The sequence below is a fragment of the Rhinolophus ferrumequinum genome, chromosome 15 (assembly GCF_004115265.2).
Source record: "Rhinolophus ferrumequinum isolate MPI-CBG mRhiFer1 chromosome 15, mRhiFer1_v1.p, whole genome shotgun sequence".
NCBI classification, from domain to species: Eukaryota; Metazoa; Chordata; class Mammalia; order Chiroptera; family Rhinolophidae; genus Rhinolophus; species Rhinolophus ferrumequinum.
The window spans coordinates 5263453-5335541 of NC_046298.1; the positions used below are offsets into that span (position 1 = coordinate 5263453).

The following is a 72089-nucleotide window of genomic DNA, read 5'->3' on the forward strand; positions in this document are numbered from 1 at the left end:
TGGCACTGAGATCTGGGTATGTGAGTACGGTCGCGGCGCAGAGAAGGAGACGTTTCCTTACTTTGGAAAATCCAGCAGAGCCACCAGAAGCATTCTAGATGCAGGTAACTTGTGAACTAGGACTCTTAATCTTAAAGTTCTCTACTAGGGAGGTTATCTGAAAGGTGTGTGTTTAGAACCAGTGGATTATCCAGGAGCAGACAGATTCCACATTTGTGGCTAAGAATACATAATTCTTATGTGCAGAAAAAAAGGTATCAGAGCAGGAGTGTTTTTTGAAGAGCCTCAGACTTTAATTATATGCACCGTCATCCTAGAAGGAAAAAAATAGACAAGCTGAGTGTTTTTCCCCTCACAGTGCTAAAGCCAGATGCTGCAATGAATACACGCCCCAGGAATGTGGGAGGTAGAATCAGGTTCCACGCCAGCTGGGTTGAGACTACAGCATCATTTCATTATTGCACCAACACAGCTTCATGCCTCCCTCCCCACTCGGGATTGCTGCAGTCCAGTGGGTACAGCACACATCAGCCTGGGCACACGCCTGGTGAGGCCTGCACATGGGGGGTACACATAGCCTTGGGCCCTGGGTGGCAGGTTACAGGTGAACAGCACGGTCATGAATGACATTGGGGCCCAGCTTGGGCAGTTTCCTTTGGAGGAACGAGGTGGGGGGAACTGCAGCTGTGCAGACTGGCCATTCAGGATCGTTGGATCCCCTTTTTTGCTCTCAATTTAATCCCACCTATCATCGCTTACAGAAAAATCCACATATCCAATCACCGAAGCGTTACCCCTCCCCAGATCAAGCACCCTGAAAATCCTTCCTTTCAGGAGTGCTGCATCCTTTTTAACTTGGACCGACTTCTTTCTTGACACCTTCAGTACCACACCCTCTTCCTCTGCACCTGCTCTCCTGCACCCCCGGGAAACAAGGGTCTCCTTTGGAGCCTACCCTTGCCTGCATTGCTGTATCTGTCTGCCGACTGGTCTCCCTGCTTCTGCCCTTCACCCTCGACCTGAGCTCATTAAAACAAAAGTCAGACCAGCTCCTGCTCTGATCTCAACTCTCCAGAATTTCCCATGTGGCGCAGGGTGAAAGTTAAGGTCTCATGCTGGCCTGGCCCACTCCTGTGTTTTTCCTCGCCCCCGGCCCCCGTGCCCCTCACACCCCCATTCTCTGCACTCCAGCCACACTACTTCTTGGCCATTCCTTGACAATGCCAGGCACACTGCTGCTTCCAGAACTTTGCACCTGCTCCTTTTAAGGGAACATTCTTTCCTAGATGGTGGCAGGGCTGGCTTCCTCATTTCCTACAAGTCTTTGTTCAAATGTCACCTCAGGGAGGGAGTCCTGCCTGTAACAATCCACCTAACATAGCAGTCCCCAACCATTCTCTTCTCCCCTGCCCTACTGAATATTTTCTTCTCAGCATGTACTACTTGGTGTACATTTGTTTCTTCCTTCCCCTAGAATGGCAGCAGGAGAGCGGGGGCCATGCTCCCTTCAGTGTCCTCAGCGTCTAGTTGGTGCCTAGCACATAGTAGGTGCTCAACTATTTGCTGAATGAATGGCGAATTCACCCTTCTTAAGGGGGGCAGAAAATAGAAGTCAGGGCAGATTATAATAATAAATCACCTTTTCCCTGACAACGTTAGTGTCTCCTTCCTAAGGGAGGAAATTTTCCTGGGACACAGGACCATGGGATTCCAGAGGCAGCACAAAGGTCTCAATGAAGAACACTGGACCCCTTTTCTCTATGTGTGTGTTTTTCAAATCCTGCAGCAATCATTTGCCATCAATAACAGCAGACAGCTCACACAGGAGAGCACAGGATTTGTAGTTCAGATGGATGAGTTGAAAGATGATTAAAGTAATCCCTTTTATCTTATCAAAAAGAGTTTTTGGGTGACCGGAGTGACAGCCCCAGATTGAATGTTCGGTTGTACCTGGAGTTTCCGCTCCTGAGAGAGAAGGGCATCCGTGAACGGCAGACTCTCACCTCACCCACTGGTGGAAACACTGCTGCCTCTGGGCAACCATGGAGACGGCACCAGTATAGTACCCCTGCCTGCCGGCCTCCTGGTCCAGGTAGCCCAGGGTTTAGAGCTCTTTCTGAATGTGCCTCTTCACAGGAGGGGTGGGAAATGGTTGCAGCCTTGGGAGGCTGGATGAACAGCTGGAAGTTGCCATTTTTGGAGGTGGGGAAGCAGAGGGATTGCAGTGGAGCAGGACTCCCAGGAATTCTCTTTAGGCTGTGTGGCGTGGAGACGCCGAGTGGACAGTAGGACGTAAACACTGACTTTGGTGAGGCTGGAAGTCGGAGGTAGCCTGTGGTACCATTTGGGAAGCACGGGGCAGGGTCTAATAGACCATGACCGGCACTGCTGAGGTTTGCTGAGTCTTGACTAGGTGTTACTACTCTAAGTTATAGGCCTGTACCAGGCTACCAGAAGTTTCCCTGCTCATGGCAGGGAGAACTCCGTTCAATTCGCAGAGCTCCTTTCGTGTGCAATAAGAGAACTATACTGGACCGTTTAGAATCACAGTGACCATCCTGCTTAAAACCCTTCAGAGGGTTCCCACTGTTCTTGGGTTGAGGACCAGTACCTGGCCAGGCTCACGGGACCCGACCCGACTGGCCCTTTTGTGCCCATACTTTCTGTGCTCTGCCTCTTTCAGTTCCTTAACATGTCACGCAGATTCCCGTCCCCTTTGTCTGGAGTGCTGCCCCTCACTCCCCATCGCCAGTCTTCTTTCCCACCTCATCTCAAAGGTGACTTCCTCAAACAGGACTTCCCTGGGTGCCCCCACCCTCCCTTTTCTGTGTGCTCAGAGCCGTTCTCCTGAGGATCACTCTAACCTTGGTAATTAAGTGACTTCGTAATTAGTCCTTTCAGGTCTGTCTTCCTTGCCAGAGGCCAAGAGTGGCCTCTCTTGTAGCTGCTGTGTTTCTTGGTGACCTGCCCCATAAGGCAATCATCAGTCATCATCAGTCGTGTGAACCCAGAGCCAGGGTGAGGGGAACAGGCTGTGGGGGTAGGCCGAGGTGATCAAGTGAGGCCCGGGGCCATCAGCAAAGACCCTTCAAAGAGGGTGGACTTTGGCTGGGCCTTAAATGAAGAAGGATTTGGAAGGCAGAGAGGATGGGCATTTCGGCTGGAGAATCTGTTTAAACAGAGGTGGAAAGAGCCCTGGCTTGAAATCAGGAGACGCAGGGTCTCAGCTCATCTCCTGGGTGAGTGGGGACAAATTGTTTTCCTTCCCTGGGCCTTCATCTCCCATCTGTAAAATGAGAGGCTGCCTTATTGAGGGCTGCAAATAAAAGCACCATAACACTATTCTGGGTCCCATGGGTCTCAAAGCTTCCCCGTGGAACTTGGCTACAGCTTCAGAATTGTTTTCAACACAATGTTCTAGGCAGCCATTACCAATTGATAAGAGATAGTAATGGAGATAAGCTCTGTTTATCAGGCCTGGCTTGGAAGACTCTCTTGGATGAAACCAGGCCCTGACACTGTCCATTCAGGGAACGAGTGACAGGAGGGCTGAGCAAGGGATCTGATCACTGGTGGTGGGGAAGAACGCATTGCTGAAGGAGTGCTCAGCAGCGCTAAACGCCACCATCACCAAGAACAGGAAAATGTCCTAGTCCAGGGATGGCAAACTCAAATGCCTCAGGGGCCAGGAGATAATGTAAATGAGAGCAGTGTGCCTAGAGGAACGGGTGAGGAGTGTGGCAAACGGGAGAAAGGCAGAGTGCTTGCCCTGTCCAAAGGATTCATAGTCATCCTCTCCCACTCCACTTCCACTTCCTCTCCTCCACCCCCCCGCCCCCCCCACACTGTACAGTCAGGTGAAAACCTCCTTCAGGCTGAATTTTTCTCTCAGACAACCAGATGGTGACCTCTGAGTCCCCCAACTTTATTGGAGAATCTAGATGGAGAAGGGGAACAGCGTTGCCTAAGGCCACACTGCGAGCTAGGCCTGTTGGTTCCCATTTTATTGCTTTCTGTGCAGTGTGGTCATGGAGCTCGGGAAACAGGATAAAGGATGGACTAAGGGGGGACAAGAGCAGATTGAGGCTTAGGTTTTCCAAAGACGTCCATTTCATTCTGGGTGCTTATGGCAAGGGAGATGGGTGACCTGTTTACCAGCACTGTTAGTAATCACTCGTGTGACTTCTTTTATGTACTCACTGGTTTAAATTCCCCAGATCTGCAGAAATAATCACTTTCCACTGGGGAAATTTTCCCTCTCATGATTAAACACACACACACACACACACACACACACACCTCTTCCTTCCTCAGTATTAATCACCTTCTCCTATAATTGGTACTTAAAATGTCAAAGGAGAAGGAATTAATTAACAGGAGTATCCAGTGCAGCAAAGCATGCTGCAAGCTCTGAGACTGATTATAAAAAGCACTTCCTTAAATATTTTGAGCACTTGTGGGAATCACAAACCTCCCTTCTAATTGAAAGATCCTTAACTATACCCCAAGTCCTGGCTGGTGGCCAGGGGTGCAAAGCTGAGTGAGGCGTCATGTGGAAATCCCTTCACCACCGTAGGGAGACCTCCCTCCAACCTGGGATAGGTGGCCAACACAGGTTCAGAAACAGCAAGTGTCCCAGGCCCAATTTGAGAGAGAGAGAGGAAGAGATTTAACACGACTGAGCTCCTGCTGTGCGTCAGGAACTTTCCACGCGCTATTTCTCAGCAATCTTTGTAAGACAGGTGATAGGATTATCTCCATTTTACAGATAAGGAAATTGAGGCCGAAGGTGTGGTTGTCAGTTTCACACGTCAAGCGGGGTCCCATTGAAAGCACAAAGGATTCAAACTTAGGTCTGATTCTAAAGCTATGCTTTTTCACGGAATCCTGATATCCAGTTCCCAGCTCGCATCTCGACTGCTTGCCACCTCTGCCCCAAACTCAGTCTACGGGAGTTTTGACAGCTAAGCCTTGAGCCCAGACCCGGGCACGGCAGGTGGAGCAGGGAGAAGCAAGGCGCCCCGCCCCGCCCTGGTGTCAGCCAACGGTAACGCGGCATCCACAGTCACTCGCCCAATCAGCCAGAGCTCCCGCCCTCATCCTCCGCTTCTGCTCCCCTTCCCTTCGCTTTCCCTTTGGCTCCACCGAGCTTGACAGAGCGGAAAGTCCCTACGGTCCGCTCTGAGCCGGCAGCCATTGGAGGAAGGTCTGTCACAGTGCAGCCCAATCAGAGCGTGCGCAGGAACGCAGCTCGGGCTGTGATTGGTTAGTGCGGCCGTCGCCCCCACCGCCCCCGCTCCCTTTCTCTCCCCCGGGCGGATCGGAGGCGGGGCAGGTGGGGGCGGGCCCAGGTAGCAGGTTCGGTTGCGCGGGGGCCGCGCGTCGGAGGTAAATATTAGGGCGGTGGGTGCGGGGCACTGGGGCCGGCCCGGGACTGGGGCTAGCAGGCGAGGGGAAGGGGCGACGCCCCGCCGCCCGAGGTGAGTGAGAGAGCGGGCGGCCGAACCGGCGAGCGGTGGGCCGCCGGGTCTCCTCGGGCGCCCCTCCCCGACCTCAGGGTGCCTAGAGTCGCCGCCGTGGCCGTCGGGCCCTCCGGGCCGGCCCGTTACTTGTCCGGGCTCCGAGCGGATCAGGCCCGCGGGGTGCTGAGCCCGCTGACGTCAGCCCGGGTTTCCCCAAGCTCGGGGCTTCCCCCTCAACCCCCCCGGTCCCCGGGCCCTCTCGAGAGGGCTCCTGAGTGATGGGAGCGCGGTCGCCGCCGTCGGGACCTCCGGAGAAGAGAGGACGTGGGGTGGGAGCAGCGCAGGAAACCGTCTCCCCCTTCGGCCCCGCATTTACGTATGGGGAAACTGAGGCACGGGCCGCTGGCCTAATCCCGACCTCCCGGGTTGGCATCGAGACCCCCGGGCTGTAATATCTCACATCTGGGCGGTGGGGCGTATCGATGGATCGGTTCTGGGGTGTTTGTGGCTCCCGTCCAGGAAGAGCAGTTGGGGTTCAGGCCTCGTTAATGGCGTGTTCTGCTTTTTCTTTCAGTTTACCTCTTTCCAGGGTGAGGATGATTTTCACACAACCCGGAGTCCTTTAGTTGAAAGGTGCGCTCTGTTGAAACAAGGTATTCTTTCTTTTCCTTCTTTTTGTTTTTCCTTATCATCGTATTAAAGATCTGCGGAGACATCCTCAAGTCTTGAAGGAAGATAGTGTTCCTGAGTTTGCTTCTCAGTTGGGTCAGCTGCCCGGTTATTCACGTCCTTGGCATCTTTTCTATTCCACCCCGTGGCATTAGCGTGTTTTAGAGTGGTTGTCATCTTCCAGCCACCGAGCCTGTCAGTCTCCCAGTCCCCACCTTCCCTGCTCCCCTCCTGTCCCCGGTCTCCCTGGACAGCTGTATCCTTAGCTCAGCTAAGGGGCATTCCCTACCTTGCTTTTGGATTCAGGCTAATAGGGATCTTACTAAGATTGTTCTTTTGCAGTCATTGACTCCGAGAGAAAAATCCAGGCCGCGAGAGAGGGTGTTCATTCATGTTTTGGTTTTCTGCACGCCCCCTCATATCCCAAGCAGGCTGAATGGCCCTAAGAATTTAGCTGCCAGTTCCCCACTGGGTAGTGGGTGGATTTGAACTAGAACACTATTAGGAGAAAATGATTTGCTGGAAATTCTTGAGGAAATTCGTGTACTTTGAATGTTGGTAACACCCAGAACATTCTCTAATGTTCTGCTGCCACATTTTGTAGCATTCTTGGGAAGAAGCCTTCCTTTGGATGGTAGCATTTGTGAGGAGCTGGGAAGACCAGGACATTTGTTATGTAAAACAAACATTCTGGAGCAATGATTGCTTGCCTAATACTGTGATTTTGTTTGATTTGAGGAAGTCTTTTAACACAAGAAGAGAGAAAGGCGTAATTATCCTATTCATCAAACTATTAGTATTTTGTTGCTGACCGTCACACTATGATCTTAAATTTGTTGAGGTTCTTTTTATTGGTTATACAGAATTTATAGGCGAATCTATAAATTGTGAGAATCTAGGAAGCCAGTTTCAAATGAACCTCAAACAAGTTGTTTTCATAATTGTGAAATTTTCCTTATTTGTCTCTTCTTATGTGTGTAACAATGAAGTGGTGTAAAAATGGACCATAACTTTGTTGTGAATTAGAATGATTATTTTTCAGGAATTAGGTAAAAATCATTAAATACTCTCAACTCTTGAGTCTTTTACTCTTCTCCTTTTTCTTCTTTTAACCTGGAGAAAGCTTTTGATCACAAAACAGTTAGGATGAGGAAATGGAATTTTGGTTTTCACTGTTGTCACCTGAGTTAATTAAGTCATTCATTTCTTAGGTCCCGAATGCCTGCCATTTGATAGGCCCTGGTTTGGGCACCAGAAACATAAAGATGAAGGACTTGGGGAATTCAGTCTGGTAGTGTAGTGGCCAGGTTTCACTCTAGTGAGATAGCAGAGAGTCTTGTTCTTTTGCCATGGATATGCAGGTGTGAGAGCCAGACATTTTCTTAACCTTGTAAATCGCCTCCCCCCCCGCCCCCTTTTTTTTTGGAGGGACTGCATGCTTGTGTGCTTGGATCACAAGTTAATCCGTGAGGAAAATTAAAGCTGTCTCTCTTCTGGTCATGGAATCTCAGAATTTCTATTCTTTTGCAGTCTAGGAATATAACAACTTGTTCTTTTAGAGAGAGAGAGAGAGAGAGAGAGAGAGAGAGTCTTTCTTAAAATGGTAATTATTCTAACTATTCAGAAACGTTTGGGAAAAGTCCCATTGTCTTCTTCCTTTGGTATTCAAGCTGACTTTGCTACCTCTTTGCATTTATAATTAGGGGCAGGATTTTAGTATTGTAGTTTTTATTCTGATTTAGCTAGCCTCCTGTGTTCTTTAGAGCAAGGTCGGATATCTCAGGAGATGCAAACTGTTCTTGAGTTAGGTCTGTTTTGTTTTCTTTAGTGAAGTTCTTTGAACAACATAAACCTGATAACTTGAGAATGAAAATGACAGTATCTTCTAGATAAATTTACCATTGTCAATTTTAAATAGCTGCAAAGTGCCATTTATTTGTGTTATATATTGTCTTTTAGAATGTGGTAATTCTGACCGTTAATATTTTCTTATAAAACTGATTTCATCAGCTTTTTGCATAGAAAGGAAACTGATAAGTAATTGTGTCCTCTAACCCTCATCTTAGTTTAATGGCTTTATTTCATACAATTAAATTCTCCTTTACTTAGCATCCAGACCATCAACAAGCTCAGGTAACCAGGTACATTTTCAGAACTTTTGACCCGGAACTGCTCCTCATCTCAAATGTTGTCCAAAACAAGGCCTCCCGTTCAGTATGATTTTAGGGTTAAATGTATTCCTGTATTCCAGTGCTTTGGTAATCTTCATTTAGTACTTACAGTAATTATCACGATATTCATAATCACTCAGTTTTCCAGCCTGCATTAAGGACGATGGTATTCAGATGAATCATTTGTGATATATTAGTGTTCAAAGTGAAGTGCACTATTAGAGGCAATTTTTAAGCAATTAGACCTAAAAGGTAGTAAGAGAACACTGATGAGGGTAGTCACTGTGTTTTATATCTTCTGTGTTTTTCAGTGTCTACCTGTGCTGAGTGCATAAAAATACTAAACAAACCGATACCTTCTTGATTGATAAAGAACTCATTGGTAATGTGATTTAAATCTTTCCCAGATAGTCTTGAGTCAGTTTTTACTGCTAGGGGTTCTTAAGACGTAATTTAGCTGTTGTGCATATCCCAGTGAAAGAAGAATGTTGGCATTATATTCTTTCGAAAGGGACAGAAAGTCTCTTATTAACATATTTCTGCTGTAATGCCATTATATTGAGGTATTGATGACCATTATCTGTATCCTTTTGTATGCCTCTAAGAGCCATCAAGATCCCCATTCAGTGTTCTCTGTCAGTTGCCATGAAGAGAATCAATTTTTAATACAATAGTTCCAAACGTATTCTTTCTTAATGTATTCTTTCTAAAAGGGGAAGACCATGCCCTTTTTATTTTTGGATAATGCTTTTTAAATATTTTATAGCTTTTGCTTTGGCTGTTCTAATTGTCTCACATGACAATTATCGTGTCTAAGCTTACTCTCTCACTTGTGCTAATGCAAGTTAGCGAAAAACCACTGCTCCTTGTGTAGTTTACTGTAAAATACGGTTCTTGATCACCATTGTTAAATTGCCCTTAACCTTTCTTTACCAAAGCAGTTATATCAAATTTTACTGTGGACTATCTCTTACATGATTTGCAGAAAGCACTCTTGTAACCAAAACATGTAAAATATAGTGTCTTAATGCATTCATATAGTAATTTAGTTTTGTCTTGGTAATATTTCATTAGTGCTGATGGTTTCATTTTAAATTGTGGCATGAATTATTAAGCTAGAGATCAATAGAATAGGCATTGTTGGCGTATAATAATTATTAAGATTAAAGAAAGTTCTTCATTTTAATATTGGAAGGTATAATTTTTAGGAATTAAAAAATAATTTCTTTTCAAAATAGAATTGCCATACTTACACATTTTGGTGGGGGCCAAAAATATTTCAAAACAGTTAAGGAGAACGAAACAACTATTCACTTTTTCAAAAGTTGCTTTTTGACCATCTCAACCTTCTGGAAGCAACCAAATATTATTTTTGCATATGTCTGTACACTGAAGCCTGTGCACTTTACTCCTTAAAAGACCTGTTCAGAATTTATGTATCCCTTTTTTGTTATTGTTGTTTTGTTTGTTTTTAAACACACACACATATTTCATCAGATGGCTTCCCAGAACTCATTAGAAGCAGTAATTTGAAAAGCAACAAGGCCATAAAAGGAGTCAATGTATATACTGCAGGAAACCACAGAAAATGGCTGGTGGCAAGGGAAAACTGGAGTCTGTCAACCTTTAGAAAGCAGACACAGGAACTCAGACAGCGCAGTCTAAAGCCTTTTAATGAAGTGACAAACACTTTTGACTATTGAGAGTCACACATAATAATTTATATTCATATTGATAATTCAGTGATCAAGAAAACATATAGCTATTTCCTTGCTGAAAAATTTAAAAAGAATTTTAGTCAGAAATAGCAAACACTTGGTTTTGGTACTTGTAAAGGAATAGGGGCACATTGAGTGTTTGGGCGGCTGTTTGGGTAACCCTCAGTTGGGGGTTTTGTTTCTGTGGTGCCAAGATCAGGGTTTCACAGGTGTCTTATGTAAGTGGCAAATAGAAATTGATCCTATTCCTGCTGAAGGAGACAGTGCCCTCAAGTGGAATTACGACAAACGCATTAAAAAAAAGCAAAAGGCGAAAGAGAACCACTTTGGACCTTGTCTGCTCCTGCGCTCACTAAACGTTGCACAGATGTTTCAACAGTGTGGTTTTGAAGGGGTGCCCCTCTCTCTACCCTGTCTTGGGGAAATCTCCACGTCTCACTCTGGCTCCTAGAAGGACAGGCTTTTAAAAACTTATCATTATAGAATACCTCATTATCTTACAACGCATCTTAAAGGAAAAGTTAGTCTGTGTGTAGATTTGCCAGATTATTTATTCAATCATTAACTTAAATGATTAAACTTAAAATTCAGTTCTTTAGTTTTAGGAGTATTTACTCTTTAATTGCAAGAGCAAAACAGATAAATATGAGTGCTGTCAACTGTGGCTGTTACCCAGGGTGATGGAAATGGATCCCTCTCCAAGAAGCGTGGGATAAGTATCGTGTTTAGAAACCAAGTAGCCACATTCATGTGACAGAGAATAGATAGGAACAGTTGTTTTCAGTGAGTTAATTCATTAAAATAATGAATTAAAGTCTCAATTTGAATTAATGAGATTGTCTAGTTTTTAATTACCAAAGTAGGGTGGAGAAGGCCATTTTAATTGTGAAAGATTAGTATTCATGAACAATTTTAAATGAACATTTGAAACTGAAAATCATCTTTTGTATATTCTTTTCTAGTATACATAGTTAAATTGTGATAGAAGAGCATTTTGTATTTGATAGTATACTGCGATTATATTTCCTTGTTAAGCAGTACAAGTTCTGACTACAGAATTGATTTTTTCAGATATCTTTAATATAATCAGATTTACCAGATCTGATATTTGTGATTGTGATAAATTAAATGATAGCTATGGTTAATATGATTGACATTTGCCTAAGGATGAAATATACAAGATTAAGGAAATGAAACTGAGTCAGAGATAAAATGTTCCATTATCAAAATATGGCACACAGATAAATGAATTGTGGTTGAAGTTTCAGAATGTGATCTTATGATATTTTATTGATAAAAGATGTTTAACATAATAGTTATGATGGATAACTTTTTACTTAAACTCCATGTACAGACAGAAATAATAGCCTTTGATTTATGTGGTTTTTTGGTCCAAATACAGCAGCTTATCTGTTTAAGTTAGGCAGGATCTATTAAAAATGCTACTTTTTAAAGTTTAAAAATGTCAGAATATGCCCGGGGTGCCAAAAAAATGGACAAGAGGACACTTTGGTCAACGTTGCTCAAGCAGTAGTTTGCCGTAATCAGAAGTGCCTGGACGCTGATGGGAACCACTTTGAGCACCTCTTGTCATTGCAGAAGTCAAACGTGACTTGTATTCATCTTTTGTTATCAGTATATATTAAGTATTACAATTTTAATACAGTTTTCCTTGCTTAAAATGTATATACATTTTTTTGGCACCCTCTGTATACATGCGATTATCTTTTCCTAGAATTTTGTTTTACAAACTTCAGTGCCTTGAAAACAAATATTATATTGTCTTTGAAGATACTTTATAATTGGATCTCCTTAATTAAGTATGTAAAATTATAGTAGGTACAAGTAATATATGTCTTTTAACCTTTGTAGATATTCTTGGAAGTGTGTGTGTGTTTACTAGCGGAATGTGATTTTAAAAATTTTAGCTCGTGTAGAATGAAGAATGAAGAGTAAAGTTTCTTTTTGCTTGTCCTCCAGGCATTCCGATTTGCTGTCTTTTTACAGCATGGGCACCAAATTGCTAAAAACGTGCTTTGGGACTGCCAGTGAATTGATCTTTTGCAGTTTTACTACAAACTCTGTAGTTCCCTTTTTTTTGAGTTAATATTTTGGAGTTAATATCACAATGAGTTCAGGCTTATGGAGCCAAGAAAAAGTGACTTCACCGTACTGGGAAGAGCGGATTTTTTATTTACTTCTTCAAGAATGTAGTGTTACGGACAAACAAACCCAAAAGCTCCTTAAAGTACCAAAGGGAAGTATAGGGCAGTATATCCAAGACCGTTCTGTGGGCCATTCGAGGATTCCTTCTGCAAAAGGCAAGAAAAATCAGATCGGATTAAAAATTCTAGAGCAGCCGTACGCAGTTCTGTTTGTTGATGAAAAGGATGTGGTAGAAATAAGTGAAAAATTCACAGAGTTACTTTTGGCAATTACCAATTGCGAAGAGAGGTTTGGCCTGTTTAAAGACAGGAGCAGACTAAGCAAAGGCCTCCACATAGATGTGGGCTGCCCGGTGAAAGTGCAGCTGAGATCTGGGGAAGAGAAGTTTCCCGGAGTCGTGCGCTTCAGGGGACCCTTGTTAGCGGAGAGGACAGTGTCCGGGATCTTCTTCGGAGTAGAGTTACTGGTAAGTTTGCTAAAACCATTGTGTATGTGTTGCTAAAACTGTGTGTATGTGTATGCATGCACACACATAGTTTTTTCCCCTTTAAATACCAAATGTGTTCCCAGGCATCTTCTGTGGTTTTTAATATTCATAATCTTTAGGATTGACTACTTTCTAGTAATAAATTGAGATGATACAAAGACGATGCTTTGACAACTTTAAAAAAACTACTTCCCACAGTGGGAAATAAAAACTGCGTGCAATTATTAAAGATTTTCATACCTGAGAAATGTTAACATTGTCTGTATTAAAAACGAACGCTACCGATTATTAACTAATTAATCACTTCACAGAACTGTTCATTATCTCGCGACGTGATCATCGGTGGCTTTCTCAGTTTTTCTATTAATGTGTGCTACTAAGTGATGGCATAGGGATCTAAGATTTTTTTCTTAATAAGTTGCAGCAATTTCAACTTGCTGGTGATTGTCCCTGATGATATATGTGAAAGTCATCTGGGAATTTATTTCTACTGAAAAGGGAACCAAGAACTCGTGATATGTTTTCAAAATTAATGTTGATTCTCGAGAACTTAAATGCCAGTTACATTTTGACATTCTTGCAAATAGACTTTCAGGACTTGTTTGCTTCTTGATTTAATTTTCTAAAGCAATGATTTTAACGCAGTTGGAGATTTGAATCCCAGCTATGTCAGTTAGTAGCTGGGCTACTGGGTTACTTACTGAAGCTACTTCTCGGATTGGGCTTCCTCATCTGTAAAATACTGATCCTAGTACACAGGTTGCAGGGTTTTTGTGTTACATTGATTCAGGATTTAGCATGGTGGCTGGCATATAGTATGCGCTCAATAAATGGTGCTAACATTACTGTTATTTTAAAGTAACATTTTCTTTTTATGACAAAATTATTGTTAAAATGACAATGTAGAATCCAGCCCTTTCTTACAGTGGAATTATGATTTGAAATTATCAAGTCATTTTATTTCCACATCAAATACAGCGTCTTCCTTATTTTTTTTAAATACCCTAAATCCAAAAGCAGCTGCTGATAATTATATTTCTTATGTGTCATTTAGAATTTTTTCAGTGATTTCCCTGAAATCCCCAGAGTGGATCTTTTTTTCTTATGGATCATCTTTCTATTTATCTATTTTCTACCTATTTATCGAACTTTTTCTTCCTTCTTTTAAAAACTAGGAAGAAGGTCGGGGCCAAGGTTTCACTGATGGAATATACCAAGGGAAACAACTGTTTCAGTGTGATGAAGATTGTGGAGTATTTGTTGCGTTGGACAAGCTGGAAATCATAGAAGACGATGACAACGGATTGGAAAGTGACTATGCAGGTCCAGTGGACACGGGCCAGGTTGAACTTCCCCCTCTGGAAATAAACTCCAGAGTTTCTCTGAAGGTTGGAGAAACTATAGAATCTGGAACAGTTATATTCTGTGATGTTTTGCCGGGAAAAGAAAGCTTAGGATATTTTGTTGGTGTGGACATGGTAAGAAACTTTGGATTACATTATCTTTGTGAATATATCTATAGTTTTATGACCAATTTAGGTAGAAGTAAACACTTTGGATATTTAAAACGGACTAATTTGGAGTAATTTAAAGAACATGTTCTGATTTATCCTTGTTAAAGGAACACTGATGTTGGGGCATGAGGCTACATAGAGAATTACATTACTTCTTTTTTCCTGTTTGAATAAACTGGAGTAATGTTTCCCATCTTTAAATTTGCTGTATGATAGCTGACCAATAGAAAAAAAAAAAAAGCAACACACCCAAATATATTACATAATGTCTTATTTTTCTTTACTTTGAAAAGGTTTTTTTTTTGTCATCTGTGTTTCTTTTTTTGTAATATTTTGCAAAATTGTATTGGCTGATCTGATTTTAATGAGTAGTATAAAAATCATTTACAGAAAATACCTGCATAGAGGAAAAGCATATTGTTTTAGCGGAAAAGACAATTGAGTATTTTCTTAGGCTGTAACTCACTCAAAAAATTTTTTTTATTGTGCTGAAATATATGTAACATAAAACTTAAAATTTTAACCATTTAAAAAAACAAATTAGGGATTTTTATTTTTATTTTTTAAAAACTTTTGTTTATTTTAAGTGTGTTTTTCCAGTACCCATCAGCTCCAAGTCAAGTAGCTGTTTCAGTCTAGTTGTGGAGGGCGCAGCTCACAGGCCCATGTGGATCAAATCGGCAACCTTGTTGTAAAGAGCACCGCACTCTAACCAACTGAGCTAACCAGCCGCCCCCTTTTTAACCATTTTTAAGTTTACTGTTCATTGGCATTAAGTACATTCACATTGATGTACAACCATCATTACCATCCATCTCCAGAACTTTTTCATCTTCCAAAATGAAACTCAGTCCCCATTAAACACTAACTGCCATCGCTCAGTCTCCTCAGCTAATATTATGTTGACAACCACTATTCTACTTTCTGTCTCTGTGAATATGCCTGGTCTAAGTACCTCATATAAGTGGAATCATACAGTATTTGTCCTTTTGTTTGTTTCACTCATTTGTAATGTTACCTTACACTCATATTTGTTAATAATGGGTACATTCCAATTTGGGAAGTTGAATGAGACCTATGGGACTAAGAGAAGGAGAAGAAAAAGGCTGAGAACAGTTTTTATCATAGATTGAAAATATAGACAAGAGTTTGTTAGGTATAAAGAAGGAAATTCATGCAGAATTATTAAACACTAGAATGAGTTAGGAGAGGATGTGAAAAATAAGACTCTTGTACTCACGATGTTTGTGGTGATTATTTTTATCTATTCAGGTATGCTTTTCGGTAGGGTATGAATGTTCTGGCATAAATTTCTCTTACTTGGTTCTTGGAATTTCTAGAAAATTCTATGTGATACCCATCAGTTCAACAAATGTTACTATGTTGTTTAGACAAACATTTACTGAATATTTACCACGTGAAAAGTTAGAGCCAAAGTCAAGCCTGTGCTTCTGTCAGGAGGGCTAACAATTGCACACACCTTCAAATCCTTGTTCTTTCATCTTCAGTGTTAAGTTAGAGGAGAGATTGTGGGCTGGGTGCAGGGAAGGTTGGAGAAAGAGGGCCACTGGTCACTGGGGTTAGTCTCCCTGGCTTCCGGTCATTTGAGCCTCAAATTGGGCAGAAGCCAGATGGGCCTTCCTCTCCTTCGATGGCTGTCTAGGGATCACCTTGTTTACTCGGCTCAGGCTGCCTAGAGCTTTGCTCCACCAGCTTTTCCCGCTGCCTCTCTGTCCTCCAGTTGGCTTGTGCACGCGTTCATTCCAACCCCCTCTCGTGCGATCCTTGAAAGGAAAGTTCCGGCAAATGCAATATTCTTCATCTCCTCTTATTTCCAGTGGCATTTAGCGTGGTGTTCACTTTGGTGCTCAAGGTAATTGTCTGACTGCCCATGTCTTCATCTAGTCCACGGGCAGTACTGAGCTAGTTGGTGCTACCTTGGAATAGGAACTAATTAAATGTGAAAGTCTCTGTTTCGGAAGGAATTCCTACGTACCTGTAAAATGACAGAAGAACAATTAGGAATAGACTATGTACAGAAAGGCATATGGGAGTTCAAATTGAATATTTAAGTGCTCAGGGAATGTAAAGGAGTGTTTGGAGCAAGCTGGGGTTAATTAGGGGCAGATATCTGGGTAGAAGAGTATATTAAAAAATCTCCTCCTGCAGGTGGGTGTTATTATATAGGCTAGTATTTGTTACCCAGGAAAGCGTGACAAATACTTTGGACTCCTTGCTCGTCTGTGGATTTACAATAGCTTGATTATTCTTGTCTCTTTTTTAAAAAACCAAAAAAAAAAAAAAACCCAACCACAAATGAACAAACAAAATATCTTATTATTGTGGCAGTTATTCCTGATATATTTACCAGTGTAAAATGTTTTGGAGGACCCTTTCATGGGAAATGCAGACTTTAACATTGATGTTTTATTGAGGAGTGTTTTAAAGTTTATTCTATTACTTAATTTCTAGGATAATCCTATTGGCAACTGGGACGGAAGATTTGATGGAGTACAGCTTTGTAGTTTTGCAAGTGTTGAAAGTACAATTCTCTTGCATATCAATGATATCATCCCAGGTATGTTTTCTTTGTGTTTTACGTATTAATTAGGCAGAGTTTGAAAGACCCTGTTTTGTTATGAGGATATAAATATAAGCCTCAAGGTGTGTTTTTGGAACTTGACTTTTATATTATGGGATTGTTATTAAATAGAATAATATCCTTTCTTACCCCACAAATGAAAACAATACTTAACAGATTTTTATTTCCAAAAGTATGTGAGTATGGTGTGGCTCTTACATATATAATTCACTTTTTCATCACCTGTCCATTCTAAGTGGGGGAATAAAAGGCCTTTCTGATAATTGGAGGATTCAGAAAATAGAATACACGTAAACTGCTATCAGTTTGAGTGAAAGCATGGTTTAAACTAGAAGCTTTTAAACAGAAGTGGTCATTTAATATAACCTAACATACAGTGGAGGGGATTCTTACCGGATGCCCTATAAGAGCCTTTGGTTTTGAGACTGTGTAATTGATCAGGATTCATGACACTGTGGTCAGAAACAGATCACTCAACTTTACATCTTAAAAAAAAAAAATCTTAAGCCTCCTTTCGTTTTACCTCAAACAAGTAGTGATACCTGATGGCAGCTGTCAACTAATTGATAAATTCCTACTGATAGCTACAATAGCACCTTCCCCTGCTCTTAGCAGAATTCTAGTTATAGGCTAGTTTATTGGTAATGCGTTAATCATAAAACTAACAGGCAATCAGAGGTGGTGTTTCTTACCCAGCATCATGCAACCCTGAATCAAATGTCAGAAAGCCTGCGTTCAGTAGCCAGAATGTACCGATCCCTGAATTAGATGACCTGCACTTTTTTTATATTCTTGACACACTTGTAAGGTAGGTCTGCATTATCCCCATTTTCCTGATAAAAATACTGGGGCTTAGATAGGACCAGATAGGGCCATGACTGGGTGGGATCAAGTAAGATCCTACTTGATTCTGGGAAAGCTGGAATTCAAGTCCAGAACTGTCAAATGGTAAAGCTTTGCTCCTTTCACGCCCTCCTCACGCCGAATCCTGTGCGTATACTTAAGATACGAAGACCTGCATAGGAAAACATGCTTCTCAGCCTCTCAGCTACGCTTGAGAATATTGTTTCCATGGAGATGTATTTTGTCTCTAATTCTATAAAAGCTAAATTTTACTATAACAAGGATCACAACTGAACAAAATGGTTCATTTTCTCCCAGTATTTTTCCGTTATTGCTAATTTTGACAGAGAATACTTTTGAGCTCCCCACAGGTCACTACAGGTCCTCAGTTTCTTTTTTTGTAAAAATGAAGAGGCTCATAGTAGACAACCCTTGAGATTCCTTCCAGCCTGCAACTGTTTGCCCCTCTTTTTTTCCCTGTTGGCTTGCAAGTAATAAATTCTTGTTTTGCTGAGTTAGGAAATGGTTTCTACTTTAGCTTTACAGCAAGAGTACATTAATTTAGTTGGAGGTTTGGGATTCAAATGATACCTGTGTTTCAGTTTTGCTTTGTAAAAGTCTGGCATACTTTGCTTTTCTTGATTTCTTTAAAATCAGTTTTTAATTTCTTGCAAATTGGATTCCTACCGTGTTTCCCCAAAAATAAGACCTAAGTGGACAGTCAGCTCTAATGCGTCTTTTGGATCAAAAATTAATATAAGACCTGGTATTATATTATATTAGACCTGGTATTACATTATATTATATTATACCCAGTATTATATTACATTATACCCAGTATTATATTATATTATATTAAGTCCCAGTCTTTTATTATAGTAAAATAAGACTGGGTCTTATGTTAATTTTTGCTCCAAAAGACGCATTAGAGCTGATTGTCCGGCTAGGTCTTATTTTCGGGGAAACATGGTACCTGTTGCTTTGCTTCCCTTTGGAAACAGATGGTTTACATTCAGAGTAAAGCATATATGCTTCATATTTTACCTAGTAATATTTAATTTGCCTTTTCATGCTTGTTTGTGAAAATAACACAATTTATGATTTGATAAATTGGAACACTTTTTAATGTTGTAATTAAGTGCTTATTGTTTAAAAAGTAATTTTATAAAAAGGTCATTCATTCACTCAGATATCAGTAAGCCCTTACTTAGGCTTCTTTTAGGTGTTGAGGGTATGATAGGAAGCAAAACAGGTAACAGTTCTTCCCACGTGGATTACTAAATAACTGAAATATATGGTCAGGTAGGTGGTGATTGGATGGAGCATGACAAACAAGGTAAGGGGGAAAGGGAGTGCTTCGTACTTTATTTTGTAGAGCGTCCCAGTGAGCCTCTAAAGTGGCCATGTGAGGTTTGAGTTCTTGACCTGAAGGAGGTTTGAGAGTGAGCCACGTGGCTGCTAAGTGGCTTCTAAGGGACGGGCCTGAGGCTGCAAGCCAGCTCGGCCAGTTGGAGGCATAACCACGAGTTCAGTGTGGCTGGAGCACGTTGAGCAAGGGAGAGAGATGGAGGCAGTGGGAACTGGACAGGCAGTGCCAAGTGGGCTGGGATTCCTGGCCTTAACTTTGAGGGAGATTCTGAGCAAAGGACAACTTAGCCTAATGTAGGTTTTCAAACGGTAGGTTTTAAAATGGTTGCTTTGGTAGGGGTTAGAGGGTGGCAACAGGGAGACCAGGAAGGAGACTACTGCAGTTACCCCTGTGAGAGGTGATGCTGGCACGTATAACATGTTGTTTAGTTTAGCCTGTTTTTAAACTCAACATAAACAGAATCATACCGACTGGATTCTTTAATTACTTGGCATCGGTTACTTAAAATGTATTTGAGATTCTTCCCTGTGGCTGAGGGTATTGATAGTTAATTCTCCCTGGCTGCTTCATAGCACATTTCATTGTGTGACGGTCCCACTACTTAATAGTGCATTTTAATGTTCATGGACGTTTGGGTTTGAGTTATTTCCATATCCTCTTCAACACTTGGTACTGATTAAAATTTTGCCAATCTGATGCCTGAGAAATGGTATCTCAAGCTGGTTTTAATTTGTAGTTCCATAATTACAAGTAGGGCTGAATAACTTTTCATATATTTATGGAATATTCGTGTCTTCTATTAAATACCTGTTTGTGTCTTTGATCGTTTTTTTGGTTAAGTTATTGATTTATGAGTTCTCTGTTTTAAAAATTTAACATTTGTCTGTTGTAACATTTTCTTATGAAATTGTCAAACATACAGAAAATGTGAAAGAATTTTTTACTGACCATGCCTATTTCTGCCACCTAGAGTCCACAATTAAGTTTATGGTACTTGGCTTTGTCTTATATTTATTCATCCCTCTATCCATGCACTGATTCATCCTATTGTTTTTTAATGAATTTCAAAGTAAATCACAGACATGACATCAGTACATTTCCTAAATATTGAGTGTGTATATAATTAGCTAGAGGTAAGTATTTCGGTTTTTTGTTTTCCCTTTTGAGATAAAAGACATACAGGTAATGAAATGCACATTGTATCATTTGAGTTTTGACTAATGCATATATCGTTGAATTTAGTAACTCAATTACTAAGAAATTTTTAGTGAGAAAGACATTCACCTCTCTCAAATCAAGATAATGAAGTACAGTAGGATATCTTGTTTCCATTCTTAGCCCTTCACTCGCCCCCTCACTCCATCTCTCGCCTCCCACAAGTAACTATTTTTTAGTTTCTTGTCTATCTTTCCAGAGTTACTTTATACAATATAAATGCATGGTCTTATTCTCCTTCCCCTTTTAATACATGTAGCATAATATTTGCACTATTCTGCACCTTGCTTTATTGTCTTTGTATCTTGAAGGTGTATCTGAACAGAGAGGTTCTTGTTTTTTTTACAGTGTAGTTTTCCATTGTATCATGGTTCCATAATTTAGTCAATCAGATTCCTAGTGATGGATATTTGGTTTGCTTCTAACTTTTTGGTATTTAAATTTAAGTCTTTAATTTGTTTCATGTTCACTTTTGTGAGTGGTGTAAGGTAGGGGTGCAGTCTCACTCTTCTGCCTGTGGTTATCCAGTTTCTCAACACCATTGACTGAAGAGACCATCCTTTCCCCGCTGAATATTCTTGGTTCCCTTGTCAAATGTTAGTGGACCGTCTGTGAATGGGTTTTTATTTCTAGGCTCTCATTTGTGTTCCATCAGTTTGCACATCTATTTTTATGCCACTGCCATACTGTTTTGATTACTATAGCTTTATAAAATAGTTTGAAATCAGGACGTGTGATGCTCCTGGCTTTTCTCTTCTTTTTCAGGATTGCTTTGGCTATTTGGGGTCTTTTGTGAAAATTTTATGTTTTCATAAATTTTTCCGTTTAATATTTGTTTTAAAAGTTTTTAGCATAACATTGTTCATAAAATCCTCTTATTTTCTGTCAAATCTCAGCAGTATCAGCAATTATGTCCTGGTGTTCATGCACAACATTATTTGTGCCCCTCGGTTTTCTTTAAAAATCTTATCAGAGGTTTATCACTTTCATTTATTCAAAAAACCCATCTTTTGGCTTTCTTAATCTTTTTTAGATGTATTGGTTTTCTGTTTCAGGAATTTCTGTTTTTTTATTTTTGCTTTGACTTTTGTGGATTTCTTGTCCCCTAACTCCTTGAGTTTGTATGCTTAGCTTATTAAGTTTTAGTCTTTTTTCTAGTGTTAAACATCTAAGGCTATAGGTTTTCTCTATGTACCCCCTTACCTACATTCTACAAGCTTTGTTATATATAGTTACTTTGTTATAAAATTTGAAGCATTTTGTATTTGCCTTCATGATTTTTTTTTTATGTAATCCATGAGTGATTTTAAAATGTGCTTTTAAATTTTCAGGTGTCTGGTGTTTTGTTTTTGTCATTATTAACTTTCAATTCAATTGCTTTATGATCAGAGAATATGATACCAATCCTTTGACATTTGTTGAGGCTCGCTTTATGGCTGAGTACATGAACAACTTTCAGAAATGTCCTGTGTCCTCTTGAAAAGAATATTTTCTCCAATTGTAGTTGCATGTATTGCATGCATATTTTATATGTCCCTAAGGTCAAGCTAATTTATTATGCTATTCCAATTTTATATATTGTTACTGAGTTTTGAATTGTTAGATCTACGAGTTACTAAACAAGGTATGTTAAAACTTCCCAATATGATGATGGATTTGTGAATTTCTTCTTAATTCTATAAGTGTTTAATTTTGAAATAGTTATTTGCTGCATACAAATTTAGAATTGTTAGGTACCTAGAGTTTGGAATTGTTACATCTTTCAGGCGATTTGAACCATTTATCATTGTGTAGTAACCACCTCCACTGCTAGTAATTCTTTTTGCCTTAAATTCTGTTTTGTATGATTAGATAGGTTTTCTTTTGGTTAGTATTTTCCTGTTATTTATTTTTTTCATCATTTATGTTTTAGGTATGTCTCTTATAACAGCATGTAGTTGGCAATCCTTTCTTAATCTAGTTTGATAATTTTTGTCTAAGATTTTCATCTATTAATATTTATCATCACTGCTAATTGGATTGATTTCTACCATCTCATGTGTTTTCTATTTGTCCTACTTTTCCTGCCCAACCCCTAGTGTGTTTGTTTTCGGATTGAGATGTACCTCGCATGGTTTTCTTCATATTTCTCCTGCTTGGACTTTGCTAAAAACTTCTTGGATTTGTAAATTTTATCTTTCAACAAAGTAGGAAGCATTCAAAGCATGATTCTTTCAAGGGCTTTCTCTGTCCCTTTCAGTCTCCTCTCTTTCTGTGACTTCTGTTAGACATATGTCAGAATTTTTGATATTGTCCTTTAAGTCCTTGAGGCTCTGTTAATTTTTTTCAATCTTCTATATCTCTGTTCCTTAGATAATTTCTATTGTTCTGTATTCAGTTTTACTGATCTCCTGTCTTTTATTGTGCTGGTTGAGCTCATCCTATGAATTACTATTTTTCAGATATTATCTTTGTAAGTTTTTAAAAGTATTTTTAAGACTTTCCACTTGATTCTTTTTCTTTTCTTTCTTTAAATAATTTTTATTTCTCTGGTGGGATATTGCTATTTTCTCTTTCACTGTGGGCATATTTTCTTTACTTCATTAAGCATAATTATAATGGCCTCTTTAAAATTCTCCTCTGCCAATTCCAAGATCAGAATCATCTTTGAATTGGTATCCATTGTGGTGTTTGCTTTTGAGACTAGGTCACAGTTTCCTTTTTTTGGTCTGTTGAGCAGTTTTGGATTGTCTTTTGTATTGTTTCCTTTTTTCAAATTTTGAGTCTCCTCTATAGTCTGCCTGCTCTTTTTCACTCTCTAGTGCCCAAGGGCAGTTGTTTTTTGTATTTTATCAAAGTTAAATGTATTATTTGAAGAGAAATGGTCTGGTATGAGCTTGCTCCATAATAATTTTATTTTTAAATATTTATTTTGGAATACGGAGCTCATTTATGTAAGGAATAAAGAGGGATTTCTCTGGGTAGGTATGGTAGTTTTTATGATTAGATTTTATTTTTATAGTATTTGATTGAAATATGGTGTTGTTTCACACTGTAACTATTGTTAACTATTGCATTTTAAGTGTTTTTTTGTTTGTTTTTTTCTTTAGCGTTAGTACAAAACCTTTATCAGAAGGTCTTTTTAGTTCTCAGCCAGTCCTTTTTTTTTTTTTTTAATTAGTTTCAGGTGCACAAAACAATGTAATAGTTAGACATTTATCATTTAAAAGCCAGTCTTTCTTAACGTGGGGTGGTTTTGTCGCCAGGGATCATTTGGCAATGTCTACAGACATTTTTGATTGTGATGTCTGGGGTGAGAACACCACCTGAATCTAGTAGGTAGAGGCAGAGATGCAGAGAGCTGATCGCCCCCTCCCTACCCACCCCCTCCTTCCTCCGCGACAAATAGTGATCTGGCCCAAAATGTCACAATTACTGAGGTTGAGAAACTGCCCTAAGCAAATTCTGTGAATTATGCTAATTTTGTAATCTTAACCTGCTGGATGGCTAAGGGGAATTCCTTGTAAAATAAAATTTCATTATTTATATATTCTTACAGGGGTAACCAATTCTGTGTTAATATTGTTTCTCCAAAATCACATGGATATACGTAATTTACTTTTCTTACCAAATCAAATGCTTTTGTGGGTTTCCTTCTTCATTTCCTTTTTTTCTTGGAATTTCCCAAAGGTACTTTTTAAATCTCAAAACTATGTTTGTATCACCATACTTTTTACTTACCTTAATTTGATTTCTTTGAATTTTGAATTTTACAACTGAATATAATTCATTATATTGAGTAAATTGGGAAACTAGAGAAATCATTAGTTTAGTATTATAATTTAAGAAAGAAAAAGATACCTGAAATACGAAGTTGGCTTATGTATAATTTATTGTGTTTTTCTCCGTCTGCAGCAGAATAAAGATTTGAAATGCTTTTTTCCCCCCAAACTCTAGAGCTGTATTTTTTTCTGTATATTTTTTCCACTTCTCAATGTGGTTTGAAATGTAAATCTTGGGTTCTACCGTGGAACTTGAAAAGAAAAAGCTACCATTTCTATTTTTCCCCGCAATGGAATTAATGTATAACCTGACGAGAATTCTGTTTTAGTAGCATCTATCTTCAAAAACACTTACAATTGTATTTTATTTAAGTAATGATATAGGATTAAAATAACAAAATTAGTTATAGGGATCTCTTGGGCATCATATGTCAGGCACCCTGTGATTTTCTAGATCAGCGGCTAACACTGTCATGACTGGCTCCCAGAGCAGTGACAAGAAGGGAAAGGCACGCTTTTCCTTGTAGCGCTTGATTTTCATAAACCCTGAATGGAAGATAAGTAAGAATGATACCAGCTTTTATAGCATAATACACAAATTATACTTTTTTGCCAACAAAATAAAGCTTGCAAATAGACTAAAAAAATGAAGATGTGTCAATGAAATTAATTTAGTTTATTTGAGTGGGTCTTCATCTGTATTGTGTGTCGCCATTAGCGCCCTTTTCTTAAGACAGAAAAAAGAGTCATGGTGTCTCCTTTAGTTCCTCAGTTTCTTTTTCTTGCCAATTACCTTCATTTGTAGGACAAAATTAATATTTCCAGCACTGAAAACATGTTTTTGAAGCAGTTGAACAGCTGGTGAGATTAGGAAAAATTCATCCCAGTCAGTTGCTTGTTACAGTGGGTTTCTGAAGAATACCTAAAAGATGCAGGAGTCTTCCGCCTGTTATCAAATTTTCCTCTCTTCCTTTCTGTTTCAAATGTTTGAAAACGCGAACATCTATGTCGAGAGTGCGTTCAGGTTCTTCAAGCTGTTGTGATGAAGTGTGGCCGTGAGCTCCACCCCTAACTTACACATCTCTGCTTTTTCTAACCCGGTCTGGGGGCTCTTTTTTAGTTTTGAGGGCTGGTAATGTCATGCTAATTTTATTTTTTAGATTGTGGCAGGGCACTCACATTTGCGCAGAATCTTAAAGAACTTTCGCTCCTAACACTCACCCCCAGCTACTTTCTTCTGCATCTTGCTTGTCTTCTTTGTGTTATTCAGTGTTTGCATATTGTATCGTTTTTGCACTTTCTTTTTAAAATCGTAACAGTTTTAGTGAGATACAATTAACCAGACAATAAACTGCACACATTTAAAGTATCTACTTGGGTATGTTTTAAGTAGTGTGCGCCCGCCCGTGAGACCACCACCACCATCGAGAATGTGAGCATATCCGTCCCCTCAGAGTCTGTCCTTTGTGACCCCCCCTTCTGCCTGCCCCTCAAATCCAGGCATCCACTCATCATCTGTGTGTCATTACACGTTTGTTCATATTTTCTACAATTTCATATACATGGAATCACTCAGAGTGAACTCCTTTTTTTGTCTGACTTACTTCATTTAAGGTAATTATTTTTTGACTCACTTATGTGTCTTTTTATTGCTGAGAAGTATTCCATTCTGTGGTGTGTAATCATGTATGTGTATCTATCTCTGTATATGATCTCTGTATATCTATATGTCTCTGTTCCCGATTCTTGCTAATATTCACTGATATTCGGTCTTTCACCTGGATTCCTGACACAGGGAGAGCTGACTTTTGTGGGGGCTTTCTTTTGTATGTGCCAATTGGCATTGCCAGGTTGCCGGCTTCTTCAGCTCCAAGTCTGGGACACACTAGGCAAGAAGAAAACCCAGGGAAATATCCACCATGTCGTTCCCTAGGCCCAGAGGTCCCCAGAGGGTCTGCTGTCTCCTCTCCACCTTTCAGAGTCTTTTAATTGTGTTTTATGTATCATATCCCGAGTTTTTAGTTGTACTTATCAGGAGGAATAAGAAAAAGTATGTTTACTCGTCTTCCTGGAAGTGGAAGTTACAGCTTTTTAAAGAAAAGTTAACAATAGATATCAGGGATCATTTCATATTACTACATAAATTGCATACTTTTATTTAAATTATGCATTGTATTTCATTTTATGAATGTATATAAATTTTTGACCAGTCCCTTTTGGTTGTTTTCACTCTTGCTGTTATAAACAGTGCCGTAGTGAATGATACGTGTGTAGGTAGCGGTGTGCATGTGTGCCAATATAGCTAAGAGATAACCTCCTATCTTATTATTCATATCTCTTAGGGAGCTATGTGTTCATTTGATAGAAGAATCACTGTCTCCTAAAGGCAGTCATATTATTTCATTTTAGGTCGATTCTAGTTGTGAAAGTCACTCCTTGTGTGATACATGCTTATATCTACTTTCCTGTAATTCCCTCTTTGATTCTAGCTCTGAACTGGGGATGAAGATAGGATTCTTCCTTACAACACCCTCAGACATTCAAAGACGAGTATCTTTGGCACCTACATCTTCTGTTCTCCAGCCCAAAAGTTTGAGTCATTTTAGCCATTTTTCCCTAGGACATGGTTTCTCGATATTCTGCGTACGGCCTGGTTTGTTGAACATTACCTTTCCACCTGGGCATCTAGAAGGGAACGGAATACTGTAGTCCATATGGGGGCTAATGGTTGCTGTAGAACAGGATGCTGACAGAGAAATTTTGGGACAGCCTTGTCACAGTTTAAATTACAATCCCAGAGACCGTTGTAGGGCTTCCTTGCATGACGTAGGTATATTTTTGACTGAATGAATGCACTTACCAACTAATGAACTAATAATGCATATTGAGTTTATTCTAGACCCAAAGCCCCAGTTTCTCCACATGTACTTCTGCTTCTGATTGTATACGTGTATAGTTGATTTGGGACATATGACAAGACTTTACATTTGTCCCTGTTAAACTTTTATGTCATTAGAGCTAGGCAGTCTTCCAACATGGCCAGGTCATTTTGGGCACTAATTCGGTCCTTTTATGTATTGTCTTTCCTCTCAATGTCATGTCATCTGTAGATTTTTTGCCATCAATATACTCATCTGAATATTTAAGTAAGATATATTTGCTCATATTCATATAAAATATTCATAAGATCTTCAAAAACCAGTGACTTCCTGGCAGTAGAGTTGCTGGGTCAAAGGGTATGTGTATTTTGTATTTTGATAGATAGTGCTAAATGCCCTTCCGCGGAGATGATTGGAAGTCTGAGTCAGCCTAAATGTTGTCTGTATGAGCAGGACTCCTGGTCAGAGGAGACAGTGAGAGCCCAGGGGAGCTCTGAGGTTATCTCATGGGACCTTCCTGCGTTTCTTGAACAGTATTTCATATAAAATTGTCTAAAATAGAAGGAAAGTATTTATTTGGATCAGTAATTCTGCCTTATGGAGATTTTGAGGTAGTTGCTATGTACAGAGTGTTTGGTATTGGGTTTATAATACCTCATTCTACCCCAGTGCATGTGTATGTTCTTCAATATATTTCTCTGTGGCTATTAAGTTCTCATTTGGGTTTGAATTATGCTCTTGTGGCTGACGCTGGTAAGCAGTGCAACAGTTAAGCAGTTTTTCTTAATCTAATGGGTCGTTCAAGTTCACAGGCATTTCTTGTGGTTCTATTGTTATTGTTCATCAGTTTATTGTTATTTCCAACCCAAGATTTTCCAAGGGATTTTTCTTTATCTGATTAACTCAACTAGAGTGGTGGACGAACTGCTGATTTTATCATTTGAATGCACTCCTGTCATGTATATATGATGTATACTTTTGGTCTGGTTTCTTTTCTCAACACAGTGTCCGTGCTGTGTGTATCAGTAGTTTATTCTTTTTATTGTTATGCAGTACTCCATTGTATGAACAGACCACAATTTGTTTATCCATCCCCCCGTAGAATGGGTTGTTCCAGGTTTTAGTTATTATGTATAAGGCTGCTGTGAACAGTTTTGCACCTGCCATTTGGTGAAAATACCATGCTATTCTTTTAATATCTCTTTCTCAGCATTGTTTCAATCCTACAAAATTGTCTACTGAATTTATTCCTTACCTTGTTTACTCCCCCATACTTTTTCCTGAGATGGTAATCTCTTAAAATTCACTTCAGGTAGAAGGCTTTGATTTGGATCATGAACATAGTTGTGACAGAAAACAACAAGAAATATTTGTGTGTAATCGCTGGAGGTCAGGATAGATGTGCCTTTGACCCTTTACCTGCATAGAATCCTGTAAGAGTGTCGTAGTCCTCTTAATGGATGTTGGACCCCGACTCAGACAGAGTCTGGCCGAAGATGACCACGTCCTCGTCTCCAGTGCCCTCCATGCCTCTCGTCTTTGGAGCCCAGCTCAGTAGCACCGGCTCAGCTGTCACCGCCGGCCCGTCCATCTGGCCCTCTTGTCCGTCCAGGCTGCCGTAGTGAAGACCATTTGCTGCCCCTTATAGTCACCGCTAACTCTATCATGGATGTATACACGGGAATCTCTTATAAATGGACTTACGTGCAGCTGATAGTGGGAATTAGTTTTCTTTAGTCAATTTATGTGCTGTTGTTTGGAACTTTTGCCAGTGACTAGAAGTGTTACCCTCCACAGTAGCTCTCATATGGGGTAGTTAGAGATATTTGAATGAAAAATGCTTTTCCTTGTATTTAAAATGTAAAAATTTTCCTGTTTTTTTCTTTCGGTTCTCAAAAATCCACTGTGGGTGATAACATTTTTGTTGATGCACACCTTTATCAAGTAGGACTCCAAAGTGTCATGGGGGACTCCACAGATATGTTGTTGAACTTCCCAAGAGAAAAACTTCCCAGATGGACTTCTCTGCATTTGCTTGATCAATATTTGGCAGTATTTGGCATTATCGCATGAAACTCACTAGCCTTTAAGGTTTAGAGTAGTCTTTATATCAACAAGTTTGCTGAATTTATTACACCTCTATTTCAAAAAAGTTTTGAGTGTTTTCTTCAGAAATACTACTGATATTATCTCTGGTTCTGTGCAACATTAGTCAATGTATAGTTCTCCGTGGCTTTCCTGTTTATATGTATACGTATATGTGTTTGTATACACATTTGTGTTATTAACATTACTATGTTTTTAAAAGCTGATACATATTCTTAACCAGACTTTCTCTAAACTGTGTTCCGTGAATTACATCAATCTGAGCTGCTGAGTAGGCTGGTACAAAACATGCTATCAAATAAGTGATTATGTCCCTCCTGGAGAGATTTGCAGTGCACATTAGCATATAAGGTTCTGGTGTTAGGCAGTAAAGAAGTCTGTTTATTTGTTTATCTCAGCGTCTTCTAGAAATATTTGCATGTGGAACACTTCAGAACACATAGGGTGTTCTGGGGATACTGATTTGGGAAATCCTGCAAAAAACTGAGTAAGGTTTTCTTGGTAGTGTTCTAACACAACAAATAAATTTGACTAAAAGTGATTAAATTTTCAAGAAGTTAAAGCATTTGGCTGAATTGTATTTGGGGTGTGTTATCTTGTAGAAATTACATTTTGAAATAGAGCATCGATTTCGATACCTTTGGTGGCCTTTAAGAATTTGTAAAACTTGTGAAAATGCTGCTCTTTTGTTTGAAAGAGATTTTTTTTTTTAAAGAAAGCCCTTTTTTTTTTTTAATTGGGGAATATTGGCGAACAGTGTGTTTCTCCAGGGCCAGCAGCTCCGAGTCGTTGTCCTTCAATCTAGTTGTGGAGGGTGCAGCTCAGCTCCAAGTCCATTCGCCGTTTTCAATCTTCAGTTGCAGGGGGCGCAGCCCACCACCCCATGCGGGAATTGAACCGGCAACCTTGTTGTTGAGAGCTCCTGTTCTAACCAGCTGAGGCCATCTGGCCACCCTCCGGAAGCTCAGCGGCAGCTCGTTGTCTTCAATCTAGTTGTGGAGGGCGCAGCTCGCTGGCGCATGTGGGAATCAAACCAGCGACCCTGTTGTTCAGAGCTCACGCTCTAACCAACTGAGCCATCCGGCTGCCCTGAAAGAGATTTTTGTTGTTGCTCTTAATATCATTATTAGCTCAATTGTTTTTCTTCCAAATAGAAGAAGAATAAGATAAGAATTTGCTTTTATCTTCAAAGAACATGTTTACTGTTTCAGATAGCGTGACACAGGAAAGGAGGCCTCCCAAACTTGCCTTTATGTCAAGAGGTGTTGGGGACAAAGGTTCGTCCAGTCACAATAAACCAAAGGTTACAGGTATGGATTCATTAGAATACAGTTCTTAGTTATAACATGTAGCTGATTTACCATAGCATTGAAAAAAGGTTAAAAGGTATTATGCCTTAATGTATATGTAGATTTTCTTCTTTCTAACATTTTTGGTAGTTTGCTAAATTTTTTTTTACAGATGGTGTTGGTTAAGCCAAGAGTTCCCAACTTTTTCTAGTTGATGAAAAGTTTCCAGTGAGCACTTGGATCTGTTGCTGGTCCCTATCACCTAGAACTCCCTGCTCATAACATTTGTACGTTGTATAGAGTTGCAACTGTATACAATAATCACATACAGATATGTTACATAAGATAAAGTATACTAGAGATGAATTATGTGGATTTCGCTAACTAGATGTGGTACAAATTAAATTCCAAGCTGCTAAGCAAAAATTTTTGTCTCTCCTCCAGAAACCTCCCCCAAAATAGTTATGGAGTTCCTAGCTCTTTTTTCGTTTGTTAGCCTCACATATTTCATAGATTTATAGGGTGGTATTATAGTTACATAAGCTAAACAGCTCATTTAGAAAGTTGTAAGAATTTTTGTTAACCTCAGTTATCTCATATGGGTTAGAAGAGTATTTTTTCCTCAATTTTCTAGTGAACATAACAATTTTGGCTCATTTAAAGGAAACTGTACTTTAAGAAATATTTTCTGTGACATTGGACCCTGGGAGACTTAGAATTACATAGAATATATTGGTAATAGTTAATTTTTATGTTAACCTATAAATTTAGATACAATAGCTCAAACATGCTACTTTCACTTAAATATAAATAGCTGAAAGATTTTCTTAAGACGTGTGTTATGTTGTGGCAGATATTAGTTATATGTATAAAGTATAGAGCTATCTGCTTTAAATTGAAAGAAGAATCAGACTGTGTGGGTTCTGGAGACCCCACTGTTCTCATCTGTCGCGTGTCCTCTTAGTACTGAGGCAGGGTAATGTCTTGACATGTCTGTGACTCAGCGATACTAACTCTTTCTTATATTTAATAAATCTAGTGTATGAGGAATAATATTGCTTCACTTTCTCAAAGACATGAAGAAATTAAGCAAGGAATTTGATGATCAACAATTCCATAATGTTTAAACTTTACATTTTGAAATTTAATTTGTTCATTGATTTGTGTATATTTGAAGATTGCCTCCTTCTAAGAGCAGCGGTTTTAAAATAATAGGTTAAATTTGTGAACCAACAGCTTCATCAAATGAAATTGGGGAATGGTGATTTTGACGTTTGGAAAAAAGCCATGGTACATGAAATGATTTTTAAAGCAGTTTATTTTAAAAAAAACACCAAAGAACCCCCCCAAAAAACAGCAAGCTTTTCGTTTAACTAACTCCTGTTCCCCTCCTCTGTTGACTCTTGGGCAGAAGAATCTTTTTGACATTGCCAAAATGGTTACCAAATTGTAAAAGCTGAAGACACTAATAAAATACATTGTGTTTGTGTACATATACTGGTTGTGTGAGTAGTTGTTAACACCATATGCATGTTAATTTCTCTTATGGAAAAACTTTCACACCATATTGACTTTATTTTTAAAAGGAACCTCTCTTGTTCCATAGGATCTACCTCAGACCCTGGAAATAGAAACAGATCTGAATTATTTTATACCTTAAATGGGTCTTCTGTTGACTCACAACCACAATCCAAATCAAAAAATTCATGGTACATTGATGAAGGTAATCTATAATTTTTGTGTTTTTTCATAATAATCCTTTCCTTTGAACCCATCAGAGAAAATGGCCTTTTCATCACGATATGTAGTTTGGGGAAACAGAATTATTAGACCATTCTTTATTAATGTTGCTGAACTAAAATACTGTACACAATTTGTACTGCTCTGCTAATATTAATGAAACGTTTAGAAAATGTATTAGCAACTTGTTCTCTTCCCTTAGCTGGTCTGTTGAGGGTAGAAGATCTCTAGAATCAATTAAGTCATTTAAAGACTTTTCTGTCTGGTATTTACCTGTTTATAACACTCCCTTTTTTTAAAACTCTACCTTGCCTTGGTTCTGGGACATCGTTTTCTTCTGGTTTCTTCTTTTCTTTGTTCATCTGTTCAACAAATATTTTTTTGAATGCTTACTACATGCCGGACATTCTTCTGGGCATTGAGGTTGCAACAGGGAGAAAAAATAGACATCGTCCTTGCCCTCTCTGAGTTTATGATCAAGTCGTTAAAACAGACATTGATCAAACAATCAGAGAAACAGATGTAGAATTGCAACCGTGCTGAGTGCAAGAAGGCCCACGATGCTGTGGGAGTGCATGAAAGGATGGTTTTTACTTACGGGGCTCGGGATGTTTCTCTGAGGAAGTCTCATGAGCTTAGATTTATCCGAGGAGTGGCAGATAAAGTGGAAGGGGACAGAAGAACCTTTTAGGCAGAGGGAATAACATATGTAAAGGTCTTGTGGAAAAATGGAATCTGGTGTTTGCTAAGGACTAAAAAGAGCCAGAGTAGCTAGAACAGAGAGAGAGGCATTTTCCCTTTTGAAAAGATCATTCTGGCTGCAGGGGGGACAGTGGATTGAAGCAGGGAGTGTGTGACTGCTGTTGGAGGGCTCAGTACTAGATCAGAGCAGCTGGGACCTGACTTGTTGGGGAAGAGATGCGGAGAAGTGGATGGCTATGAGCTATTCAGGAGGGACTTGACAGGACTCACAGATTGAAAGTGAGAGCTGAGAAAGAAAGGGACGTCAGTGATGACTCCTGATTTCCTGGCTTGCATACTTGGATGGTTATGGAGGAAGGTGATGAGTGGCTTTTGAACATGTTCAGGTTGAGGGGCCTTTTGAACTTCCGAGAGGTGATTTGTCCAGTAGGCAGTTGGATACACAGGTCTGGAGAATCCAGCTGGAGCTTAGGAGAGAGGTAAGAGCTGGAGAAAGACATTTGTGGGTTGCCTTCGCATATGTGGTGATTCAAATCCCGTGAATAATATCACCTGAGGAGAGAGTGGGGACGGAGCGTGTGGCTTAAGGCTGCGTCTTGAGGAACTTAAGGCGTGGGAGGAGGATACATTTTCACAGTAAACAGAAAAAGTGACCAGATGGATGTGGGGGAAACCAGGACGCTGTTGGGTCAGTAAGCCAAGGAGCTAGAGGCCAGCAGCATGGATGGCCCCCGAGAGGCCGGTGAGAGGAAGACCACACACATACCCATGGATTAGCCCGTGGAGGACACTGATGGCCTTAGTGAGCTAGGTTTTTATGGAGTGAGGAAACGGAGACATGCGTCCAGTTGCCTAAAACAGATGTGTAGGCTTTATCCTGGACTTCCTCCGTCTCTCGTTAGTCACATCCAGACGTCACCCTGTCCTCTGGATTTCCTCATCTTCAGTGTCACTAGCATCTTTCCCCTGCCTAGTTCAGATCCTTTTCTTTGTTGCTGTCTGGCTTAATATAGTGGCCTTCTAACTAGTCCTAACGGGTGTAAATAGGATGTATACAGTAATGAAATTGTATGGAGTAAGGCTTCATTCTCTAAATTAGAAAGTAGAAGTAATTTAAGTTGTAAAAGGATGTTTCTGTATTAATTTTTACTTATACATGTAAAAAAGCTATTCTCTACAACATTTATTTATTCTTTTTTTTTTTTTTTTTTTTTTTTTTTTTTTTTTTTTACAATTGTTGAGTATTTTTTTGTGTTAGTGGCTATGGATTCAACCATGGAATGAGCTAGCAAAATTCTTGTCTTAGGAGCTCATATTCTAGTTGGCATGAACGGACAATATAAATCTTTAGTTTTAGACAGGGCAATGAAGGAAACGACCACGGTGAGAGCAGCAGGTGGAAAGCCGGCTGCCAGGGGTTTGGAAAAGACTCTGAGGAAACGAGATTTCGGTTGTGGTCGGATGGTGCTATGAACCTGCTAGAGAGGAAACTTGGGAAGAGCACTCTGGGTAGTGAAAATAGCAAGGGCAAGGACCTGAGGTGAGAACGGATATTCCGGAACAGGAAGTAGGTCAGCGTAGCCATAGCACAGTAGCAAGGAGGGGGGGTGTATGACATGAGTGGGGATAGGTAGGTCGGAGAGTGCTCATCGGGACCTCGTAGGTCCTGGTAAGAAATTGGTGTTTATTTGAAGAATGTTGGAAAGCCATTGAAAGGTTTAGACGGGAATATTGTAAGATCATTTAAGATCTTTCCATTAGAAGATCTCACTAGTCGTTGTATGGTGAATAGATTGGGGAGGGGCAAGAAGAGGGATTTAAAAATTTAAGTAATTTCTCTTCTTTGATCCGTTTAGTTAGAAGCATTTTTCTTAAGTTTTTTTGTATCTTTTTGTACTGGTTTCTAACTTAATTGTATTATGGACAAAGAATATTACCTATCATACAGTACCAATCAATATAGACTTTTGTTTTGTTTGAACAGTGAGGTGTCATTTACTGAGGCAGCAAACATTGGAGGGTGGCGGGGAGAAGAACGGGGACACTGTTTTGAGGATATTACGTTTGCGATGCTTATGAGGATTCCACCACCAGAGGTCAGGTGGGCAGTTGGCGTAGAGGTGTATATTAGCTTTTAGGGATGTAGGGCATGTTTACATTCTTGCATACATTTCTCTATGAAGAATAATTTTTTATAGTTGCTGAAGACCCAGCAAAATCGCTCACAGAGCTATCTCCAGATTTCGGACAAGCTTCACCTCCCCTGCAACCTCCTTCCATGAACTCGTTATCCAGTGAAAACCGGTTCACTCCTTGCCGTTCAGTCTGACCAAGATGCCCAATACCAATGGAAGTATTGGCCACAGCCGCTTTCTCTCTGTCAGTGCAGTCTGTGATGGGGGAGCTGAACAGCGCACCTGTCCAGGAGAGCCCTCCACTGGCCGGAGCTTCCGGGAACTCACATGGTCTGGAAGTGGGCTCGCTGGCTGAAGTGAAGGAGAACCCCCCTTTCTATGGGGTGATCCGTTGGATCGGTCAACCCCCGGGACTCAATGAAGTACTAGCTGGACTGGAACTGGTAAATTAATTTGACTTAAAAGTTGCAATTCTTTCTGAATGTTGTTTTGCACAGATATTTCCCCTAGTGTATGCTCTTTGGTGAAATGTTTATACTTGTCAAAAAAGCCATCACTAGAGAAACATTCTGTCACCATGTTGCCTGGCTTCCTTTGCCGCCCAGGGAGCATCTGACCCACTTGCTCCAAATGTTACTTGTCTGTGTCCGAGGAATGAAATCGATTATTAGGGTAATATGTTTAGGCTCATTGTATTAGACAGAATACAGTAAGGAAAGCCAATCTGCTTATCAGCTTTCCTTTTTCTTCCTCAGTCTCCCTCCCCTAGTCACTTCTAATATTTATATCATTGGCCTTACGATTAATCACTATTTTTAGAGATCCTTTCGGATCTTTGGTAGAGGGAACGATTTTCCCTTTGAAGATTAGGAAAGCATGTTGTTTCACATTTCATAATCAGGAGAGGAGACTTTGAGTACAGTTAGCTTTCATTTAAATATGTTTCTTGGTTTTCTATTTGTTTGCATGCTGTTGAATATAGTTTTTCTTAATGGGTTGTAAAAATAAATAGCCTCTTTCTCCCCCATTCCCCCCGACCCCCAGTTTTAATACTTTTGGAAACGGGGCAGGAAAACCAGGGAAGGTTTAAGCATGTATTCTGAAAGGAAATACACAGAGGACTTCATGCTGAATTAAGGCATTAATTTCTTAAATCTTTAGCTGGACTGAAACACTGATTAGTCAACCCCGTTTTCCCGATGGAGTTCTGAGCACAGATGTGACGAGGGATTTCAGAGAAAGGGTAGACGGGAACCAAACTGTAGTTCTTTGTATACTATCTTTGCAAGAAGCAGAATAACACATAGGACCCATATCTTTATCAGGAAGACGAGTGTGCAGGCTGTACAGACGGAACGTTCAGGGGCGTTCGCTATTTCACCTGCGCCCTGAAGAAGGCGCTGTTTGTCAAACTCAAGAGCTGCCGGCCCGACTCTCGGTTTGCGTCACTGCAGCCCGTTTCCAATCAGATCGAACGCTGTAACTCCTTAGGTATTTATGTGCCTTTCATTGATTTATCTACCAGTCTAGAATGACTCTAGTTCTGATCTCATGCCATTTGGCAGTAGGTGGCAGTGACAGTGTTTAAATTTGTTTCTTGCCAATGTTCATCAAGCTTTAAATCAGTAAAAGATGCTACTTGGTGTACAAGTTACAGTTATCCTAAGAAGAGACATTTAATGAAAGTGTTAGCCAGTGAACCTTTGAGACTCACAAAGTGAAAAATAGTGGGATTTATTTTTCTCTTCCTGTTAATTAGACATTTCATTTTCAACAGCACGGGAGGTAGAAATTGAAATGTGGCCTTTTCGGCACTGACTTTTCTCTCAGTGTATTGTTCAAGTACATCAATAGACCTATTTTATCAAGAAGCCAGCATTTTTACAAGAAGTACTTTTGGATTGCTTGATGAAGGACAGATCACCTCATCACTTGTAATTGGTGGCAGTTTCCTGATGCCGTCCCCTTCCAGCTTGGGGTAACAGTGGTGCAGCACCTTGAGGGTTAAACAGGTGTAAGTGGGAAAACCATCCTCGTAAAAAACGTTTTCATTACATTTGAATAGTGCTTTGGAATTTCTGTTTTCCACCTTGACAGTGAGATATCTTCAAACAAAAAGTAAAATATTTGGGGAGCAAAATATTTTACTTGGCAGATGCTTTTTAGCATTACTTAGTATTCTAACGTGGTTTTTAAATTATGAAAGCAGTGAGTTTAAAAATGAACAGTAGCATTTTTTACAAGCCAAGCTGAGTAACAATTAACCAAAACCTACCTTTAACTTAGCGTTGAGAAATAAATTTTGCATCAAAATACAAAAAATATTTTTAAGTGAAGAAATATATGGGAACACATATACTAGTTTAAAAGACTTACTATTTTCATTTTTATCTTTTCAGCCTTTGGAGGCTACTTAAGTGAAGTAGTAGAAGAAAATACTCCACCAAAAATGGAAAAAGAAGGTTTAGATATAATGATTGGAAAGAAGAAAGGTATCCAGGGTCATTACAATTCTTGTTACTTGGACTCGACCTTATTTTGGTAAGTTTAAAATTAATGTGAGAGGACTACAGTGCCACGACCCCTATAGTAATCATGCTTTTTAGTCCAATTGGCCTAGCTTCTTAAACTTAATTTTCTCTGAAAGAATGGGAGCTAGGAAAATTTTTATTTATGGCAGGGACATGTGTGTGTGGGAGGGGATAAGAAAGAAGGAGATTTGCATTTCGTTATGTACTCCTTGGAAGCTAATGAATGTTGTCTCATCTGCCATATCCAAAAATAACATAAAACTGTAATGCAGTGAATGATGGCTAACAGGTGAATGATAGTGTCACAAGTGGAGGGAATATTCCGTGGGCGTGTGGGACATCATATGCCTGAAGACGGTAAGCAGTGTCTTTGGGCACCTGTCAAATAAGGTGACTTGCAAGAAGCCATTGGCTGCTGTGTATATTTGTTTTACTAGGTAGAGGCAGTCATAAAAAGACTTTATTTTGAACAATTATTTTCAGTAGAAGCACAGTTACTCTTGTATATGTAGTTTATTCCAAAATGGAACAACTTAACATGGCAAGAAGTTTTACGCTCTGAAGACTGAACCAAGTACATTGCCAGTTAAATCAAGTGTAATCTGCCAGCTCTGTGCAGCCATGGTGTAAGAATTTGGAAGTTAATGAGATGTTAAAAATGTACAGGTAGGGACAAGAATAAAAGTAATAGGCCATTTTTTTGGCAGGATACTTTCACTCTCTTAGATATGTGGACAAAAGCAAGAATTGATATAACATTCTTTAGATGCTCTGATAGGATCTATTCGCCAGACGTTTTTCTTTGGTATCAGCAAGTTATCGCTCTTAGTCAATCACAGGTGATTTTGGCATTTAAAAAAATGTGGGGGCCGGCCTGGTGGCTCAGGTGGTTGGGGCCCGCGCTCCTAATGCCGAGGTCGCTGGTTCGATTCCCACCTGGGCCAGTGAGCTGCGCCCTCTACAGCTCAGATTGTGAACGACAGCTCTTCCTGGAGCTGGGCTGCCGTGAGCAGCGGAGGTTGGTGTGTGCTGCTGTGGGCTACTGTGGGCTACTGTGTGCCGCCAGTGAGTGGCCGGCAGCCAGAGAGCTGCTGTGAGCTGTTGACCTATGACTGGCGACCAACTGCCTCAGCTTGGGGGTGAGGGGGCTCAAGGCTCAAAATACCAATACCAGCAGGGCCGGGGAGCTGAGAAACAACGGCTTGAATCAGAGTGGGGGCGGGAGCCAGAAGAAGAAGGGGGAAAAAAAGAAAGAAATGTTGGTCTCTGCAAAAGGGCATGGGGAGAGCCAAGTATGGTATTTAGAGTGGGTTACACATTGGGTGTGTGTGTGCCTTGGGGGAGCTAGTTTCCAGACTTCCTCCCCTGATGTTGTTTGACTCCCCATTTGTTGTTTGACTCAGGTTTGTAGGCGCTCTTCCAGCTTTGGCAAAGAAGTCCCAGTATACCCAGGCGTGCTCTTACCCTTCCACCTGTCAATCTAGAGTTTGCCTTCCTGGCGTTAGTATTCTCCGTAACCTGGAAGGATCTCCAGGCCATGATGATTGAACCTGAACAAGGGGTCTTGGGGAGCTGTGTTAACAAAAAACTCATTTGTATGTTATTTGCTCTCCAGACTTTGTGGGTTTTTTTCTCTTCACATTCTTTTCAGTATGTGTTTCACACAAAGAAATACATTTACAGCATGAGGGAAAATACTCTTTTTATTTTGCAGCTTGTTTGCTTTTAGTTCTGTTCTGGACACTGTGCTGCTGAGACCCAAAGAAAAGAGTGACGTAGAATATTACAGTGAGACTCAAGAGCTACTGAGGACAGAAATTGTTAATCCTCTGAGAATGTAAGTGGAAGACGTGTAGTTAGTTTGCCTTTATGTGGCGTCCTATTTGCTGGGTTTTTTTTTTGTTTGTTTTTTGTTTTGGACAGTAAGTCCAAATGAAATGAAAGCCCTGCTTTCATTTAATAAGAAATGGGCAAAAATTAGTTCTCTTGATGAAGTTTTAACAGTTTTTTTAACCTTTGGTCTGTGTACTGCCTTATTTAATTTCTAAGTCTGGCCAAGGTATAGCATGGTGCATGCTGTGAAGTGAGTAAACCTTTTGGTAGACGATACTACCATTTAGCAATTGCAGCAGGTTTAGAAAAGCTGATACAATATAAAGTAATTCAGATTCCTATCTTCCGAACTAGTTTATTTCAACACTGTCCCTAACAGTAATCATGCTTATTAATCCAATTGGAATGGACCAGCTTCTTAAACTTAATTTTATATAAGAGAATAAGAGCAAAGGAAATTTTTATTTATAGAGTAGCTAGTATTTACTTTTGTATTAGAAAGAAAGGAGATGTATTTTATTAACACATTTTTTGCTTAAAGGAATATATTTAGGCCTCGTTGCACTGCCATTAAAAATGTGATGTTTTTGGTCATTTCCTAGTTTGAGAATTATAAATATCCCTATGTTTGATCACAGGAAACAATTCATAATGATAGACACACAAGTGATAGATTTCTAGTACAGACTCTTGATAAGTGGCAGTAGGAATGTGTGACATGTCACATTATAAAATTTAAACTGAAGAGTTAAGGCCATAGATCATACAACAAATCTGTTCATTCAAGAATATACGGAGCAAATATATAATTTGAAGTCCATATTGAAATAAGTTTAAATTTTGTGCCATAGTTTTCCTATTTAAAATTAAAGCAAAAGAATAGTTTGATAGAAGATTTTGACCAAAAAATGCAGAATACTGAAAGATAATGAGCATTCAGAATGAGCTACTGTGTAACACGACTAGTAATTATAAGTGAATAAACTTCCCACATATATCTTTTGTTTCCCTAAATTCTGTAGTGATGAAAATGTCTGTAGTTTTTACTTCTTAAGGTAATTATGAGTCTTTACTTTTACATCAGTTATTTTGTATCGTTTATATAAACGCACATTTTAAATGGGACTGTTTTTCCCCCCACGTGATTGATACTATAACAAGACAGGTCCAATCCGAACCACTTCCTTCTTTTCCTTCCAAAACACCGTAGTCCATTAATAAACATTCTTTGGACTATTGTCCAACCAGTTAAGAGTCATGGTTAACCAGACTTTGTCACCCTGTCCACACACGCCCTGTGGGGACCAGAATTCCCTGTGTCTGCAGCATTCGTGCCTGTATTGTAGAATTGGTTTTATTTGACATCGAAACCTTTACTTTCTCCATTTCAAGCTTCTCAGAGGAAATGAGCCTGTTTTTTCACTGTTCATTTTTCTATTCCCAGCAGCTAAAATGTTAGATTACTGTGTAAGTGGTAGGTACTCAATAAATGTTGGCTGCAAAGAATTATAGTCAATATAAAAATGGCTGTAAGATTAGCTAGTTTTGACTGGCTCTTGTTAAGCCTGTGGTGGCCTCCAACGTCTCTTCTGAAGCCATTGCTAGAATAAGAATTTTGTCACAGATTGACATTAAATGTACTGAAGGTGCCCCATATTCAGACAATGATGAGAGAAGTGTCGGAATTATGATGATTGGTATGATTGCAGGTTTTAGTTTTTTCCCCCTCGGTGGCTATTTCATCCTGTAGTATTAAAATGACTCCCTCTCTCTCAAAATTGCATATTCTGTTTTACAAAATTAGCTTTAATTTCTTAAGCAAATAGTATTAAAAACCCAGTCATCATAAATTAAAAATATTTTTTCTTGTATTTGTATGTGATAGATATTTTTAGGGTATAATAGTATCTGGAATAATTCTGCTTCTAGATTTTTAATTTTTCAAACCTCAAGAAGAAGGCCATTGCATTTTTCAAAATAATTGTCTAGCCTATTGATTTATGACATGCTGGAGTTATATATAAAAAAGCGTGATTATCAAAATATATTAGTTTAATGTATATGCTAGTATTAATTAATATTTTTTACTAACATAGATATGGATATGTGTGTGCAACAAAAATAATGAAACTGAGGAAAATACTTGAAAAAGTTGAGGCTGCATCAGGATTTACCTCTGAAGAAAAAGGTGACTGCCTTACATATAAAATATGCTTAAATATAATATGAAAGCGTATGCTAAATTATTGGCTGAAATGTGTGTCTGTGTAGTTGTGGGGGTTTTATTTTAAAATAGAAATTTCTGTGTGGTACACAATTTTCTCCCCTTTTTAAAATGTTTCTCTCTTTTCAAAGTGAGTGATGAAATGGAATAATGAACCCTTTGAGAAACTGGCTGGTTCTAGGATATTGAATGGGTGATAAAGAGTCCTTTCCTTCCCATCCAGTAATGAAATTTGGATTTGCTTTCCAAAATGTCCGCAGTGAAGGGCTGTGTTGGGTCACCAACAAGTCCCACTCAGCTTTCCTTGTTACAAAGGGAGCTACAAAGTGGCGACTAGAGTGAAGTGTATGGTCAGAGTCAGTCTTTGAATCTGTTCACAGCTAGTGGATATCCTCCGAGATTCAGCTGTTGACTTTGAAAATGTTAACAGCATATTGTAACTGGCTATAACGTTTAGAGACTTGATAATTCTTTAAATATCAGGAGCATACAAGGTTATACTTCAGGTTGTATTCCACTTATATTAAATCTCCCAAAAGAAATTATTTCACTATCGTGAATTATATCTTTTCAAATACAATAAAGTTATGACAAATTAGGACATAATACTTTATCATATCCTCTATATTTTTCGTTAGGAAAATTTGAGAACTATGCTCTTAATTGAAAAAATATTGATTATAAAATTGAATTCAGTGTAGGAATTTGTCTGTTATAAATAAAAAATAGAATGTTTTAAAAGCCTTGTCTGTGACTTATTTGATTTTTAATTTTCTCCTAGATCCTGAAGAATTCTTGAATATCTTGTTTCATCATATTTTAAGGGTAGAACCATTGTTAAAAATAAGGTAAGTTTTAAATTGTTACAGAAGCATTGGAAAAACAGACAGTCCTCATTTGCACTGCCATCATTCAGTAGAAATGATTTCCTTAGTGATTACTTACTGTTATGTTTGTTTAGGAATCTTAATATGCTAGGTAACTACAATGCAGATTAATTTTAATCATTGTCTTCTCCATAGTATTATACTTAACGTGAAGGATGAATCCAATGTAAATTTGTGCTTTTAATTTAACCCTAGTAAGAAATATCATTGCAAATCATTTTCTTATGAAACTGTATATACATACTTTTGTAATTTAAATTAATGACCTCTTTTAAGAGGATCTTGTTCTAACCTAATCAGACACTGTGAGAACACTGATTTTTGTCTACCCGTCACTCAGTTAATTTAGCCTTAAGTTAGCTCTCTTATTCCCAGCTTTGGGGCTTGGTCTTTTTCCCCATCTACAACGAAAGCCTTGAATCTAATGCAGTGAAGTTCTTAGTGAGATATTCTCAGTGGATGAACTTTTCAGATAGTTTCAATGCTGGACCCTTGTACGTTTTAGTCTGGGTTTCTCTGTTGAAAATCTTGCTACTATCATGGACAAGTAAGTACTCTCACGCATGCTTGTGCCCTAAGTGACGGTGTTTGATGCCAGTGCTGAATTGATGGATAAGAAGGGAGAAGGGTGGGCAGGACCAACAGTTATATTTTGATGTTGTGTTGGATGTTCTAACTCATGAAATAAGGCAGGATACGTAAGCATCAAGACCATGTGATTAGGATCTATGAAGAGATGGCATAGCTGTATGTATACCTAGAAAAGCCTAGAGAATTGTTCCATAGTGACTAGTATTACCAAAGGAATTTGAAGTTTGACCATGTGGGAAATAACAATGAGTAATAATCAGTAGTGTTTCTGTATACCTTCTCGCAAATAAGACAAAGGGGTAATTTCATACTTAAAAATACATTGCCAAAAGTCAATTTTTTTGTGATAGGTTTTTAAAAAGACTTGCACAGGCTGAAAGGTGATTTGGTTAATTAATGAGAAAGTTTGTGTTCCAGGTAGGATGGTTAAATAACTTAAAGATGTTAATTTTTTATAAAATAATTTGTATATAAGCCAGATCTTAATTCAGTAAAGTCATTTTAGAGTTCTCTTCAAGATGGAAGGGAAGGAAACATTGACTTTTTAAAAAAGAATTCCATTATAAGCTATAAAGGCAAAACGATAGACATTAAAACAGTGTGATACTGGTATAAAATTAGAAATATGGATCAATAGATCTGAATAGAAAGCTCAGAAATAGAATTAACTATATGTAGTATTCAGTGTCATATAAGTCAGCCTTCAAACAAATGAGGAAGGAAAAGATGTTTAATACATGACGTAGGAAATCTAGCAGGCAATTTGGGAGGAAAAAGTTGCTTTTGTTCTTCATCTTGAATAGATAAACTCCAGATGATTAAAACAGTTGTCCTTCTTTTTGTCCTAGCCCAACACCCCAGGGGTGGCATGCACTCCCAGTAATAACACAGGATGAATGCTGCAGTGGTTCGCAGAGGGCGTTAGAGGGATCAGACACATGTAGGAATACATCTCAGCGTCCGAGGGCCTGTGGAGTTTGAAAGGGCCTGGGCTGTTCTGACTCCACTCGAGAGGTTCACTGCCTCCCCTCCCCTTTCAGCAGCCTCTTCATATTGGGAATCACTGGTTTAAAGATTATAAAAAGATATAAAATGATACTTTGAAAGTTAGTCCGTTTTTTCCCAAGTGTCATTATGTCCCTCCATGAGCCTTTCCTTCTGAGGGAGAGTCAGCTGATGGCAACAAATTGGAGGATGGGTACCTTAAAAATCTGAAATAGTCTGTAAGAGACTATAGAATATTTTTAAATGATGGAAGAGGCAAAAGAAGGACTTCAGTAACCCGGGAGGCTAAATACAGATTTGGTAACAAAAATAGAATTCCCAGAGTAAGAATAAAAATCAATGTATGTCTCTCCATATATAATATGTAGCTGGAAGGGGGTACCTCACTGAACGCAGCATGCACAGCTGAAGAGAGAATTGCTCATTTGGAAGGTAGATCTGAAGAAATTACCCAGAATATATAGCTCAAAGGGATAAAGATTTAGAAAACAAGAAAGAGAGGGCAAGAGACATGAAAGAGATTCTGATTGTAGTTCTAGGAGGAGACACTGGAGAAAATAGGGAAGAAGCAATATTTTGAGGGAAACTAGCTGAAGATTTTTCTGAATTTTGACGGACTTAAATTCTAAGAATAAAGGTGTATAAAATTCCTGAGCGAGAAGAACCAGGACTAAATTACCACTCAGAGACTTACTGCAGGATGTACTTTAGTAAGGCAAAACTGAACTTAGAATAAAGGAGTGGTGTGCAAGGAACAAAGAAGAATCAAGAAATTGGTAAATGTGGGTAAATTAAGCTTTCATATTTAAAAAACAATAACGGAAGTAGTAATAATAATGACTAATTGTGTGGGGTGTTAAGGTGTGTGGGGTGTTAAGGTGAAACTGAAGTCATAGCCACTGAAAAGAGAGGAGGCAAAGCGTTCCAAGAAAAACAATGGAATCAAACCAGCAAACAAGAAGCAAGCATTAGGAGACCATTCAGATTGTGTTACTGAGTACCTCTCATTCTAGAAAATGGCCTGGTATTCCAATTACACGAGTGTATTATATTCTGCAGTGCTACATCACCCAGAGTCTGCAAAGAAGTTTAGTTGGCTGCCCGTTGTAATCTGTGTTATGAAGGTAGATAGACCAATATTATACAACCCATGAATGTTTCTGTCTTCTTGAGATGTCTGTTTTCCTTTCAAGTTAATGTAACATTTGTACCCAGGTGCCCAGATTTTCTCAGTGGAAAATGGCCGTAGGACTTGTGCATCTTTGTACGACAGCACTGGCTTTCTTGCAGTTCTTGCATGTGCGTGTCTTGCATATGACCAGCTATTTGCCTTAGGGCTTTAGCCTCCTAAACTTCATTAATGAGGTTTGAGTAGTTGTTTCCCCCACTCCCCCTTCTTCTGTCCCAAGATCACAAAGCTGTTTGTCTTACATTCCCATTTCTGGGTCTCGTCTCTCTCCGTGGTTGTCACTTTGTACTCCATTTAACCATCACCTCCTTCCCCATCACCATTATTATTTCTAATTGTTGCAATGACTGACTCTACTACTTTCTGCGTTTTCAGTTTCCTGTCTTACGTTTTTCTGTTTCCTATTAATTTTTTTTAATGCTTTTTGGCATTCGCAGAAGAATGCTGGCTTTTTATAGTCATCAGAGCCAATTAGAATATTGATACAGCATAGCCTTCAAGTTTTTTGGTTATCATTTCTTTTTATTTGCTGTGGGTTCTCAAAACTTTCCTGCTTTGTTACCATATAAGTTGTGTGTATTTCAGGGTATACGTTGCTTTGGGAAGCTGAGGGTTTCTGAAGTTTGGTCCCTGAATAGCTGAGGTTTTACTACGAAAACTATGTTAATATTTTTCTCTAAAAATCTTAAGATCTACATATAGACGTATGTAGAAACCATCTGACTCTATACACAGAAATTCTGCTAAAAAGGTAAATAGTAAGTTTAAAGATGATTAATTCTTTGATAGAGTTAGTCTTGAAGATTAATGCATTCTATAGTAAAATACTATAAGGGTAACACTGTGATTGGCATATAGTAGGCACCCACTTGGTGTTTGTTGAATGAATGAGTGACCGTCTAACGAGACACCATGCTTTAGTGGACAGGCTAGTGAGTGGTAGTTAGGACACCTGGGTTTTACACCTCTCTCTGCTTTTGCCTTGCTGGGAAGTGATTATCCTGCCCTAGATGTCAGGCCCTTCGTTTTAGAAATGGAAAGTTTGGTTTAGAAGATCTAGAAGGGTGTGTCTCATCCAGGCATATAAGAATTTATTTTCCTATTTCAGGGCATTGCATGGAGTTTGCCGCTTTCTAGATTTAGACACTTGAGTTGAACCAAGTGATTTTAGTTGCTGGTTATTACTCAGTGCTTTTTGATTACAATGTTATTCCATTATTTTTCTCCGAATCACTGAGGAAACTTTTCAGTATGAAAGCTAAAACAAGACATCATTTTTAAAGACTTACCTTATGCATAAGGACATTTAATTATTTTATCTCAGTTGTCATCTGTGCCCCTGTTCTTCTGACTGTACGAAGTTGCATCATCAGTTTCATAGTTTTTCTGTTCTCAAATACTTTTAAGTATTTCAGAAATAAATTACATGGGGTTTTTCTTTTTTTCTGCATGTTTTTTAGATCAGCAGGTCAAAAAGTACAAGATTGTTACTTCTATCAAATTTTCATGGAAAAAAATGAGAAAGTTGGAGTTCCTACAATTCAGCAGCTGTTAGAATGGTCTTTTATCAACAGTAACCTGAAATTTGCAGAGGTCAGTGATAACTACTTACTGTGTTTTATATGAAAGTCCTTAGGATTTTTAAGATTCAAAAATTATTACTTTTAACCCACTGAGAACAGATAGAAACACAAGCTGTTTACAAAGCACAAAAGAAAAAGCGCAGTGTTTGAACTTTGTCCTTGAAGAAAATGCCTTAGAATTAAGATGGAACTTTTTTGATTTTTGGTGCCAAAGAAAATATGAAGCAAATTTGTAACTTGAAAACTTTTAAGTAGTTTAAAACGAAGAAGATTTCTGTTTTTTTAAAAATTTTATTTTACCCAATTTAAAATTTTACCCAAACATATTACTCAAATATTCAAAAAAGAATGTTTACTTTTCCTCCTTCAATAAGAGAAAAAATAAATTCACTTATATTGGTATTGTTAATGAACAAGTGATGTAAATTATCTTACCTTTACTGTTTATTGAGTATCTTCATCTTCGTAGTACATGTTTGTGGTTTATTTTTATTGTATTCATTTCTGAAAGAGTGTCCTGGTAAAACCTTAACAGCTGCAGTTGTTTATTGGTTGACTGTATGGAATAGTGTCCTTCAGCGACGACAGTTTCTTTATTATACTTGCAAAAACAGTTTTCCCCAAACATTTATTAAAGAAAAACTCAAAGTAGAATGTCACTCTAGCTGGTTGTCCTGTTCTTTGGGACCCAGGGTTGTTGACCTGCCTGACCTCTGGGTGTCCGTGTGTCCATGGGGTCTTGGACCACTTGTAGATCCTGGCTCGTTGGTGCTCTGCCTTCACCTTCCGTATTCACACGTGGGTCCTGTCTTATAAGCTGTCGATGTTACGATGAACCAGAGCTTGGTTTGAGAACCAGAAGTATTTTAGTTCCATAGGGAAAAGGATTTTTCAGCACTTTGAGTCTCAAAATATACATCTTTTTTTTTTTTTTTTAGGCACCATCATGTCTGATTATTCAGATGCCTCGGTTTGGAAAAGACTTTAAATTATTTAAAAAAATTTTTCCTTCTCTGGAATTAAATATCACAGATTTACTTGAAGATAGTAAGTATAAGATTTTTCAGTTCTGTTTGTTTTCCAGAAAAAGTCTGTTGGGTCATTTCTTCTTAATTGTGGGTAAGAGTCTAACAGGATATGAATTTTCTAAAAGAGAGTTCAGTATTTGAAGAGCTTGGGCATGTTACGCTAGTAATTTCAGTTCTAGGAATTTATTCTGAGAAAAGAACCAGACATGCAAATAAATATTTTATATGGAAATATGTTTATTGTTGCATGATAAAGAAATTAGAAACAATCTATGTATTCACAGAGGAGAGTAGTTAAATTATGGTGTATCTGTCAGCGAAATATAGCCATTAACCATGTGTTTGAAGACCAAGGCATATGAGCGTGGTCATGATGTAATGTTGAGTGAAAAGTATGTTCATACTTTCTACGAGAGGAGACACACAGACGCACATACAGACACACTCACTCCCTCTCACTCACTCATATAAATATGCAGATATAAAATGATTGGAGAAAGTTCACAATAGTATTGACAGTAGTTATCTCTTGCTAACTGAAACTGTAGGTGCTTTCAGATTTTTTCTTTATACTGTCTTGTATCTTTGAATTTTCATCAATAGACATTTTATAATCGGGGAGAAATACCCTGGGATATATTAAGTAAAAGAAAAGTCATTTGGTGAGACAAAATGTCTTTAAAGGTATCCTGAGTTCAAGGAAATTTAAAGTTTATGGGGATGGGGAGGAACTTTTTTAAAGTCCATGAACAGTATCTTTTTCAAAGCTTAACTTTTTAATCTTTGTAATGGAAGAAAGCACTTTGTTAAAGGCTCCCTAACAGCCCCATTCCCGCCATCTCAGCCCCTAGGCAGTGCCGGATATGTGGGGGGCTGGCCATGTACGAGTGCAGAGAATGCTATGACGATCCTGACATCTCAGCGGGAAAAATCAAACAGTTTTGTAAAACCTGCAACACTCAAGTAAGTTGAACTTCATTTAATGGGTACTCTCATATGAACCAGGAAATTCTTTGTAGTGGAAACAGATTTTAGGTTTGGAAAACGTTTTCAAGCTCATAATTAACTTGTAAAAGTTCACAATGAAGTGGTATTGTGTATGCCTCGTGTTCAGTTGAGAGACTCCTGTGAAGGGCGTGGTTGCTGCCAGCAGGGATGGTTCAGTTAGGAAGGGAAGCATTCATCCACGACACGCGCAACGCTGAGTTTGGCTCGCTTGTTTGTTCCATTGTAGGTCCACCTTCATCCCATGAGACTGAGTCACAAATATAACCCAGTGTCGCTTCCCAAAGATTTACCCGACTGGGACTGGAGGCACGGCTGCATCCCTTGCCAGAAGATGGAATTATTCGCTGTTCTCTGCATAGAAACAAGCCACTATGTTGCTTTTGTGAAGTACGGGAAAGACGACTCTGCCTGGCTCTCTTTGACAGCATGGCCGACCGCGATGGTATTTAAAAACCCTTTGTTCTACACGTGGCCGCATTTCAGTCCTCAGTGGAAGAGTTCACAGGGGGATAGCCTGTCCTGAGAAGTAAAATAGTTTGTGTGAGAAGCCTTTGGGGAGTAGCTGGGTGCCCAGTCTGAAACCTTGAAATGCATTCACAGCCCTGCTACTAAACTAACGATAATACCGTGATATTTTGACATGTACGTGGTCTTCGTTAGAAAAGAATCCTCAAATTCTTATTTCAGGGCTGAGAGGTGTTCTTTTCAGAAAGCTTTGTCTTCTTGCCCCTTCAGGCTCCCCTCATTTTCTAGATAAGCCGCAGTCTGCATGTATGAGGTGCCACGCTCGCTGCGAAGTGCATTAGTCAGCTTACCTATATCCTAGCAATATGGGAATCATTCCTGTTCTTCTGTTAGTAAACTGAGGCTTCAGGTGCCCCGAGTCACACAGCTTGGCTGTAACTCCGTTTTTCTGACCTCAGTGCTCATGTGTTTTAAATTGCACCATGTTGTCTTCTAAATGACAACCTAAGAACAGAGGTTAACATTGTCTTTGGAAAAAAACAGCCTGTTCTGCATGTCATGTTTTCTTCCTAAAGAGGTCAATATGCTGCACCTTCTTGGCCATTTTCTAGGAGACTCAGTCGTTATTCAGTAAATCCTTAGTGACCACGTGTGAACGGCTGGAGGCGCTAGTAGGTCTCAGGAATGAAACAATTGTCAGAACAGCGCTACCCCTGCCTGCCTGCCTGGGGCCTAGCGGTTAGGACCAGTCCCAGGCAGGGCTGGGAGCTGCGGCTTCCGCGTTCCTCCACGCTCCTCCTGCCCTGTTTCTCCTGTAGCGGTGCATGCAAGCTCCAGTCCCCAAGTCTTCTGGTGTGGCCCTCTAATAACCCAGGACACCCCCTTGTGGCAGCCTCCTGACCACAGGCCAAGCTTTAGGCCAAGGGTTGTCACCATTTTGTCAGCGCGTAGACACTGGAGGGGTACAGCACAGCCCCCTCTGTGTCCCACCCCAGGTAAAACTTCATTTACCAGTGAAACTCAAAAGTATAGGGGTTCTCGGTGGTTTGGAAAAGCCATTGGTGTCGCTACAGCAGCAGGGCCTTTGCTGGAACCCCTAAAACCACACCCTGCAGCATCTTCATTCAGCCTCATGGTGCATGAGACAAACCCTGTGAGAGGCGCACAGGTACAATCTTTAAGGACGTAAGGTGGTGCGTTCATTTTACTGGACGTGCTGTGAGCTGGGCAGTCTTGTGGTGAAGGGTGCAGAAGGGTGCAGGGTGCTTGTGTCAGCAGAGGGGTATGGGAATGTGGGGAGTCTGCTGGCGGGTGCCTTTGTGTGTGTCACGGGATTACTGAGTACAGAGGGGAGCCTCTGCTCAGGACTGGTGTCTCTTTGCCCGTTTTATTCACTATTGGCCCAGAATCCTTTCAGAAACCAAGAATGAGAGAACTGTCGAGAGTTCAAAAGAGGCTTAACGTCCGGAAGTCCACACGTTTGCCTTGACTCAGATGCACGACTATGAAATTGCTGTGGTGGGTGGGGGGGCGGTGGCCCAAGGTCGGAGCTTCCCCGCCCTGAGCAGAGCTGTCCTCTCTTCCGCAGGTGGTCAGAATGGCTTCAACATTCCTCAGGTTACCCCATGCCCAGAAGTAGGGGAGTACTTGAAAATGTCTCCAGAAGACCTGCACTCCTTAGACTCCAGAAGGATCCAGGGCTGTGCTCGAAGACTGCTTTGCGATGCGTACATGTGCATGTACCAGAGCCTCAGCATGAGTTTGTACAAATGAGGGGGGGCGTCTGCGCAGGCGCCCCCGCCCAGGGCATAACTGGAGCGTCGGGTTTCACGCGAGCTGGCAGTGTTGTGCACGGTCCATTGCCGGCAATGGACACCTTTGTGGTGATGACCCTTCAGAAGAGAATTCCTGTGTTTCAAAACAACTTGCTTTTGTGTTACTGAAGTATTTAATAAGAAGCATTTTGCACTCTAGAAAGTATGTTTGTGTTGGTTTTTAAGAAGTCTCAATGAAGTTATTAATAACTGAAGCTTTAAGTTAAGTAAGTGCATTGATCATATGATATTTTTGGAAGCATAAAATTTTAATTGTGAGAGTTTAAACCCTCTTTTAGTCCATTGAGGATGTAAATAAATGTGTCTTCTTTATGGACCAGGATACGAATCATTTTTCCTTTGTAGCTAACGGACGCCTTGAGGAGGAAATATTTGGGTTGTGTTAAGAGGCTACTTTCAATCCAGTTATTAAAGTTGCACTGAGTTTGATTTGCTAATTCTTTCCTATATAGAGCCCGTTCCTGCATGTCTGCAATCTGCTGAGTTTCTGTGTTTCTGCAGTAGTGGTCAGAAAAGTACTTAAATTCCTTAGTGGTGTTGTTTTCTATTTGTTCTGGGGTTGAGATACATGAGTGATTTTGTCATAAAACGTCCATTTTCGATGTAATTTTCCTGGGGGATTAGAGTATAGTCCTTGAAGCTCTGTCATTCAAAGTAGTAACTGTCAGCCTATAGGTTTGTGGGTTTTTCTGAGGCTTCTGTTTTATGGAATGGGGCACAGTAAGTTTTATTAAAGTGTTGGAGTGATAATATAATGCTACACAAATACTTGGTCCATGAGATAATAAATTTTGGCCCATAAATGACTCATTGAAATTCCCTGAAGACGTATTAGATGTCTGCACCTCGGCCATTTCAAATAACACTGTGCAGAACCTAAGTTCCATCAGGCAGTCAATCCCCTCACTGGATTCAGTTTGATTTCACTGGAACTAATGACAGTTACGAATCAGATGTTTGTTTTATTTAAATGGCAGCAGCAGCTCCATCCTCCTCCTGATTAAATAAGTAGAAAATGGATGTTTTCTTAGCTGATGTCCGTAGTGTGTGTCTGGTCCACAGTGGGTGTTGTAGACTAGAACCGTAGACTGTAACTGTCAGTGCTGTGGCATGTGTATTCTCCAAGTGTTGTCTGTGGTGGCGTCTTTCAGGAATGACTTTCTCACCGTGCAGAAAGACAGAAAAGTTGTTGTATGCGCATAGCATATGACTTCATAAACATTTAATGTCCAAAACAATGGAAAGAATTATTTTTTTTAAAGGCACGTTTACCCTTTGTTTCTATCATTCCCATTTGCTAATATTGATTAGCTTTCTAAGTCATACTATACAAAAATTTCTTCAGCTTGTAATTTTTTCATTTTTGAAATGAAAAAGCTCGTAACTTTTGCATGAGGTTTTGCCGGATGCGTGGGTGGGCTGGTGAGATGGTACTAGATCAGGGGTTGGGGCTGTGGAGCCCTGGGCGGTAGGGCTGGCCCTGCCTCCGTCCTCCTCGGGTAAATGAGGGCGTGGGAGGCAAGGCGTCTGAAGTCTCTGCCAGCTCTGACCATCTACAAGTCCAGTCACCCCTTAATAAATATGTATGGAATGAATAAATGGGTGATTGAGCTTATTGTCAGTGTGATTTTGAAAGATTTTCTGGGGGAATCCAGGTGAACCTGGATTTAGCAGTTAAAAAGAAAAAGGAGGAGACAGTACCTTTTCTGTAAAAATTCAAACAAAATACAAGTTGAGGAAGGTCTGTCCTGCCATGCCGGCCTCTTGTTTGAAAGCATGCATGGCTTCACATGGGGGTGGGAGGCTTTCAAGCGGAAAGGGCCTCGTCCAGAAATTATTTCTAAGGACCTTTCCTTCAGGTGGAGCTTTCCATTCTTTCTGCGTTACCTGAGAGAGGGTGCAGGGCCAGTGGTGGTGGGTCCTGTGGAGGCATGGGTCCTTCCCCGGGCTCTGGGGCTCCCCCTGGGCCGTCCCTCCCTGTTCCTGCTCCAGCAGAGCTTTGGTGTCAAGTGGGTACCAGGGCTGGGCTGTGAGCCCCAGTGGCCCATGGACCTGTTGATTTATTTAATGTTTAACCTTAAACTTTCTTTACTATTTTCCTGGTGGCTTTTTAAATGTTTTGGTTATCCCATTTTCGGTATCATATCTACAAACATGGCAATATAGTAGAATTATCTTATTTATAACAGTTTCCGATTCATACCTACAAATGGAAAATATAACAAGTCATGTTCCCCCACCTCCTGATAAATACACACGTGCAAGTGTGTGTTTGTGTGTGTGTGTGTGTGAATTGATTATAGGAGAGAGAAAGAAGAGCAACCGTGTCAAAATTTAGAGGCCTAATGCATTCAGTCCCCCACGCTCAGCTTTATAAAGGAGTTTCACTCCATCCACAAAGAAGTGTTTTCGAAGACACAGTGAAAACCAAGAGAGACGGAAACAAAACTCAATAAATACAGTTGTTGCAATTGCTAAGGATTATCCCCTTAGAACAATTTAGGATTTTTTCTAATTCGTATTTGCCAAATGTTAGAGGTCAATAGCTTCTTTCTGTCCTTTGGATTCATTTATTTTTTTCACATATTTCACATAATTCAGGAACCAGGGGAAGCCATAGCAACGAAGCTTATGGAACTTGTATTGTCATTAACTTCCTGTTGTTTGAACGTGGCATCTTCATACATTCAGGCATTCCTGCCCTCCTCAGGTGGACCTCCGTATCCAGCTAGGTAATTTTGCATCTGCTTGTGTGATCGTAGACAGATGTGAGTGGAGAACTCCAGCGTTGGGCCTTAACTGAGTGACTGACAGCTGACCAACACGTCTTGATTAGATGTTTATTACCTAGGGTGACGTCAGAAGGAGAGTGAGACATGGTCCCAGCCCCAAACGGCTTACCACCTACTGCTAACAACACAGTATCTACTGATGGTTGCTTAGCTTAAGTGGAAGGGTGCCAGGTCTGGGGACACTTGGGGAGGCAGTGTGGGGTGACCAGAAGGTAGTGGACTCGGGGACAAGAGACCTGACCCTAGCTCTTTCCTTGTCACTATTAGTCTAGACTGACATCTTGGCTTCTTTGGACCTTAGCGTCTTCCTCTGTGTAACAAGAAGGTTGGAATAGCGAAATTTATAGGGGAAAAAAAATTATATATGTATGTATGTATATATATATATAATATATATATATATTATATATATATATGCACACAAATTTCTGGGACTCAGGCCATCCCTGCTGAGTCTGATCCTTCGTGAATGGGGCCTTGGAAATTTGATGGTAAAAAGTCCTACCAGGTGAACCAGGTGATCAGCCAGATTGGAAAGCCACTAAACTAAACGATCTCAAAAAATACCTTTTCTTTATGATTGTGCGATCACATAATGTTGTATTAATTGCTCTACACAACACGGGTAACTGGATTATCATGTTTATCTGTGTTTACATAAGAAATGCATTTGAGTATATATACCTCAACCCGCCACTTCCTAGAGGTTTTAGCAGTCTTTGGAACCCACATCAGTCTTTAAGAGGACATTTGATGTTATTTACCTGGACATTTGCCTTCCAATTTATTCTTCAGGGGAAATGGAGACTCGGGGAACCAAAGAAATGGAAAAAACAAAATTGTCATGCAAAGTGAAAGAAAAAACTTCAATTACTTCTTACTATCTGCTACTTTCTGATGAAAACGTTTACGTTATATGAGAAGATTCTTCCTAGGGTAATAGGTCCTCTGGTCTTGTTAAAGTAGGTGGACTGTAAGGCTTATCATGAAAAATCAGGCCACCTTCCCTATGGGTTGGTGATGTTAATGACACACCTGCAATTCTCCTTCAACGACAGGAATACTTGGTTTCCCCAAGGCACGTGGGGGTGTGGTGGGAGGAGAAGCACCAGAGAGTAGAGACTCCTGTGCAGAAGGACTTGGAAGAGGAGGGAGAGGAAACCCTGGCACAGCCGGCTGTGGGTCTGTGAGGGCAGGTTTCTGTTGCCTCGGGATCGTGGGATCGTTTCACTCATCGGAGACAGGAGTTTAGACAGTGAGCGTTCCTGCCGGGAGTTGGCATGGCGCTCGTGGGCCTACTCTCCTTTCAGAAGTTTTATTGGAGGGAAAAGAGAGAGGAAAATGCCCCTTATTCTAAGTCCTGGGACAGCTGAGGGTCTCCCTTGAGTCAGGAAGCAGTGGCGAAAAGCAAACCAGCAGGTAGGGCCCAGGAGAATGGGAAAGGGGGAAAGGAAGCGGTTCCTTCTTCCTGATCATAGTCAACACCAGGATTCCGAGCAGGTCACTCAAGAACCGCCTCTCATCTGCCTTGGCAGTGGGGCCACTTTTGTTTGACTGTGTTTAAGCCTTTCATTGTGTAACATAGGTCAGGGCCAGTTATGGGGATTGTTCTGTCACCGTGGCTTCATACACAATTCTCTTGCACTTTTAAACACTGTCTATGTTCGCTTTTTATTTCCTCCAGAAAAAAATTGTATTGGAGACTCAACTGTCTTTGGCTTTATTTTCTGAAATGGCCTATAGTACTGTGGAATTTTAACACAGAAAGTCTTAGTACCTGTCATTAACATGCACGTTTGAAACTTCCCAGGGAAGTATGGTTGTTAGGAAATCTGCATTGCGTTTCCCATATCTGGCCTCTTGTTCACCATTATTTTTCCCTGAAGAACATGCTATGTTTATGAAGACCGTCTTTAAAAATAACACCGCATAAAATATCCCTTTACTATCAGATTGTTCTGATTTAGCCTTAATTTTGTTAAAATTTTTAGACACGAATGAAGTGCTGCTGTGGAAAGAAATGTACTATATACTATTTCTGTATCATTAAAATTAAATTTTTATGGTTCCTTTTCTCAATTTCTTTGGGGAAGGGTTTCGGGTTGTGGGAAAACTGGGGTTGAGTACAACTTCTTACGCCGTCATGGTGGTGCCAGGAGAGAAGGTCCCCGTGGGAGTGCTGTGCCTGAAAACGCACACCTCTGTCATGTCTCTGCCATCATTACAATTGCTTCAGAAAACCTGACAGACGTTTCCTGTCCTGGGAGGTGTGCTGGTCTCGGGGCCGTCTCCTGCCATCAGGATTACATGTCATTTCTTGAGGTGATGGCATTTCCAAGCTCTGATCCTAATTAATGCGTCTCTCAACCACGCCAACCTGAAGTTACTCCCCTGTGCTTTTCCTCCTCTCTAAACATGGCCACAAACCCATTTGCTATAAAATAGTGTGTCCCCGTCCCCACAGTTGCCAAAGAGGCAGTTAAATGCTTTCCTTTTCTGGATTATCCAGACACATGATGCCATGTGGGCTGAAATTTCTATCTTCTTTTAGGTAACTGGTAGAGCAAGTCTCCCTCAGGAATTACTTGGAGTTTGTCACTTACCACACCAAGGCAGGAAAGCCAGAATGGCCCGGGTTGGTCACGCTGGTATCAAGAGTACATTCGAGAACGTTCCCATTTCCCATAGCTGAAGGAACACTGGTGATAAGGAAACGTGGCCCTTTTGACATCACTCTGCTTCTCCTTGGGTCAGACTCAAGGATTTGCATGCTTTTTCATAGATCCCATTCTGTCTGACTCCTTGTGGGCAGGTGAGTGTGACAGTGAGTTTGGATCCTTGGGCCCACCTGCGGATGTGGGCAATCAGGTGAAAACAGCCCTTGTCAGCGGGGAGCTGCCAGGCTAGCAGGGGAACCACTGTCAGCCTCTTCCTGGGCCAGGCGCCCTCCTTCCTCCCTGACTCACTCAGGACACTGTTCCTCCCTGAAACCTGAGGCCCGGATGTACTGCTTAGAGCAGTGGTTCTCAGTCCTGGCTGCAAGTTCAACTCCACATCTGGAGACTTGAAAGGTACGAATCCTGTGCCCACCCAAACCTACTGGGAATGCAGGCAAGGCCAGGCACTTGGTGTTTGTCAAGGCTGTTTCCAGTGGTCCACCGCGCAGCCCGAATTGGGCGCCACCTGCCCGAAGGAATGGAGGCTTTGAGGGAGACACAATGTACTTGTCATTCCCTGGTCTAACTCTGCCCTGCCAAACGACAGAGGCTTGTGGACTTGGACCAGCTCTGAAGGGGAAGTAGAAAATCTACTGTACTGCTCCCAGCCCAGTCTCTTGGAGAAAGAGCCTTGGGAATGTAGGTTGGACGTGCTCTGGAGGCAGGAGAAAGCATTTGGAAGCAGGAGGAATTTCACTACTTAGGAAGAAGACTTGAGTTCAGACCTTCTCAAAGGGGCATGGTGAAGATGCTGTTGTCTCCGATCAGGAAACACTCCAACGTGTACGGAAACCGCGATGTCATAAAAGGAACACCTTTAGGTTGTTGAGGTAAGAAGGGTTCCTGGGAAGGGTTCCGACTTTGGGCACCTCCACTCTGAATGTGGACACTCAGGCCTGTGGGAGGGGCCAGCTCTGGAGGACTGTTTGCAGTGCTGAATTCTGTTGGAGGGGGAGGCATTTCCGGGGTGCAATGAAAGTAACTAGGTGAGCGAGGACTGAACCGGCCACTGCAAAATTAGAGCAATTCATCACAAAAGTGCAACTGAAAACCACTGCTTTGACCTTACCGCTTCTCTAGGAGTTTATGAAAGCTTTTAAATTCATGCAAATCATCACCTTAACAAATAACACCCAGGTCTGCTATATTTATTTTATTTTATTTATTATTTTTTAAACTTTTATTTATTTAAGTGTGTTTTTCCAGGACCCATCAGCTCCAAGTCAAGTAGTTGTTTCAATCTAGTTGTGGAGGGTGCAGCTCACAGTGGCCCATGTGGGGATCAAACCAGTGACCTTGTTAAGAGCACTGCGCTCCAACCAGCTGAGCTCATCGGCCACCCCCACCCAGGCCTGCTTTAAAGAGTGACTTTTCCTAAGTATGAGCTTGCACGTGAGTTTGAAGAGGTAGGATGCCTTCCTGAGTCCCTCTTTTCCATCCCTCCCACTTTGTGAGATGTTGAATGTGACCTCTGAGGTCTTACCTGGAGGATTCCATTCAGTGGCAGGCGGCGTCTCCCCAGCCTGCAGAATAAATGAGACCAGGCTTTGGGCCATGAGGTGTGGCTTTCTTAGCTGCATTCTAAATGGTGAAAGACAGGCAAGGCTGCTCCGTGGAGTGTGGCTGCTGGAGCTATCATATAGAAATCTACGTATTTTATATGTTGTAAGCAAATGTGTGTTTTACTCTTTCTGGCCGTCTCTGCAAATGTTAGGCTGTTTTGTTCAGCTATGTTTCTAAACTGTGCCCTGTAGGTGGCCTCTTGTGGCTGGGATGGGCCGCGGCAGATGGAAAGACCAAGTGTAATGTCAGGTTTCTGTTCGGAGGTCACCTCCTCCAAGAGGTCTTTTCTGACCACATTAGCCAGTGGTGCGCTGGTAAACATTTAACATCCAGCTCTCCAGGGAGAAAAATGTTTGCCAATTTTGTGATGTACGTACTCCCACCATGACCGATTGCAAGCTACCAGTGTGACATCCCTGGAAGTGGCACTGAGAGGAGATGCAGGTAGGATCAGCACACAGACATACAGCATTTCCACCGTACAAAGCATGGACCAGGGGCCAGCCAACGATGGCCCATGGGCCTAACCCAGCCCACTGCCTGGTTTTGCAAATAATGTCCTACTGGAACAACAGTCAGGCCCATTCGTAGTTCACGCCTATGGCTGCTTCTACGATGGCAGAGTTGAGTAGTTGCGACAGAAACTGTATGCTCCACATAGCCTAAAATATTTACAATCTGGTCCTTATGGAAAGTTTGCTTACCCCTGGCAGAGGTGATTGTAAAATGTAAAATAATTAGGAAGTGATGAGCTTTAAACATGACATTTAATTGCATTTAATTATAGCTTTTAAGTACAACTTATTTAATTGTAAGTTTGTATAATTTAACTTTAATAATGGATGTATTTAAGAATTGGTTCACGAAATTCCTGATGATTTAACAGTTGGCTCTGGTGACTGGGTGGGGCCAGTGCCCATTTCCCACTGACGTCGTGTAACACGCACCTGCGGGGACCCTGGAGCCCCAGAGCTCTTTGTTTTGCCCACAGGACCTGATAGTTTATTGGGGTCTTTTTGCTCATTTTGTGGTGTGGGTTAAGTGATAACAGACCCAAAAGCAGGGACTTTCTCTAGTCCTTTCTATTCCCTTTCCTTAGCATCTTGAACAATGCCGGGCAAAAAGGACGCGCTCAGGTATTTGCCACCTGGAAGAAGGCACTTTTACCCCCAGCCTCTTACGCATAGAAGCCCCCTCATTCACTGCTGTTGGTGTGGCCGATATTGCATCACTGTCCCCATTTTTTTCTTTTTTTTAGAGAAAATACAAGAGGTCCCAATCTCTGGTTCCCCAACTTTCCTCTCACAAGTGGCTACATTATAGATCTTGCCTCCTAAGGCTTTATGACCTTGGAATGATACCGTGTTTGCGAAGTGCAAGTGTAATCAACACGTCTGTTTCCACCTCCATTCTCCCTGCACCATCTTATTTTCAGGTCATACTCTCAAGTCTTTAGATTCTAGCTTTTTAAGGTTTAGGTGTTCTTGTGTCCATCGTCCTTCTGGCGCAGCACCGCCATCGTGTGGTCATAACAGGTTATGGTCCTAGGTCTTCCCTCCCAGTTTCCATCAGCCGCCAGATCCCAGGTCTGGGATGCCGCAGGTGATTTTTAGAAGCAAATGTGACAATTGGTCAGAGCTGCACAGCCGATTACAAAATACATCCGGGAGCAATTATGCTTCCTCTGTGTCATGTCAGGACAGCTGGTCAGTGTTGGACATTTCTGCTTGTGAGTGTGCTCACACACTGTCTCTGTGTGATCTTTTCTCTGTCCATCTACCTGGAGCTCTCGGTCTCCTTTTACAAATTTATTTAAAATGGGTTAGTGCCATCTGCTGGGCAAATGGCGTCAGGTCAGATGTGAGGTCTCAGGGATCTGCGGAGGAATGAATTACCAACCAGTAGCTTTATGAGAAGAAAGCAGGCAAATAATGGCATCCTGACATCAAGCCTCTTCATTAGAGCTATTCTTCTATGGGGGCAGGGGGCGCACGGGAAAAGGCTGTCGGTGTGAGCCTCATCTGTACTGTACTAACTTTACTGCAGCTGAAGTCGTCAGGCTCTCCGTGTGGAAATAAACCACACTCTTCATCAGTGTTTCCTATAGAGTGGTCTGCAGACCACCTGCACCCAAGTCACAGAGGGGGGCTTAGGAATACAGGCTCAGAGCCCCCCACATGTAGGATCAAACTCTCAGTGAGGGCCCTGGAATCCCCCCTACTCTCAACCCCCCTCCCCGTGACTCTTACACACAAAGACGTCTGAGAACCATTGTCTTAGACCCTGCCATTGTGGAAAAGACGTTTTTCCATGAGCAAAATCCAGGAAGAGTTTGTGTTTGGATTAAGGCACTTTTTGTGTGTGTGATTTTATGCAGGAATGTCTCATGAAGTCATAGTTCCCACCTTCACTCATTTTGTGGTGTGGGTTAAGGGATACCATGTTTCCCCGAAAATAAGACCAGGTCTTGCATTAATTTTTGCTCCAAAAGACGCATTGGGGCTTATGTTCAGGGGATATCATCCTGAAAAAATCATGCTAGGGCTTATTTTCCCATTAGGTCTTATTTTCGGGGTAACACGGTAACAGACCCAAAGCCTGGCACGTCAGAGGCGTTCTTACGGATCACTGCAGAGGCTGTAAGCTGGTCTCCCCAGTGCTCCCCCACCATCCCCACCTCTGCTCTGCTTGGCAGGTGGGATAAGACCAGTTCACATGTCCACACCCAGGCTCAGCTGGTCACCTGGGCCTGTTCTTCCTGAGCAGGGCTCACTTTAAAGAGAGCAAGGAGCTGTGCTGAAAAGATTGCAGAACTGGGGGGGTTGCTCCCTTCCTGGGTGGCCTCTCTCTGGCCTCAGTTTCTCCATCCATACCACAAAAGGATTGGGCTATAGTCTCCACTGTCCTATCCAGCTGTGGCATTCAAGGGCCCCACTGCTTTATAAGCCCCCTCCCCATGTGGCACTGGGTCTGGTGTATGCACGACCCCTCGTTGGACTGCTGACCTCTTGTTTGGTTCTTCTAAGGCCTCCTGGCCTTAAACAATGACAACTTGGGAGTCACGTGAGTTTTCAATATGCGTGTGCTTATTTTTCAAAAGCCTTAATGTTTTGTATACCTTATACCCAGCAGCCCTGTTGCTGGGATATTTTTCTTAAGTAAGTGATGGTCCTAGGGGTTCTACGATTAGCTATAAGACTGCAGGCAGCAGTGCTTATAATGGGGATAAACTTGAAAAACTTAAAGGTGGAGGAACTTGATCAATTCATGGTACAGCCGCTCTGCAGACATTGAGGATTCTTCTAGAACCTCAGTTTTTTAAGGACATGAGCAAAAGTCCACCATATATTAGGTGAAAAGAGTAGCATATGAAAACTTAAGTGTCTCCATAGAGATAATTTTGTCTACAAAAATATTCGTATGAGTGTGCTGAAAAGTTTCTTAGCAGTGACCACACTGACTCCATAGCATGCAGTGACTACACATGGTGTGTATGTTTTTGTTTTCTCCCTTGCCCGGGGGATCCAAATGGAAACCCCACAGTTGACTGAATGACAGGCCGGGCAGGGAGGCTGGCTGGGCAGGGGCCATTTATCAGAAGGAGATAATGGGTGTGAGAGTTTGTGAGCTGCAAATGAAATACAGTGGCCTGTTTGGGAGTGTGGAGGGTACTCTGGGAGGTCATTTAGCAGGATAAAGACCCAGCAGTTCCGAAGGAAGATGACACCCTTCTCCTCCCCTTCTGGGAAGAAAAGAGACTTGCATTTGGGAAGAAAGGCTGGAGGGGCCTTTCCAACCCCAGAGAGGTAGTGAACCGCAGCTGGCCAGCTGGCACCCAGAGTGCGACAAACAGGCCGTCACCACATCACAGGTGGGGGTGGCAGCTCAGGGGGCAGGGTGCCACCAACGGCTGGATCAAAATCGAAGGATTCCCGGAGCAGGAGGCCCGTCCTGTGTGAGGAGGGTTTTAAAGGGGCAGCATAAACAGGAGCAGCCATCACTTCCTTTGGCGTTTGGTGGCAAAGGAAGAGGAGAAGGGTGTCCTGGGTGGCTTGGTGTAAAACACTCAGCCTAGGTCATGCGGGAGCCCTTTCTGCTCTGTTCTCCGCTCAGTATTCAATCCCCCGCCTACCAGGTCAGGGCCCAATTGTGACGCTCTGTCGGTGTGTCCGGTGTGAGGAGCCACCCTGCGGCCCATATGTAGAGAGCGTGCCGTCACTCCTGCCAGGGAGGTGTGCCCGCCCGTGCCTGCTGTTGCTGCCCCTCAGCAGCCTGGCCCGCAGCTGGTGCCAGAGTCTGGGGACACATGGTCACCCACCCCGCCTGCCCTGCCCTGGCCTGCCCTATGGCCTTTCTCTGTTATCGAGAGGTACCTCATTTCAGGACACTTGTCTTCTGTGTGGGGCTCCCCGATATGTCCTGCACCCTTCATATCAACTCAGGGCCTTTTCAGGCACCTGGGCAAGCTCCTGGCTCCTCCCACTTCCTCCTCCTGCCCCCAGTGATAACTGCTGTTTTGACTTCTGTCACCCTGGATTCCTTTTGCCAGGTTTGGGACTTCATGCAAAGGGAGACAGATCCTGTACCCTCATGTAGTGTCTGTGATTCTCGTTCGTTTGTGTGTACCAGGAGTTCTATTCCACTGCTCTGTAGCACTCTACTTCATAAATACTCCATAATTTGTTTATTGGTTCTGCTGATGGACATTTGGGTTGTTTCCAGTTTGGGCTGTTATGAATAATGCTGCTACAAACCTACTGGAGCATGGTTTTGGTGCATACGTGCAGGCCTTTCTCCTGGGATCACCTAGGAGGACATCTCCTGGGTCACAAAGAGGTGTGTGTTTAACTTTCATATACATCGCTGCACCATTTTCCAAAGCAGTTTTCCAATGTACGCATCCTCCTTTTATTCATTTTTTAACCAAAGTTTAAGTAATTAAACAAATTAGACTGTGTGGCTCTCATGCCTCGGTAGCCTACGTAAGCAAACCAAAACCAAAGCCAAAGTCATGTACTCCAATCAGAAAAAATGAGACTGAAGGACAACCAATCACAGCCAATGAGGCTTTCCCAAATAAGGCAACTGCTTAAGTTGCAGCCAATCACATAATTTCCTGGCTTTGCTTCTGTGTCTTCTCTATAAAATCCTCTTCCCTAGCTTTTGTTGCAGAACACTCCTAACCACTTTTGGTTTGGAGCTACTGGATTCCAGTCGACTTATGCTCAAATAAACTCTTGAAATTTTTAGGGAGCCACATTTTATCTCTTAACACCAACTTCACCGAGTTACATACATACAATATTTTAAGTAAACACTTTGATGAGTTTTGACAAACTTTCCTTTTGAGTTGAAATTTAATCACTGTGTTTAGTTATTTCCAGCTCAGGGGTGTGTGTGTGTGTGTGTGTGTGTGTGTGTGTGTGTGTGTCCTTTGTCTCTTTTTAAAACCCAGGCCCGGAGCAGAATGAAAAAACGCTCCTGAAGGTCAAGTCCGCAAGCAGGCTTTGTCTGCTGTACAGGGGCCTGGGTCATTGGGTTGGCTGAAATTGGGTTTAACCCTTCATTTTAAAGTTTGGAGAACCTGCAACCTATGGGGGAAGGGCTGTGCCCGGGGGCATTTGGAGAATTAGAGACAAAACGGGTGCAGGGCTGAGCAGTGGGGGAATAGGTGAGTGCGGCTGGTGCTTGGTCCTGAACCCTGCAGGCTTTCCTAGGTGCAGGTGGCGGTGCCCCTGGATGCATGTTGGGCCTTCCCTAAGTTGCAGGAGGTGGAGTGGCCCAAATGCTGGCCTTCCTTGGGCTTCTTGGGCTGTTAGGATTCCTAAGCTGGACACGGGTGGCCTCAGATGCTCACTCCGCAGCCAGAGGGTCGGTTTCTAGTTCCTGGTTTGCCCTCATCATCTGTGGCTCCCCAGTGCCTTCACTGCCAAGGCCTTCTGGGCCTCACACCTGCACCCTCCCTCCCTCTCCGTCCTCACCAACCTGCCTCAGGTTAACACAGTCAGGAAGAAGTCACGACTTTCCCTACAGAGATGCTGGGCTCTCTTTCCTGAGTGCAGAGGGAGACCTGGATGCACATCAGAGCTTCAACAGCCGGCCCGTATCCCCAAGATGACCCCTTCCCCTCAGATACCCCGGGGCTCCTTGGGCTTCCACAAGACGTCATACGTATCTGTTGGCTCCAGGAGTGGGGCCGCCAGAAGGCCACAGCCATGCTGTCCCTGTCTCCTCTGCGTCCATCACAGGATGCCCCAGTGGAGGGCATTCCCCCTTCACTGGAAGATTGAATGTTCATGTAAGGTCATTTTTCACGAGCCTTTCCAAACTGAATGTTCTTTTGTGTCCATGCTATTTTGGTTGTCAGGACTTTTCTCTTTGGTCCCTTCCTTCACCCACATGCCTCAGAAGATGGGATAGGGAAAAGTGGCCGCCACTCCTCTCCAGCCCGACCTGAAGAATCTGGGATTAACAAGAGTCAGTCTGTTGTTTCCAACTGCAGACATCCAACACAGTGGTGTTAGTTCACACTCACCCCAAACTTTCAGGACCCCATGAGCCTTGCATGTTGGTTCACTGCACACAGTCTCCTCCACCACGCTTCAGCCAGTCTATAGCAGAGAGAGGATCCACTCCTGGACACGACCACCACCCCCCGGGACCCCACGTTGGCCTAGATACTCTGTAAGACCAGCCCCACCTACGTTTCTTGGTGACACTGTCCCTCTCTGGGCCTCCATGTCTCCACCTGTGAAATGAGGGGGTGTCCCAGACCATGGCTCTCAAGCTCACATGCCTGCAGGGGCCAGGCAGGTAATGGAAAGAAAGGAAGAGGGTTGGTGGTAAAGGGAGTGCGAGAAGCAGGCCCCGTGCGTTCTGACTGTTCAAAGCCAGGAATTTCCAAGAGAAGGGACATCTCCCAATTTGTAAAGTTCTGCCCAAAACTGGATTTTGTTTGTTCGTTTGATGTTGGATGCTGTGTGGGCCACCAACTTGTGCGCTCTGACTCAGACATTCTGTCCGGGCCCCTCGAAGAGTCCACATTCCTCCTGAACGGGCACTGGCTGCTGGTGGAGGGTGGGAGACCCAGAAACTCTGACCGCCTCCACCCCTCCCCAGGACACCAGCTGTCACGTCACAGGCACCCTTTGTAGTTCGATCTCCTTCCTTTCGGGGCGCCCGAGCTAGCGTATGAATTTTTGATCAGATTGCCTTTTGAATGAGTTGACTGTCATGAAAAATAGGGCAAAGGGCGCCAGCATTGTGTCTTTAACTATAACTGTTCCAATTAATTATGGGTTTAATTAGCATACATTGAGAGCAGCCCCGGAAAATAATACTTCATGGGTTACAGATGCCCTGGCAGCTGTTACGTGAAGTGTGATACCGGGCTGGGCTAGAGATAGTTATTAATAAATTACTCCCATTGTCAGAGGCCCTTATTTATACAAATTAGCAGGGGATACATAATCAACTTTAACTGTATAATTTATAATAATTGATTTCATTTTGACTGACCACTAGTCGCTTACCAAATACCCTCGGAAGAAAAATTGCCCTATTAGGGTAAGTTTAATCCTAAACATAGCTAATGAATCCTATTACTTTAAGGTCATATTTGAAGCTTTTGTTAATTGTCAGAACCATTTTAAATTGATTAGAGTTAAATTAAATCAATGTAATGTTTAGAAAAACAATATTTCTAATGGATGAGGCCGGGCTGACCTCAAATAAACATATTTATCAACCGATTCCTGGTGACGAGAAGGGAAACAGCTGGGCCCATACTTCACATTTGTCTATAATATGGGAAATGTCACCAGGCAATTAGTTATGTCAGGTAATGAATAGGGAGCATGGGAGTCTGCTCTGGCAGCTGGGGTGGATAGGGGTAGAATGTTCCAGACAAATGGTTGCTCATCTCCTGATGACTTCCCTTTCCCCAGCCTCAGCACAGCGCTTCCCAGCTCCTCCTGTGCCCATTCCCCAGAGCTCACCTGGCCCATGGAGCCACTCCAGCCCTGCACCTCCCTCTCTCTTGCTTAGTCCAGGAGCTGGGATGCTTCACCTTCGCCAGGTTCATGCATACTTACCCCTTGGGTTTCTCTTGGACGTCACTACCTCTGGGAAACCTTCCCTGCCTCCTGCCTCCAAACTTTATCAAGTCTCCCAAGTATGGACTCTCTGGGCTGTCCCAGCTGTCATTTTACATCCCTGTAACTATCTAATGGTTGTCTGGCTCCCGGACCAGGTCGCAAGCTCCATGGGAGCCGTCTGTGAGGAGGTTGCTGGAATGCCCCGAGGCCGGGTGGGTTGGAGCTCTTGGCACCTGACTACAAACAGTTCCTGTGACTCAGGCACAGACCCTGAAATTCCAGTAGTAGCTCCTCTTGGAAGAGCTGGAGGGGTGAATCCTACAGCGGCTACAACTCAGTGTCATTTTCCTTTTGAAAATCGCATCCATGACATGTGGTCAGTTTTCTACAGGTGCAGTGAGAACTTAAAGACGCCTGTCAAAGCAATCTGAATACATACACCTAGAGTCGTGGAGGAATTGTCTGGGGGTCTGGTTAAAATGCAGGTTCGGACTCCTGGAGCTGGCGCTGAGGTGTGAGATTCTGCATTTGTAATTGCTCCCTTGCTCACAGGATACTGATCCTTCTGGTTTGAGGACCGCACTCTGAGGAAGGAAGTGGAGAGAGAAGCCGTCAGCGGACGCCAGACGGTCACTCTCTCCGAGTGTGGAGGGAGCGAGCCTTTGAATTAATCAGACGAGTCGGTGAGCGGAGGTGGTTAGGCCGCCTGACGCAGTCAGGTGACTTACTAGCTCCCTGTTCCCCAGTCACTGGGTCCAGTTCTGGTGCTGGGACTGTGCAGAACAAATCGCCAAGTAACTATAAACTTCATGAAAACAGTGTCAGTGCAGGTAATTAGAACTCCTCACAGTTTTTGTCTTTGTTAGGTTTCTTGAGGAGTAATTTACATACAGTAAAAATTAGTTTAAAAAGTATACAGTTCCATGTGTTTTGACAGTATATACAGTCATGGAACTGGCACAATCAGGACACAGAACATTTCCTGTAACCCCCAAATCCCCTCATGCTCTTTTGCAGTCAGTTCCCTCCCCACCCCTAGTCTCAGTCAACCACTGACTTGAGTTCTGTTCTAATACTTTGCCTTTTCTTGAGTATCAAATAAGTGAAATACAAATTGGCTTTGGCTTCTTTCACATATTGTAAGTAATGAAATGCTTCACTTAACCATAATCGTTCACGTTGTTGGCACTTATCAGTGCTTCATTCTTTTGATTGCTAAGCAGTGAGTGCTCCCTCATATCCATTCCTTGGTTAATAGATTTTAGGGTTGTTTCTAGTTTAGTCCGATATGACTCATGCTGCCACAAACATTTGAATATAGGACTTTGTGTAGACGTGTGTTTTTATTTCTCCTGAGTAAGTACATCTATGACTTGATCTCAAACCGGCAAAATGTTTTCCAAGAGAGTTCCAGTTGCTTCACGTTCTCACCACTACCTGCATCGTCACTCTTTCTAATTTCAGCCGCTCTAGAGTGGTTGCCTCATTTCGCTTTGAATTTACATTTCTTTAATGACCAGTTGTGTTCAGCCTCTTTTCATGTGTTTATTTGCCATCCATATCTCTTTCTTGGTGTGGTCTCTGTTCAGGTTTTTGCCCAGGTTTATATTGGATTCTTTGTCTTATTGAGTTGTGAGAGAGTTCTTTATATATTTCTAGATACAAGATTTTTATCCAGTGTTTCTCAACGAAGTTCTTTATATTCTCCCTGCCAACACCAAGGAGCCTCTTTTAGATGTTTTTTTCCTAATGCCATCGCCCACTATGAAGTTTAATACCATGACATACTGTATATCTGTTTTTGCCCTGTGGCTCTTTGGAGGGCCACACTTGAAAGTCACATTTAAGATTTTTTTTAGCCCCCCCCAAGAACCAATTTTTGTCCCCTTGAGGATGACATCACCTCCATTGAGAATGCATACCTTAACCAGATGCGTTTTGCAAATATTTGCTCTCCTTCTGTGGCTTGTCTTTTCATTTTTCTTAACAATGTCCTTTGAATAGCAGTTTTGAATTTTGGTGAGATCCAATTATTTCTTTTATGCTGTGAGTCTTTTATTTTCTAAAAATCATTAGTCTACACCCAAATCTCAAACATTTTTCCTATGTTTCCTTCTAGAAGTTTTGTTGTTAGCTCTTCCATTTAGGTTTGTGATCCATTTCAAGTTACTTTTTATATATAGTACAAAATAAGGGTCAAAGTTCTTTCTCTTTTGAAAGGAATGCGCCATTTTCTAGCACCTTGTTGAAAATATTATTATTTCCCCATTCAATTACCTTGGTACGTTGTCAAAAATAAATTGATCATTAAATGTGGGTCTATTTCTAGACTCTTAGTTCTAGATCTATCTTATTTTTATGCAAATACCACCCCATCCTGGTTATAGTACATAGCTTTATAGTAAATCTGAAATTAGCATGATCCCTCTAGAAGTTGCTCTTCTTTTTCAACATTGTTTTGGCTATTCTAAGTCCTTCATTTTTTCATATAAATTTAGCTTATTTAGAATCAGCAATTTTCACAAAGAACCTGCCTGAATTTTGATTGGCTTTGAATTGATGCTATAAAGATACTTGGGGAGAACTGACATTTTCATAATATCGAGTCTTCTGATCCATGAACCTGATTTGTCTCTGCATTTATTTTGGTCTTTAACGTTTTTTCTCTTTCAGCAACGTTTTATAGTTTTCAGCAAGTAAAACCTGCCTATATTGCTAGATTTATCCATAACTACTTCATATTTTTTGAAGCTCTTATTAATGGTATTTTAAAATTTCAATTTCCAATTGGTCATTTCCAGGACGTAGAAAGAGAATTGATTTTTGTGTATTGATTTTGCACCCTGTGACTACACTAAACTCACACATTAGTTCTAATAGCTTTTGGCATATTCTGTGGTATAAAAAAAAAATCCATGCTAGATTTTTTTTTTTAAAGTAGATGATCATAGTGACTGTGAACAAAAGCAGGTTTATTTCTTCCTTTCCAACATACGCGCTTATTTCTATTGGTTTCCTTATTGTACTGGCTAGAACCTCCACGACACTAAGTGTGATGACTAATGTGCATTTTCATTAACTGATCTTATGATTCAAATATGTTTTAATCTTTTAACGACATCATCCAAGCATTTATTAAAGGGTGATGGCAATGCTAGAGTATGTGTTAACACACACACACACACACACACACACACACACACACACACACACCCCTAAACATCAATAACTCTGGGCTAGAGAATGGAGGGATAAAGTTATTTTGAAGAATACCGAACAACCACCATGATATGCTGTTCATTTAGGAGTGCGTGCTCTATAAAGTCAGAAACATTGCTGAACGAAGTTCACTGTCATTATGGAGGTTCCAAGAATACAATACATGCCACCTCCTGGAACAATCAGCCTTGAATTACACAGGACCTTTAGGATGCTGTTGGGCTCTCCCGGAGCCCCTTTCTGGACCCCAGCTGCCCCGGGTAGGCTGGTAACAGCCCCCAGCCGCCCCTTCTCTGGAGAATTGCCCTCAGCTGATGGGAGGTACTTTGCCCTGGAAGTTAAACCCCAGCACGCAGCAAGGGCAGCTCACAGCCAGTGACTAGCTGATCACGGGATACAAAAGACTCTGGCTCCAGGGTGGCAGCTACAGTGTGATTTAGGCTCTAGAGCTCCCTACCATCGCCCTGGCTGCCGCGTGGCTCAGGCAAGACTGCGTTTGACTGAGGTTACTCCTTGCCCTGCTCTTCTGTTTCTCTTATCTTGCTTAAGTCCCTCCCGTAGAGACTTTTTCTGATGAGAACTCCCTTGGTTAATCGTGTGCTCCTGAATCATTGTCTCAGACTCTGCTTCTATGGAACCTGAGCTATAGTTGTTGGTTCCAGGAGTGGTCCTAGGAAACAGACTCAAGGTCTGGGATTCTGAAGTAGCTAGCGGGCTAGAATGATGACCTCTCCGTCACTGGTGGTAGTGGAGAATCACCTGTGGCATGCGCAGTTGCTAAGACTTCTCCTGTGGTATACCTGTGGCATGGGACACAGGTGAAAGGGTGCCCTGCTTTCTGCAAGAGCTCTGGTGCTTGGGAGCTCTGGGGATAAAGGACATTGGAAGACTGTGGAACTGGGTACCTGTTGATGAACACCACTAATGCCTTAGAAAGAGGAAAAGATAGGGTCAGGGCGATGAGTCGTGAGGTGAAGCAAACCACGAGAGACCAAGAGCCCCCAGACAGGATCACAGAGCCCATTTGCCTCCTGCAGCTGGGGGCAGACAGAGCAGACTACCAGGAACAGAACTCCAGAGAAATCTCAGTTTTCCAGGACTCTGACAAAGACCGTGGAGGACTCTGTCACTTGGGCTGGGGTCATCTGAGAACATGCTGAGAACTTTGAATCCTCTGGGTCTGCAGACGTGGCCCACGCCCCCTTAGGAGAAGACTATCCAGGAAGCCTCAAGTGAGGCTGATAAGAAAGTGCTGGCCCTCCTTGGGATCTGTAGGGTGACACGGTGATGACAATGGATGGCAGCACCTCCTTTTCACCAGCTAAGGAGGCACTGCCTGTGCACTAATATAAATGTCGTTTCAGCTCATTTGGCCACCAATTTTGAAATCACACACATCTTGATGAATTATTTTACTTTGGGGGGGAATTTCAAATTTTGTATGTAACATGCAGACATTTTTAAAAAATTTTTATTGGGTAACAGTGTGTTTTTTCCAGGACCCATCAGTTCCAAGTCAAGTCATTGTCCTTCCATCTAGTTGTGGAGGGCGCAGCTCAGCTCCAAGTCCAGTTGCCATTTTCAATCTTTAGTTGCAGGGGGTGCAGCCCACCATCCCATGTGGGGATTGAACCGGCAACCCTGTTGTTGAGAGCTTGACTCTAACCAACTGAGCCATCCAGCTGCCCCCGAACATTATTTTTATATTACATGATTTCAAAATCACATCATTCCAATTCATATCAGATATAAAAGGTGGCAGGCCTCTTCTTTTCTAGATTGGTCTGTATATATGTATCCAGCTTCCTAATCCCATAAGAAGTGATTTTTATACATGATGTGAGGTAGGGATCTGACCTTTTTCTCTCAAATGGAGAGACAGGTGTCACAATCTCATGTACTGAAAATGCCATCGTGTTCCTGATTTTCTCTGCGTACGTGTGTCTATTTCTGGATTTTTCCATTTTGCTTCTTTGTCTAATCCCATCCACTTCACACTCTTTTAAATACTTTATGGTCTGTTTTAATATTTGGTACAACAAATGCCCAAACTATTATTTTTTTTTCCAATTTTTTCTAGGTACTTCTCTTGCATTTTCTCTTTCAAAGGACTTTCAGCATCAGCTTGTCCAATTCCATAAAAATTCCTGTAGGGATAGAGATCGGGATGGAAGTGAATTTATAGTTAAATTTGAGGAGATTTGACATCTTTACAATATTGAGTGTTTCCATCCAGGTTTATGGTGGTGCTTTTCCATTTATTCAGGTCTTCTTTTATGTCCCACAGATAAATTTTTATCGTTTTTTTCTCACAGGTCCTGGATATTTCTTAGTAGGCTTATTCCCTGGTATTTTATATCTTTTGTTTTCATTGTGAATGAGCCTGGGTAGTTTCTGGTATTGTTCTTCCATCACAAAGACAGGATTCTTTGGACTTGGAAGGGAAGAAACAGTTTTGGCTTCTGATTGAAGGTGGCTGTGTACCTCCTCCCACTGGGCAAATCAGAAGGTCGATTGCAGAAGTGGGTTCACTTTCTTTAGTGGGCAATCCTTGGGTTTTGACCAGACTGATTTGAAACATGGTTATTTTATTAATTTCTCTGCTGATTGTTCCACCTCTCCCCTGTCTTTGTATTTATTTCCTCTGAACACAAGGTTACTTTGGGTCCTTCTTCCTTTCTTAGTAGCTCTGGGT

General features: G+C 41.3%; 1 protein-coding gene across 1 annotated transcript; it reads left to right on the forward strand.

Annotated features, from left to right (window-relative positions):
- Positions 1–5438: 5438 nt before the first annotated feature.
- Positions 5439–51849, forward strand: CYLD (CYLD lysine 63 deubiquitinase). Its single transcript, XM_033127990.1, is given in 21 exon segments — positions 5439–5480; positions 6037–6095; positions 12001–12652; positions 13849–14151; positions 16660–16765; positions 30174–30272; positions 31858–31974; positions 34892–34996; positions 34999–35060; positions 35062–35271; positions 36154–36319; positions 37228–37369; positions 39074–39196; positions 41289–41380; positions 42198–42264; positions 46549–46681; positions 47610–47718; positions 48544–48662; positions 48934–49120; positions 49123–49149; positions 50761–51849. Coding segments are annotated over 19 exon segments (2856 nt in total). The 5' UTR covers positions 5439–5480; positions 6037–6095; positions 12001–12148; the 3' UTR covers positions 50946–51849.
- Positions 51850–72089: the final 20240 nt, after the last annotated feature.